Genomic DNA, 60,948 nt, shown 5'->3' on the forward strand with positions numbered 1-60,948 from the left:
ACTAACGTCTTTATGCATACTTTTTGTCGATTGATGGCCAAAAGTTTCAGTCTTTTAAAAGCTTTTGGTCCGATATTTTTATAGTAAGTTTTTGGAAAATTTTTGACTAACAGAAATTTTCGCTTCATTGCTGATAACTTTTAACTTATTGGTTTGGTAAAGTTTAAGACTTGTTACAAACGAAAGCAATATATGGCTAAATAAAACTTTTTAGCATTTATTTCTAATACACATACTTAACTTTACTATCAAATACTTAATTAGCTAACTTAATATTTTAATTAGAAAACTACGTATTTGACTGACTGTACCAGTCAGATTTCAATTGTATTTTAACTCTACTCTGTAACTCAGACTTTTTCTTTGAACTTAGTTTAGTTGGTTTTAAATACAACAGCGGGCTAAAATGTACTTGATAAAATACTTACTGTAAGGATACACATTATAAACTTATTGTTTTGAGTTCATAATAAGTAAAGTAAAATTTCTTTAATAAAAACAATTTAATTAAAATATTTTTGTTAGATAATATATACTTAATATATTTTAGACAAAGATTGAGTAAACATGAAACATGTTAAATGTTTAACTACTCGCACCACATTTTTAAAGTATGTTATCGTTAATAGTTGTGCTTTAAGTGTTGTGACATATAAAATATTATTCAAGAAAAAATAGATCAATATAAGTATTTTATAGCCTTAAGGTAACTCCATATTGTATCAGTTTTTTAAAATTATTTTTTAGATTATATCAAAAGTATAAAAAATCAATGAAAATAATATACTTTTATTAATAGTTTTTAGCTACAATCTTTGTAGTGTTTAAGAAATATTATAATGTTTTATGAAAAAGAAGAAGTTGTTTTAATGTTTAGTTTATACACATTTTATTTTATGTTTTTTTAAATAGCTACTTATTATGTTTTGCTAATGCGATTTTTAATAATTACAGAATCGATGTTTTATTTTTTTAAACACTTGTCTTAGAAACATTTCTTTTAATTTACAGTAATAACAACATTTTAATCACATTGTTAAATAAAGCAATTTAAAAACTGCAAACTCAAAAAGGTAAGGTTAAAAATGTGTTGTTAGCGTACTATTAAAATTAAGTTTTAAATACAAATTAACCGTATTAATCATTAAAAAAATGCAAAAAATGATTAAGATGTAAGGAGTTTTTTCTTTAAATTAAACATTAAAAGCCTAAACAAATAATGTTTTGCAGTGGTAGAAAAATCTTGTTGAAAGGGTAGATTAAATTGTGTAAAATTGTAATAACATAAACATTTTACTAAAAGTAGGACAAAAAACTGACACTAGACTTTTAATTCTTTCTGCGAGTTAAAAAATAACTACTAAGTTTAGCTAATTTACAATGATAAAATTTTAATCAAGTAGTAAAACTTAAAGACCAAAATTTATTATGTTAAAAATGCTAATACTTTGTCTATTTAGAAATAACTAACTCTGCATACAGTTTATTTTTTTATCTCTAATAACTTTTATTATTAAAAGTTTTTTAAACTCAAGCTCACACTACTAGCCCTTAGTATATTTTTTTAACTAATTAAAATTCTGTGATCATCAATTACTAAAACTATTATAGTAGAAAGTTGCAAACTACTACTGAAATTTTAATTTTATTATATTTTTAAAATTTCATTAAAACTTCGTTTTTTGTTGTAATTTTTTTTTACCTTAAACAAAACTTTTAAATGAAATATAAACTTGTTAAATTTAAATACCAAAGCATAGAAATAAAACATCACGAGTTCATATTAACTTGACTTTCATAGACATCTTAACTTTGTGCCATTTCAATTAGTTTAAGTGTTAAAGTTTCATTAAGTGACTTTAAAGTAAAGTTGATTTATTTAAAACGTTTTAGTTTCATTTAAATCAAAATTAATTTAAAAATTTTTCTTAGTTTTTAAAATACTATCTGTATTTAGCTAGTTTTTAAACCAAACTTTTACATGCACTTTAAACGAAATTAAACATTTCTGTTAAATTCCTATATGAATTTATTTTTATTTTTAAAGGTTTAAAACTTTTGCTTTAGTTTCACATGCTTTTTTTACACTATTTAAAATAATCTATAAAGTCCTCAGTAATAGGATGAAAGCTTTTTAGGATAGGTTGAAAAGTCTTACTTATTTACTACTTAAAAAACACAAATAGTTTTACAGTCTGCTATGACTCAGCTATTTTTTTTTATTTACAACTATATTTTTAAAAGTGTTATGCTTATACGCTAAAATATTTTATGCATTTTTTTTAATGATAGCAACATTACAGGTTTCTTATTAAAACTCTTATAAATTTATGTCAAGTTTAAAAAGTCATATCTAAAAATTAGTTAAAATAAAAAAATTGCGTTTATCAGTAACATAACCATAAAACAAGTTTTTATATATTTAATCTTTTACTATTTCCTAGTGCAGTGTAGTGAACTGTGTAGTGCAAAACAATGAAAACACATATTATTATTAAGTAAAGTCCCTGCTTTAAATATAAACCACCATATAAAGGTATGAAATTAATCACATCAGATATTCTTTGCTAAGTTTTAAGAAGAAAATTTTATTAATTTTAGACACTTACAGAAAAACGCAATCACAGTTGCTTTGCAAAAACTTTATATTTGTAAAACGAGTAAATACATTAATTTAAGTTTTAGATTCTAAACAAATATATAATTAATTATATCATAGTAATAAATTTTTATTGATTGTGTAGAAAATTAGGAATGAAATAGAAATTATTATTTTTTAAACTAAATTTACAAGTTAAATTAAATTAATATTCATTAACAAAAAGATAGTTCTTTAACTTGTTTGAAATCTAATCAATAGTTAAACTATTAAATCAATTATTGATTCTAATAATTAATTTGGTTGTACATAAATTTGCTTTTTAGAGTTTTATGTATCTCAAATGGATATAATTGCTACAAATTCTAATTTAAACAGTGTAAACATCAGATTTATTTTAAACTTTACTGAATAGATAAAATAACTCAAATTGGATCAGTTTCCAAATTTTTAATAACCAAATCTAAATTGGACAAACTTCTTGTCACTTAAAAACAAGAATAAAAGAGCATGTTCCAAAATTTATTATGTCTTACATCAATGACTAAAAAGATAAAAAGAGAAAAGCAGTCAAAAGTGCGATGAAAAAATCAGCTATCACTGAGCATTTAGTAAACAATAGTTCTTGTGGAAAATTTTTTGATATTTCAAAGTTTAGTATTATGAGACAATGTTCAAATACTTTGGAATTGATAAGGCTAAAAGTTATTCTAATACATTTAAATAAACCTTATTATCTAAAAAGAAAGAATTTGATTACACTTTAGATTTATTTAGTCAAAAGTCATTTTGTTTAAGTTTAATTTTAAATTTTACTTGTGTTGATTACAGTTGAACTTTTTTAATTTTTTAATTAGTATATTTATCTAATATAGATCGTTTGTATTTTATATTAATTTATTGTTTCAATTGTAGTTTCCCTGACGAAAATAAATGAAGTATATTGGAAGAGAAAAAAGTTAAGTTTTTTTTATTGTTATAAATATTCAAAAATACAAATTAAAGCGATTGTTAATAAAGATCAGAGCAAAACAAGCTTACTGGAATATATACTAACAAGAAATTAAACAGTATTCTTTCTTGACTTTTATAGCTCCGTTGAAGTTTGTTAATCCGTTAACACCAAGAAAAATGTGTTAGTGTAATAAAGAAAGAATGCTTTTTAATTTGTTATTGTTATTTCACTTATTCAGTAAAGTTCTAATTTTTTAAATCAAGCGATTGTAAAAGCTTTGGTTTATCACACCTTGACCTTAATCAAAAATTTTTTATCATTGACGAATTTGCCGAGCATAATATTTAGAAATAATAAGTTTGTAAAAGCTTTAGTTGTAACAAACATCTCTGATTTATAAATAAGTTAACTTTTGGTCACGAAACCGTGGCAAAATAGTATAAATGAACCTTAAAAACTTATTAAAAAATAGTATTATCTTTAGGGTGTTTCCCCAATTTTATGAAATTAATTTATTTGACAAAACATGCTGCAATAGCAGCTCAGTTTAAAATAGGGGTGGGCAACATACAGCCAAATAGCATATGAAAATAACTGGCCCGTTAGGTTCAATATTACAAAATTTGTATAAAACTTTGTATTATATTTTTACAAAACTTTAAGAATTTGACTCCAAATACATGCTAAAAAATTACTTAATAAATTAATGTGTACTAATCAATACACTATTTTGTCCTTTGTTTTGTTCTAATTTTGTTAAAATATTTATTTTAAAATTACCCCAAGCAAAGGTTTTTTTTTTTACATACGTACCTTTGTCAATTACAATGTCAATTCTATTTATAGACATTACTTAAACATCTGACATGTCTCAATCTACATCTTAAGTTTTCAGACTTTAGAAAGTTTTTTGAATTTGAAGGATTTAAAATAGTGATCAACTGTATCCATATAATTACATTCCAGCAGGATACTAAACTTTTATTTACATTAGAATCAGAACTCCGTATCTCGACTTAAAATTAGTTTTTAGTTGGAATTGGATCTAAAAATTCATTATTTGGCTGGATCCAGTAAATCACTAATTTGAAATGCTCTGGCCTGCAAAAGACTAAATTTTTACAGATCTGGCCCGTTGATTGAAAAATGTTGCCCACCCCTAGTTTAAAACATAAATCTAAGACCTAAGAATTTAGGTGTTAATATTTTGTGTGTTGAACAGCTAAATAAATGTAAAAAAAAGCTTAAAAACAAAAAGTTGTTTTCATTCAATTAAAAAGCTCAAGTCCCATATATCTGAATTTTATATTATACAAAAAAGTGTTTGTGGAAATAGTATTATTGTCCTTTGATAAGGGTAATGCAGTTTGTGCTATTTTGTTGGATCTTAGTGAGGCTTTTGACTGTGTGGATAGAAGAAGTTTGTTAGAAAAGTTCGAATAAGGGTAGGCAACTGTTTTAGTCAGTATGAATGTCGCAATTATTAGAAAAGTTGTTTAGGGAGACATAGAAATAATATCTTACAATAAAAAAAAAAAAACTTAAAAAAAAAAAGTTGTGATATTACAATCAATTAAGCAGCAGCATGTACTGAAAATAAAATTATAAACACTTTCCAAAATTTTTACTTCAGAAATACTTAATTTCATTTGCTTTCACAAGTTGTTTTTATTTTAAAAAGTATTACTTGCCATATTTTTTAAAATTTGTCCAGACTCTGCCCGCAGGCTGCATATTGCTTGTATAATAGAATAAGTAGAATATTATGGTGCAAAAGAAAAAATGCTTGAATAATAGGTTTGTAGTTAACTTAAAGAAAACAATTTGTTAAACTTGAACCATATATATCAACTTATGAAAGTTTAGAAGTAAGAATGTCACAGGGTTCAGTCTTAGGTTATAGTTTTTAATCTATACAAATGATTTAAAACAGAACACAAAGTTTTAAAGTCTAAAGTTTTGCAGATGACAAGAAATTACATGCTATATTTAAAATTAAACTTTAGAATGGTTGTCTTACTATAAAACTAGAAAGTACATCAAAATGGTTAATGTTTAATAGAGATAAAAAGAAAATGTATGTTCTTTCATTCAGTTAAAACAGCTTTATGGAATATAATAAATATAAATATCAAGATAGATAAACTAAATATAATAAGGGTAAGTATTTGTAACAATGTTGATGAAACAATTGAAGTAATCTTAATTGGTTGCAACATATGGATATTTCAAAACTAAATTATTAAAAGCAATTTGTATTTTCTAAAAACCAAGGTATAACAATTAAATGAAAAAAGATCTATTATATATTTAATTTAATATCATAAGTCATCTTAAGTAAGAGTTTCTGTGTTGGTGCATGTCATATAGAGGTAAAGTTAGTGAGATTTTAAACAATAGACTCTTAAGAATAAGGCAAGTAAATAGAGGATAAGATGCATTCATTTAAAGTTTAAGAAGGAACTATTAGCAGTATGAAAAAAAAAATTTTAGATTTTGAAACTATGTTCAAGTATGACTAGCTGTTTTTATGCACAAGTTTTAAAAGTATCAGTTAGTTTTAAACTATAATTTGCTAACATTAACAAAATATGTAATAATTTTGTAAGATTTTCAGAGAAAAGTAATCATTTTTACCCCTAATAATTATTGTTTATTGTCTTGAGTCTTTATTTTAATTGTTACATATAGGAGGAAATTAAAAAAAAAAACAATAACAACAGGAATTATCTTCAAGCAATCTGGATATGTTTTACTTATAAATCTATCAAAGTTTTTTTTTTACTAGTAAACGATTAAGATTTATTGTTAATAGTGTACATGCTCTCTTTTTATTTTGAAGCTATTCTTGGTAGTACTGGTTATGAGCACCAATGGATTGGATCTGGGTTGTATTTTTTTAAATATCAAGCCAGAAATATAATATTATTTTAAATAGTATTTCAAATAAATTAATGGGTGTGTAGAGATTTCATTTAATTTAAGTTTATCTTACATCTATTTCAGGAGACAAAGACCTTGAATAAAAGTTTTTGAAATTTACATTGTTTTTAATTTAACTATTTAATGAGCTTTGTTTTTCTATTTTGTTTGTTTTTAATCAAAATATTTTATTAATGTTTTGTTTCAGGTTTCGCTTCGAATAAAAGGCTTGATTTTTTTAATTATAAAATTTAGTTTATACTGAAAATAAATAATTTTATGTATAAAAAGTTGACTATCAATAATTTTTATACATAAAAAGTATCTTTCAATTTTTTAAAAATATTGATAATATGCTAAATCTATGTTTCTATTAGTTACAAAAATTGTTTATCTTGAAATGCTTTTTTTATACAACAAAACTATTTACATGTATAATTAAAAAGATATAGTAAAAACAAAACAATCTTTAGTGGAAAAACTGATGTTTAAATAATTAAAAATACAGATAAAAATGTATTCTGCTTTGACCAGATGTGATTATAGTCTTCTTTTTTCTTGGAAGGGCTTGATAAAGCTTCTAAATAAGCCTTGTGATCCATCATTGCTAGCATATCTAAGAATTGGTTATGGTGAGTTTATATCTTTGCTAATGTATTTTTCATTGTATAGAAATAAATTTTATTTTTACATCTATTTTTTGGTATTTGTTTCTTCTAGTCAAAATACTGCTCATTTCTTATAAAAAGTTATAAACTGAACCATGCAACCATCTACAACAAACAACGAATTGACGTTAGTTTTATTATTACTATGTCTGCTTAATAAGTCCAAGATAAAACCAGGTTGTCTCAAATGGACTGTTGTTATTAATCAGACAATTCCGTTTATTTCTGATTTTGAAGGCTGGAAAACATCTTGGCTTTTCCAAAGATGATTAAAGTTATTACTATCAAGCTAATAGCTAAATTAATATGTAATGTATAATATCAAGTTAGCCATTGTTGTTAGTTAGCAAATTAATTATTTAATTTAGTGTTAGGTCAGAGAATCTTAAAATTTTCAATATATTTACATTTTATAGGTAAAAAAATAATCACTAAAAATAGAATTATAAGCAAACTAGTTAAATATTAGAAAAATAGTTGATTATTAGGCTTTTTTATTTTTGTATTTTGTACTACTAAACGTAATTGAGTTTGTCAAAATCTATAAAAAAGTGTTTGAAAAAATACAATAATAAATACTTATTCTAAAATTATTTTCATTACTAACATTACTTCTGGGCCCACTATGAGAAAAACTTACTTAATAACTAAAAAATAGCTATGTAAGTATTAAAACAAGTCTCAGATTTCAACAGTTTTAAAATATTTTTTTAATTAAATAAACTTGTTTCTTTACAATATAAATAAGTAAATATATAATCGATTGTATTAGACAGTTGTAAAAAATTAAACAAAACCTTAAAGTTTTAACAGTAATGCAAAAGTAAAAATTAAAATAATGTTTGATTTCATTTGTTTAGAAATATTAATCAGCAACAACATAACAGCTTTTACGGTCAAGATTTATTATTTGATAAAAATATTCTGAAAACAAACAGTTTTGAAAATTGACCACTTTTCAAGTGAAACATTTTAGTTTATATCTTAAGTTATAAAGGTGTTTTAAAAGTCAGAATTTGTTTGTATTACTAGTTTATTGATAATATTAACAAATATATAGTTTTATAATATTGAAAATTTTTATTTAAACCCTAAGTTTAAGTAACTACAAATAAGTTTACTAAGTAATTACTTTGATAATAAGAAAGTTATTTTCATTATAACTAATTTAAAGGCGAAGGAAGCTTTAATTTTACTTATGTTCATTACTACTGGTACTGTAATCTGTTAGCCTTATAATTGTATTAAATAGAATAAAAGGTAAAAAAATAATATTTGTATATTCAGTAGTAACTTGGAAATTGAAAATTTTTGATTCAAACTTAATAATTTTAGGCTTACTCATGCTGATAGACATTCCACAAGAACGAGGAATGGCATCTGTAGATACAAAGTTTGATGAAAATATTCAAACTTGTAGATTTCCGTATGTACACTCCCTACAGCCTATGACTGCTGACAATATGACATTAGTGTACTTGGCGCTATTCATCAGTCAGTTTTTTGTATTTATATATGAGTTTGTAAATGTTTATTATATTTAACTATTAACAAACACTCATCCACTTTTTAATTACAATTATTGGATTTTTTTTCTAAATTTTTTATATCAAACTTTTTTTCTATACAGTTTAAAGTTTTGATTAAAAAAACAAACAGTGTAGGTAACATGTTTAAGAAAAACATAATTCAGCAGTATTATATAAACTTTTCAAAAATTTTTTACTACTTACTTTACATTACTAAAAGATACATAACTAAAACAAAACTAATTACTCAATTTTAAGATATCTTACTTTTTTTTTCAAAACTAGACTATACATTTAGGAAAGTTTTAGTTTTTCAAACAACAAATGAATAATTAGTTTGTTTACAGGTGCATGCGGAATTATGCTTGGGTTTCTGTACAGGCTGAGTGCTGTTATATTTTCCACCTGTTACTGGTACATATTTCTGCTTGACAAGTCGATATGGAACAACCACAGTTATTTGTATGGTATTTTTTCACTCTTCTTTGTCCTTGTTGATGCTAACAGATACGCGTTAGTTTTTGCTTTAGTGTTTGTATTATATGTTTTTGTATTACTTTTTAATTATTTTATAAGTATTACTTTACACAGTTATGACAAAAGTTAAATTGTTAAAAAGTTTATTACTTAACAATTGTTTCACACTAGAGCGATGATCACAAGTAAAAAAGTAAACAAATTAACAAGTTGCAACAGACAAACATTTTATATAGTTTTATATAAGTAATTAGTTGATTAGGTGATTGGTTAACTAATTAAATTTTAGTAATATTCAGCAAGATAAATTATATTTAACGTAAATACAATTATAACAAAAATCAAACAACAAAACAAAACTACATTATGAAAACAAAGGTAGATTAAACTTAAATTTAGTAAATTAAGACTTTAAATAAAATTTTGTAAAATGTCTAAATTTTCCCACTAGTTCTGATCTCAAGTTTAAAAGTTTGTTGTTGTCTGCAAATGCAATTTCGAGTCTCTCCAAATTACATAGGGTGCAAATTTTACTAGGCTTATTTTGGTTACTGCGATGAATAATTTCCCATTTTATCATTTTTCTCCAAACAGAGTTGCAATTTTTGATTTTGTGAATGAATCTACTTAATCTTGTGCTTTCTTTCTTCTTTACATTTTTAAAGGATTGCGTATATTCGTAAAATATACTTTTAAATTGTCTTCCAGTTGAACCAATGTAAATATGTTCTTTTTTATATGCATAACTGTTTCTTTATAAATGATTCCTTTTGTAAGACATTTACCTTTAACTGGACAATTATTTTTTGATCTACAATTGCATAATTTGCAGTTTTCTTCAGTTGTTTCGTTTGAGTTTTAAAGTAATTTCTGGTTGTGATTGGAAAATTCTTTTTCCAAATTGGGCATGCAAGAATATGAAATCTTAGTTGTATTTCTATTAAATATAGAACCATAAAAGCCTGATTTAGGGAAATGTCTGGATACTAATTTTAGAAATTCCTTCCCAGTATTCGTCTTTATACAATTACTAAAAGGAGGATTGTTTCCTTTTTCCTTAATTTTCTTCTACTTTTTCCAATAGGATTGTTTTGAACATATGATAGTGTTGTTTTAAAGCCACTATTTTTTAAGGTTTTTTCATACGGATCTTTATCTTGTCAAATATGTCTTTAGTTTTGGATAGCGATGATAACCTTTTTTGTATCATTGATGGAGTTAATTTTTTTAATGGGTATGGGTGACTTGAATTAAAGTTCATATAAACATTCTTAGCATTTTCTTTTCTAAATAGGAGGTACTCGTCTTTCTCCAGGTCCATAGTTATGTCCAAAAAATCCACCCTCTTTGTGCTGAGTTCGATTGTCACTTTTAAGTTATGTTGCTGAAATACTTTCGTTAGAGATTTTCTCAGTTACTCAATAAATCTTGGTGATCGTTTTTTCACTAGAAGTAAACTGTCATCTTGATAAAGGCCGAAATTGGATTTTTTGATCTTCTTATTATTAATAATATCATTTAAGATAAATAATCCAACCAGTTCACAAACCTCTGCTCCATGAAAGCTTCCCATTTGGATATCAAAAACGATCATGAGCAGAGTTCTTTTTTATCCAGCATTCATTATTGAAAAATAGAATGGTTTTACATGAGTAAAAAATAATTTCAACTCGATCATTACTAACATCAATATATCTTCTTACAAATTGAATAGACTTTTTTAAGAGTTCTTTGGAAATGCTAGGATAAAAATCCACAACATCAAATTTCATGAAAGCGTATAGCTTCTTATTTTTGATATTATTAAACCATTCAAGAACTTCAAGTGAACTTTTCCACTGTAGCAGCCCTGTTTTAGATCTTATCACAGGCAGAATGTTATCCAGTATTGTTTTACTGATTATTCCTAAACTGGACTAACATGTATTTATTAATCTACATGATTTTTTGTATGAAAAATTTATTTTCTTTATGACCCTTTAGTGTAATAAAGGCATTTGAATGACTTATCTTGTGAATCTTACCTTATATTTTATTCTTAGAGATTAAAAGTTCTGCCTCATTTTTGATATTGTTGACAATTTCGGTTGTAGCTTTTTTGTATTTTGAAGTAACTGTTTCAAATAACAATTTTTTGTAGTTATCCACATCCATTGAGTAAAGGTAATACTTTACACAACCAAATAATTCATAAATATTTACTGTTTTGTTGTAGTTTTTTGATGTAAATATTTTTTGAACCATTTTTAATTTGTTTACTTACTTTTAAGTTAATGAATCTGAAATTCTACACATTGAACAGTTTTCTTCTTCTTTAGCTAGACTTGATACATTATGTCATAATGTAATTTTAGCTATCATAAAAATATTTTTGATGTTCTACTAAACTATCTAAAATTTTGTTTTTTTAAATTTAACACAAAACTTACTGCACAGTTTAAGTGTACTTGAAGCTATAAAATACTTATGTTTATTTACATGTTCAAACTATAGATTTAATCGTTTGCTAACAAAAGATCCTAGTGAAACTAGTTCACTGGAATACATATAAATAAAAACTGTTCAAAATATAGTTTTAATTGTTTGCTAACAAAAGATCCCTTATATTAATATAAATATATATCGTAAGTAACATATAGTTTTATTCATTTATTATTTATATCTATTTCACACAAGTCACTTTCTATTCTCTGAAATTTCATATATTCACTTTACCCTCCGACTATAATTCTTCACACCTTTATATGTTAAGTTCCAAGTTTAATTGGAAGCCTGTATTCAAATCACAGATAAACCGTGCTTTTTTACTTACTACGCCCAAGAGAGCTAGTAGGTTTTTTACTGCAGGTTTATACTTAGCATATGACTACCTTGTTGTTTTACATTTTAACTTTCACATATAACACAATTTACTAGTTAAATATATAAAATATCTGTATGGGATATTTAAATTAAACAGCCGACTCCTACTTTACCAATTAATTATTTTATTAATTATAAAATACTATATATATTTAATTCAGGTCATTATGATTTTATGTATGTGGCTGTAAATTAATTATCGGTCAGTACATTGTAAGCCTAGTAATAATTATGTTTTTTGTGTTTTGTTTTTTCCTTAAAGTTTAATTTTTTCCTTAAAGTTTAATTTTTTTATTTTTTTATTTTTTGATTTTTACATTTGAACTAAATCTGCTTCCTAATTCTATATAACTTTGATTCAATCATTACTAACATTCAATATATAATATACATGTTACACCGAGTTTCTGTGACTTTTATTGCCTTCAGCGCCGTTAAGTTTTATTAAATTTTATTGATTTACTAACTAATGGTTAATGTTTTATTTTTGTTCTAAATAGATTACATAAAAACAAAATTAACGTTCTTACAATACAAATTAAATAGTTTAAACAACCTCATTTACATTGTGACGTAATTATTAGTTGTAACGAATGTATTTTTTTCGTTAGTTAACGACAGTAAATTTTGATTTAGTTATCTTTCCTATTAACGTAAGTTGTTTGTTTATATTATGTTTTTGTTGTGTAATTTAGCTTACTTATTTATTTTAGACTTAATAATTACAAATATCATATAGTTTTATAACAGTCGGATTTATATATATAGGATATAGTTTTAAGTATTTCACCTATTAATAACTATTATCTGTAGAATATATCTTATTTTAATGAAAACATATATCAGGGTTTCCCAAAGTGGGCGATATCGCCCCCCTGGGGGCGATTTTAGTAATTCGGGGGGCGATAATTAGTAAGGGGGCGAAAGGGTGGGCGATAACTAGTAAGGGGGCGAAAAGGGGGCGATTTTAAAATTTTGGGCTGTCATAAGATTTTTTCTTTTTTTCTTGCTATTTTAATAATTTTAGCTTGCTATTAATTATTTGACCCTGAGGTAAAGCTTAAACAAAAAAGTTTATTTTATTTATGTAAAAAAAAGATTAAAAAAAACAAGTGCTTATGACTCTTACTTTCAAGTAAATAATATATTTTCGTTCATATATTTCCTTATTTAACAATTACATAGATCATAGACGATTGGAATCCCTTTCACTATTTTATAACCTGACATATATGTTATTTGGGATCATAAATGGTTTGTAAAAATCTATGTTATTTTTTATTAACTATGACCACATGATATTTCCAGTTTTTTTTTTTAAAGTCACTAAGTTAGACTAAGAAATAAAACTATACAGGGTTGCAAATTTACCTAGAAACCTGGAACTTGACAATTTAGGCAAAAAAAAAACCTGGAAAAAATCTGGAATTTTTAACAATTTCAACATATTAAGTTGTAAAATTTAGATTTAACACAAAAAAGCTATCCTATAGATAAACATATGGATTCCTTCGAGGCAGATAATTTTGAAGTAAACGACTCACAGGAAACTTTCTCAGACTTACAAACTGACCTTGAACTTAAAGTAAATTCTTCCAAAGAACGATATGAAAGCTTTTGGACTCAACAAAAACTAAGGCAAAAATATCCAATCATTTAAGAGGAATTTAGATTGTTGTTTATAGCTTTTCCTTCTAACTATGTTGTTAAGAAAGCTTTCAGTTCAATTATCAACATCTTAAGCAAAAGATCTAATCTAGATATTTATAAAAGAGGTGACTTAAGGCTTTATTTTGATGAGTAAGAATCAGTTTAGAAAAACTTGCAAGCAGTCATGAACCTCATCCTTCACATTATATTAGACTTCAGTAGCAGACATTATTTTATAAAAGTTTTTTATTTTATTTGATCTTTCGAAATATTTCTTATTTAACCTGGTTTGTATTATATTTAAGTAGTCTTTTTATAATACCAACTTTATACAGCTATTTATTCTACAACAGGTTTGCATAATGCCTAATAAATATTAATTACGGTAGACTTCCTCTTGAGTTCGCACTTTTTACCCAAAAAAAGTGCAAATTTATATTTTTTTAAATTTAACAAAAGTAAAGTCTATTACTAACTAAATATTAATAAAACAAAATATATATAATATTTAAAAGCTTATATAGATCTATTTTTTTAATGAAAGTTTGTTTTATATTTTAGTGGATTTCATGTTTATTCATAACATTATTGCATATTTTATATTGAATTTTGTCAATTTGTAAAGAAAATATGGTAACAATTTTTTGAGTTTGAACTTTTTGATTTTTTTCAAAGTGCAAACTCAAGCGGAAATCTACTATATTTATTAAATGGTTTATGTTTTAAAGTTTTTAATAGTTTTATTTTGACCTGGTTAACTTTGTAGTTCATATTCGTCTTTTTACATTAAACTATAAGGTTTTATAGCATAGTGATTAAAACATTTGTTTGAAAGACCTTTATTTGACAGGTTTTTGTTGTTACTTGTTTAATCTGTATATAACTTATATCACTATATAACTACTATCTGATTATAAAATTCTGATAATCATTAAAATTTTTATTGCTAAAAAGAATTTTTTGGTTTTAGAAGGGTATACGTATAAGTTTGAGGTCTCTATTTGAAATGACTTCTACTTTTTCATTTAAAAGTTTCTTAAACTCAATTTTATTTTCTAACTTGATTTATTATTGTTAAAAAATTTATTGTTATATAAGGAGTTTTAAACTATTAATACAACTGTGTTTTGTTTTATCTTAATTCAATATATATAAGCAATTAGAATATACTTAGTTTATTTTAATACTTCAACACTAGTTTTTAGTTTTTCACTATTTTCCTCTGTTAAATTATTATAGGCTAATAGCTAGAAAAAAAAACTTTTTAAACAAAATTAAATAAGCCATCAAAAAGACTGCTACAGTTACAAAAAAAATTTTAACGTTAAAAGTTTTTTTTTTTAATTGATTACTTTTTGTTCACAGAATTAACTATAAAACATTGAATTTTCTTTTTTGAATTTTAATAAAAAAAAAAAAGTTAGAATTCAGGTTTAGTTCCCTAAAGATTATTCCAAGTCAAATACTATTTCATAGTATTCTACTACGAAACAAATAGTTTAAAAAGTTTAAAATTGAATTTTTAACTTTACAACTAACTTGCTTACAATATATCTTAGCATTGAAATTAATAAATTTACTGCATTGACTGAAGCTGTTGATGAAACCACTTTTCATGTGAGATAATCAACCAGTCGGTCAAACTTCCTCAAACTAGATCAGAAATTATTTTTAATTTTTTATTTTATTATGTGTAAAATAAACGGTTCATTTTTTTATAGTTTTTTAATCTCTGGTATAGTTATTTTAGAATATGCCTATTTATAAAATAATTTAAGTATTTTGTGCGGCTTAAATAAGTTACTTAGTATTAACTTCTAAATGTCCGAAATTTGTTATATGAGATATTATTATTATGTCAGGTTTAAGTTAACATTTCAGATGGGTAACGTACAGCTCAGATCAAGTCGTAGATCCATTCAAATTTCGACCCGCTAAGTAAATAGAAAACTACTTGTGCAAAATAAATAAAATTTAGTTTTTTGATACTTAATATTTTGAATTAGCTTTCATATCGTTTTCAGTTCACAACAGTATTTCCTAGAACACAGTAATACTAAATCATTTTTTTTACAATTTTGCTCGATTTTTTTTTAATATCTTATTTGTTTTTTTTTAAATCATGCAGCCCGCAATTACATTTTTTTAACGAGTTTAAACTAGAAAAGATTTTTTAGTAGATATGAATTGCTGACTACAAAAGTTGTCCACCACTGACCTAAAAGTTTCATTAGTTAAATAAACGAACATAAAGTTGATTTTATAGGTAATATTATTAATTTTTCAAAAAAACATAAAACTTTAATGTCAATTATTTTCTTTATCTTAAAAGCTATCTAATTTTTTTTTATTTTAAAGAACGCACCTTTGTCTTAAATTATTTTAGTTTAATTAGATTTGTTGTAATTCACATTCGTATTAATTGTTTTTTTCCTTTTATCAATTTTTTATCTAGGAAATGGCCAAGGCAAATGATAGTGTAAAATACATCATTTTGCTTCGGGGCAAATTCGTAAAAGATATTAACATTATTTATAAAATAACTATTTAACAGTTTAAATAACATGCAAACTAAGGGAAATCAAAAAAAAATTAAAAACTATTTTTATTTTTGGTTCTAAGTCAATAATAATGAAGAAAAAACCTTTATTTTTGGAGGGACCCCAAGTAATAATTCAAACCCCAAACCAATTATTTTTTTAAAATTAAAGACAAAGGTGCGTTCTTTATAGAAAAAAATGTTAGATAGCTTTTAAGATAAGGAAAATAATTGACATTAAAGTTTTATGTTTTTTGAAAAATTAATAAATTTGCCTATAAAATTAACTTTATGCTCGTGTTTGAAAACAGTTCATATTTAAACACAATTGATAACAGATTACACAAGGCTTTTTAATAATTAAGTATTTTAATTATATTTACTGGGCTTCTAAGAAAGTAACTGTAAATTATTTTCTCAAGCCCTGTAAACTACTTTGAACTTAAAAGAGCGTGCATAAGAAGTACCAGACTTAATTACATTTCGAACACAACTTTTTCGCCTCAAAAATTTGTACTCAAGAGAAAAACTACTTTGTAAAATCGTGGGGGGCGATTTTTTTTCAAATTACTGAAAAGGGGGCGATTTAGTAAATGAGTTTGGGAAACCCTGACATATATACACCTACTTTATTCTATGCTTCTATTCTCTCATTACAGTAATTATTGTTTTACATAACCCAGTTGAAGTGTGTTGATTCGTTGACACACAGAAACATATGTTGGTAGAATAAAGGAAGATTACTGTATAATTTGTTTTTATAAATAAAAACTAATTATACAGTAATCTTCCTTTATTGTACCAACATATGTTTCTGTGTGTTAACGAATCAACAAACTTCAACTAGGTTTTTAATGTTAGTACAATAAAGAAAGATTACTGTATAATTTGTTTTTATTAATATTTATTATAATAATTTATTACATAAATTATTATATTAACTGTTTAAGAATAAATTAAATTCTTTGTGGTTTTTATGATGCAAAAAGACATTATGAATATTATGACAAAATCTGAAAAATAGAATTTTAATTACGTCTGTAAAGAACATCTACAAAGTGTTTACCATACGTACAAAATATTTACTCTAAACTTAATTATTACTTTCTACAGATCAATAGACGGTTTGATAAATAAAAATATAAGAAACACCCAGGTACCACAGTGGAACTATACTCTTATAAGATTTCAGGTAACCTTCATAACTTTTGTTTAGGCTTAATCACTAAAAACTTTTGTATTTAGTTTTCCTTGAGTTTGTACTACTTTAAAATGCTTGTTATTCTACCTGTTTAGTGAAGTTTACTTTGAAGTAGAAGTTTCAATTAAAAAACGATTTAACTGCAAGCTCTGCTTTAAAACTTTCGTTCTATATGAACTATATCAAAATGTTTTAAGGATTTTTAAATGTTTAAAAGATATTATTTTAAATGATTATATTAAACTAACAGATACGTTAAATATAATCTAAAGTTATGAAAATTGTTAGATTTGTAGATGGTGTATAACAACAGATTTTTTTTAAAAGTTTATTGTGGCATGTATAATGTTTCAATTTAAATAAAAGTAATAATAGTATGCAATGTTTAGAAATATCTGATTGTTTTTAGTAAAGAACAATTTACTAAGAAAATAAAAAGTTCTTATGATAAGTTTTAATTTAAATTTTTCTAAAACTGTTTCTTCCATTTAAAACCCGTTTTGTAAAAATTTTGCAATAATAAACAGGTGTTTATTGTTTACTTTCTTGCTGGTATAAAGAAACTAGATATGGATTGGCAACAAGGATATTCTATGATTAATCTAGCTCAACATTGGGTCTTCAATCCTTTTAAGTTAGAACAACTTATAATAATTAAAAATAAATTGGTTAAAAAATCTCATTATACAAGCATTAAAGCTACTTTGTTTGTTTTCAATTTATATGCATGTTTTGAACAAGTTGAAATTTTATTGTATAAACGTTACAAAAAACTCAACTCTATATACTTAATTTTTTTGGTTCACAAAAATAAGTATACATATATAACTTTTTGATAACTTTTAAATATTTAAATTCATATATAACATTATCAGTTAGTATTACGTGAGCTTTGCTGAATCTATATCAACAAAATTTGCTTAAAATTAGTTTAAAAGCAGTTGTATAGTATGAAATTAAAGTTTTTAAACATGTGCTATACAAACTGTAAAGCAAACTGTAATTCAAAGATCAGTCTTAAGATAAAGAAAACAAGCTGTAATTAAGTTATTTTAGTAAATTAAATAATAGTGTAACTAAAGTTATAAATCTACAATTTTTTTTGAAATTGCTTTATATTCATATATATATATATTTATATATATACATTGGATTAGTAAGTTACAGCATGCGTGCTTGATCCGGCTCGCTAGTAAAACTCTGTAGGTTTTTATGTATTTTTACTTTGAAGACAACCTGTGCAAAACAAAAAAAAAACTTACAAATTGTTCCTGTAATCATTTTTAAGTGTGCTCTGAATTTAATTCTAAGAAATTACATAAACAAATAAGTAAAAACGTAATACAATAATTAAATACATAAACTTTGTGTAATTTAGTTTACATATACATATACGTTTGCATAAAAAGAAAATATCACTTACTAGCAGTATATATGACTTTGTCTGTCTTACTTTATAGAGTTTTTAAATCGTGATCATTGCGTTTGCATGAAACACTGTGTAAAATAAAGACTCTCAATTTGAAGTTGTCTAATTAATTTAAAAACAACATATAAACTTGGTTTACTTAAAAATACCACACTAATGCTTTTCTTAGTTTAAAATCATTTTTCATTAGTACATTCATACCAGATCAATAGTTGACGAAGACACATTGAATTTGTTCATGGTGCACAAGTTCGGTTTCTTGTTCGACCTCACCGTTGGTTTCTGGTTGTTTTGGGACAAAACTCGGTATTTAGCGTTCATATTCTGCGCCAGCTTCAACCTCATGAACTCACAAATATTCTCTATTGGTTTACTTCTAGTTTCCTACTAATATTTAGTAGACAGAAAACTAAATTTTATTTGAATATTTGTTTGTATTTTATTTACAAAAATATCGATAGTTTTTATTTCTGTTTTAGTAAGTTAGTTTTAAGCAAAAATATGATTTAAAGTTTTATTTTATTTTTAAACTATTATTTTTCACAAAATAAGTTTCAAGTTTAAATCATTTTTATAAGTTTAAATTAATATTTTAACAAGTTTTTTAGATAAAACACGGTTTAATGTCTTATGACAGTCATAGATATATAAAAAAATATTTATGTAAATCAAGGTATGTTTCCATGGGCTATGCTGGCAACAATGTTTTGTTTCTGCAAAGCTGATTCATTTAAAAAGTTGATTGCAAAACTTCCTTTTAACATATTTCAAGTTGAACCTGCTCACAAAAACACATATTGTGTAAATACAAACGACAAAAGTAACATAAGGTTAGTACAAGTTGTAATTGCACTGCTTTGTTGCTTTTTAATTGAATTAATAACATGAATTTTTCACTTTGTAATTGTACCGTTCTATAAAAATGCTTCAAAATACCAAAATAATGTTGCTCTCATTTTTAATAAATATGTAAAATTTTAATTTAGTAATATAAAATGCATGAGTTACTACAATAAATTTTTGTAATCACAAATTGTAAGTAGTAAACTATTTTCTATGCAACTACTTTATAACATTTTCAAGTCTGTACAGTGGTAGAAGGAAATGATTCATAACTATTTTGGATAAAAATATCTTACAATAGTTTGTTATAAAAAATTGTTTTATTACTAATAAGGTTTTAGTTTTACTACTTTGTACTTTTTAATTAGTTTATAGTAATGCTTTTTCAGATAATACCATAAGTTTAAATCAATATTTTATAACGTTTTTTCATTAGCACTTTTTTTATAGCTGGAAACACCACATTACAGTAATAATAACAATCACTTGGATGTGTGTTCAACTTTTCATACCTTTTTCGCATTTCATCACATTGGTAAATTGATTGCTTTATAGTTTTGTTACACTTAAGTTTGATTTTTATCATTTTGATTTCATAATTTAAATTAAAAAACACCTTAATCACTACCAGCTGTTATGTTTTAATTGAGCTGAAAAGTAAATTAGCTAATAAATATCAATGATGTAGTAGAAAAAATTTCAAGTACTTTATGCAAGAAGCAACTGATTTATTTAACCAACGAAACTGCTTGGGGCATTTCTGCTTACAAATATATATTTTTAAATTATAGCTAATTATAAATCCACTTTTTAGAATGCATAAATTTAAAAAAAAATTTTATTCAAGTAGTTTTCAAAAAGTCACAAAAAAAGTTTGAATCTAAATAAATAAAGATTAAAAAGTTTTCTTTAATACCTATTCGATAAATTTGCTGAGTAAAAACTTTCGTCTTTAAGTCTAGAATAGTCACTAAATTTTCACACTAGTATAATAAAAATATATAAGGGTTTAATACTTTAAGTGCAAAACTGTATAAATTTTACTCAACTTACTAATGAAGTTAACATTTAACTTTCAATTTATTTAATGTTACAGATATATAATGTACAAATTAGTTTTATAGGGTCTAAAATATTTTTTAAAACCTAATAAGATTACACCTTACAACTAAGCTGTGTTTAAATATTTCTTCATATTTTCCATTATAAATGGTTCCAGTAATAAGTAAAGTCATTATTTAGTGGCCAAATGAAAAAAGTGTTTTTTATTAGTAATTTAACAAACTTGATTATTAAAATAAAAGATAAAACTAATAGTTGAAAAAGTGTGCTTAAGACTATTGTAAAATTAAAACAAAAATAGAACTTAAAATAAAGGTTAAAGTATAATCTTTATCGTTAATACTTACAAGTACAACTAAATGATCCAGGGTTACAATGGTTGGACGGAAGGGCCATATGGTTACTCTTGGGACATGATGGTCCAAAACACGCGAAGTCAGCACATAAAAATCACTTACGTTGACAAAAATGGCCAGGAAGGATACCTCAAATCCAACGTTAGTTACCAGCTTTTGATTATATGGTATATAAGTTTTTGTAGTGTTTAAGGTTCTTAGAATATTAATAGAGTATATTATATTTTGTATTTCAAAAGATAACAGCTTTTGTTCACTGTTAAACTACCTACAACTTAAGTTGCGTTGTATTCAAATTAATTTAATTTATTTAACTTGAATTTTTTGATAAAAGTTGGTGGTAAATTTTGAGTTTGTTTTTCCGAAGTTTTAGAGCTCAAATACAATATGAATAGAAAGCTAAAGTTTTACAAAAGTATCAAAGTATATTGAAAGATTCAAGTGTTAAAAACTAGATTTTTTGTGTACATTTTATTTATCATCATATTTTTCAACAAGTTATTTTTTATTTATACTTTTGTGTAAGTAAACATTTTCATTGAAAAAAACTTAAACTTTAATAAAATCAAAAAGCATTGTTACCTGTAACAACAAGGCTAGTTTAAATATTCTTCCTGTTCTCCCTGTAAAAAAGTAGTGTTATAGTTATTTTTGTAAGTAAAACGTAATAAATAAAACAGTCACAATTGTTACTTAATAGGCGTTCCTACGCAGCAGACGTGAAAGATGGTCCATGCATCCGGACCACGCCGTCCAATATGCCAGGTGTCTCAAGGACAAGTTGCAGGACATGAATGTTGAAGACGCGAAAATTTACTTCGATGTTTGGAAGTCGCTGAACCAGAGATTCATGCAAAGGTTTTGTTGATAATCAATCGTCATAATTTTATTTTCAGTGTACATAACAAAGCTTCAAAACACTTCTGATTGAGCATAACTAAAATTATAAAGATTGATAAATAAATTTTCATAAATAAAAGTTCTACACCTAAAGGAGGTAGTTTCAAAGAGTTTTGATGAAAATATATATTAAGTTTTTAGTACAGTAGTCTGCTGCCTGAATTGGCCATTCCTAAGTTTGCACTTACGCTTGAGTTTTAAATTAAAGCAAAAATTTCTATAATTTACTATTTTTATAAATACAGTAGACTACCGCTTAAGTACGCACTTTTTTTGGTACGCACCCCGCCTTAAGTACGCACTTATCCAGAAAGACAAAAAAAATCTAAATTTTCAATCATCAAGTTTTTCCAGATTATTTGATGTTTCCAGGTAGAATGGCCAACCTGTTTAGTTAGCCTGAGACGTTCACAACTTGTAAACCTGAGTAATCCTGAGTCTAAGTCTAAGTGGCCTGAGATTGTGACAGTCCTGTTATTAAATGTTAATAAACTAAATACTTATGTAGTGGTTGCAGAAAAATGAAAAGAATAATGATATTTGAGCTGTAATGCTATAAAATAAATAAATCTAGATGATAAAGTTAAAAAAACCTACAAATACAACATAGTTAAGTCATAATTTAATTTAAATGTACACACATTGATGTTTTGAAAATGTTTGGTAAACACAATGTAGTTTGGTACTTTCCCTCTAACAAAACAAAATTTGGAAACATGGCTTAATATTCTTTTTTATAACATTGACTTTCTATAATGTATGTATTAATTATGTAGAAACTTTTTAGAGAAAAAATAAATTATCTTAAAATCTATTAAAAAAATGTTGCAGATTAGAATTATGTATTAAATGTTATTTAAAATAATAAGACTTGTTTATTTGGCTTAATTATTTGGTGGCTAGTTGTAGGAAAAATAAAACAAACAATTAAATTTCATATTATGATATGTCGTCAAAAAGTACTTTTTACCCGTGCAAAGTACGCACTTTTTGGTCGGGTTCAATTTGCGTACTTAAGCGGTAGTCTACTGTAGTAGTACGGCCAAACAAGCAAAACCAAAGTCTTAATTTAATTGATGCAGATTTAAAAACATGATAGACTGCAGAGTTTGTGGTTGAATGTTTTAGAAACCAGGATTTAAATGAGTTTGAACTTATGGGCTGTGTTTAAAATCCGAACCTAAGCGGTATAATTTTTTTTTCCAAGGCATATGACTTAATAAAGACCATAATTTAACTTAGGGACTTCCTACTTCTTGTTAAAATTAGCATTATGTTTTTTTTTTATATTATAAAAACATTAAATGCATAACTATTTTTTTAAATCAATTAATACTTTTTAATCATTATTAAAAATTTTTTAATAAGTTTCCATTATGAAATAAATTTACTTTATAATGTATTTTGATACAAAACTTAAAAAATCACTTTATTATAAAATTAATGGTCAAAAATTTTATTGAAATATTGATTTAAACTTGTTTTTAAGAAAAATAGCAGATGTTTATTGTTACATACATGATTCAAAAAAAAAGTTAAAATACCTTATATAGTTATTTGTTTTAAATAAAAAGATTGCTCAACTTACTGAAATGTAAAGAGCTTATTTAAATAAAGATGTGTAAATTAAATATTTTATTTACTACCAGGTTTCGGTGGCAAAAAAATTGCGACCTTTTCAAGTATAATAAAATAGTAAACTGTTATTATACTTGAAAAGTTCGCAATTTTTTGCCACCGAAACCTGGTAGTAAATAAAATATTTAATTTGCACATCTTTATTAAAATACTTTAAAAAATAGTTATGTTGTGATAAAGTAAAAACAAGCCGAACACGTTATAACTTCGTAAGTATAAAACATTTAAAAACAGAGTATTTGATCCGAATGTGGACATTGCCTCATATGATTGGTCGCCATTCAAGCGTGCAGAGTTCGTTCTTCCCGTCATACTTGAGTTGTCTGGTTGGCGGGAAAAGTTGAAGGAAATGAAGGATGACCACAAGCAACTGCATCACAAAACCGTGTTCATTGCAGATTTCCCCGGTATATTATTTGTTAAACTAGTATAACTAAGTTTATGACAGTTAAGTTCATTAATTGTTTTTTTAAAACAAGTTTGGTTTTATCAATAGAAATTACAAATTTTAAAAATAGTTAAAACAGTTTTTCCTAGCTGTGCTGTTCAAACTGGTGCTAGATGTAAATATCACTTAATATAATAAGAATGATGTTAAGGAATCATTAGTAATTAAGTATTTATTTTGTGTACTTGTATCGATCATTTTTATCAGTAGTTTATATGAAGTACTTCTTTGTAACTTAAAGGCTTCACTACATTTTTTAAAGACTTATTGTTTGTTTTATTCAGGTTTATTTTTGGAAAACTTTGTAGACAAAAACGACACAGAAGTAAAGGTTGAGTTATTGAAAGGAGAAGTTGTAGTTAATCATTTCGTTGATGGAGAAAGAATTAACACAACATTAACAAAACCTGGACAATCTGTTCATGTTTGTCCTTCAAATTGATTAATTAATGTTTATTGCTAAATTATTTCGAAAACAAACCAACTATACAATTTTTTATTTTAATTTATTTTCATTTTAATTTAAAGAATTTTTTATAAAGTTTTGTTGTAGTATCTAGATTTGAACTAAACCTGCACTGTGTAATTTTGATTAGAAAAATAAACGTTTTGTTTAAAAAAGTCCTACGTAACGTTTTTAAAGCTGATTACGTTTGCTAGTTAAAAATTTAACTTTGTTTGAGTGAGATAAACAAATACAGTTTGTAGTTTGATATAAAAAAACAGAAACTTTGTATTGCTCGTAAGTTTTAAAGTTTTAATTTTAGTAAAAGTATTAAAAGTATTAACAAAATAGTTATTCTATTTTAATCTATCAATAGTTTTAGTTCCTAATAATTTCAACTTGTACCTTATAACTAATATTATTAAAAATTTAACTAATTATTTAATATAAAACAGGTAACTAACGGCGAGTTTCACACAGTTTACACAGTATCAAAAGAACCAAGTTGCTATTTCTATTCATATCATGTACCGAATGCTACACAACAGCTAAAGTAAGATTTTTTAGAAGTCTTATAGTTATTTAACAATTTGATAAAGCAAAATATATTCAAGCAAGTTAGTATAAGATTAATTTTTTTATTGAGCATGCACATTGCACAATGTTGTCTAAATTTTTTCACTTTTTTCATCGTACAAATTAGAAGTAAAACTAAAAATACTTATGCTATCTGTTTTCATTTATTTATTGTAGCACTAAAACATAAAAAAAGAAATTAAAATTTAAAATTTGATTGTTTAGATCTTTTTTTACATTTTAAAACAATAAGTTTTTATCTTAAAACCTCTATTAGCTTGTTACTATGCTATTTATTTTAGACTTTAAAAGTTTTTATTCAAAATGATTTAATTGGCTAAAAATAAAAGAGACTTTTTTTTCTACTTTTTAAAATTTATTATGCTTAACAGTCGTTTTTGAGTAAAATATAGTCAATAAACTTATATAAGGTTTTTAAATAGTTCAAGTGAAGTAACTAGACGTAGACCGACAGAAATGCCTCCTTTTACACTTAAATCTGCTGTGAAGTTCTGGAAAAATAAATATTTCATTTTCAGAAGAGCGTTAGTTTCTGTTGAAAAGCTTTTATTTTAATAAATAATTATAGTCTAAAAACTCGGTTATAGTTCATAAATTAGAAGGATATTTTAACAAATGATCTTTACTTGTTTTAAATAATTTTGAGAAAAATCTATTTATTTGATTTACGAACGTACTTTATTTTTGTTTTTTTATTATTAAATTTAGAAAATAAAACAGCGAATGATGAAAACTAAATTTACTAAGAAACTAATTCAAAAATTTTTTAACACATGTTTTTTTGAAATCTAGCAGCTTAATGCAAACGAATTTTTTAACTTAGTAATTAATATTTAGGTTTGTATTAGTAAAGTACGCGCTGAAGCATAAAATAGTTGGCAAGCCATCCAGTCAAGAAGAACTTATCCGTGAAATAGAAGATAAAGACTATGGGTTGGTTGTTTAAATGATATGTATAGTATTTTAAAGAGGTGTTTGTTATGAATGATATAGTTTTATATAGAAATAAACAAAAAGATATAAATGTTTTTTTTGTAAGCTTTTTATTTTTTTAAATCATAAAATATATTAATCTTATTAAATTTTAAGAAGTTATATAATATTTTTTGTTAAATAATAAAACACCAATCCAACAAACACTAAACTCATTAAACAATTATTTATTTTTTACTCTGTTGTTTTAGTTTTTCAAAGTTTCCAAAACATTCTTTACGTATCAACAAAAAACACACGTTTATAGAAAGATCTTTAAAAATTTAGCTATGAAAGAAAAACTGCTGAAAAGTTAAAAGAGCTTCTTGAGAAAGAGCAAAAAGAAAATGACAGAAAAGAAAAAGATGAGTTGTAGGTATTTAGTTGAGGCTGCCTATATGATCAATATATTTTCTACTTATTTTTTGAACTTAAAAAACATTTTTACTAACTTGATAATTTACTATTATTTATTTACCTTTGTTGCGTTTTACAAAACGTTTTTATATAAATAAACTTGAAATTTAGCTAAAATTGTAAAGCTAAATTTTAATCTCTTTTAGATATTAATACAGAATTTTTTGTTTTAGTATTATAATTGTGAAATTAACTTTTACTAATCATATCAAACAAGATAATTGATGCATATGTTTGGTTGAAAATATTGTCCTTTTCAAAAATTGTTTTATTTTGTATTAGTATTTTTTGTCAGTTTATATTATTACATTATTACTAGACAATCATTCATTTGTCATTAGGATTTTTTTTGAAATAGTTTATCTAACTTACTACTAATTTTTTTATCATGTGTAGCCTTTTTTTCTATTGTTATTTCTAAGTTTTTTTTTTGTACTAATCATATTTATAGAATTTTTTTTAAATTTATTTTTGTTCTATTTAGTTAATCTTCTTTGTTGCTTATAACTGTTTTTACCTTATTCTAACAAATTCTTACTATATATTATCATATTTATTTTTAATTGACTAATATTATTAGCTTTATGAAACTATTGCAAACACAGAAATTGTACTAATGCATCATTATTATTATTCTTAGAAAATATAAAACTTATCTAAAATATAATTTTATGTTGACGTGTTTTAGATAATTTTATAATATAAAGGTGTTTATCTCATATAGATATCATTTATATTTTGGCTGTGCGAATTCTTGTAATAAACTACAAAGGATAAATAAAATGGTTAATTATATTTTTTTAGTTTTATTTGTTTAAAAGCTTTCAAGTAATTTTTTCTATGTTTATTCTACCTAACTTACAGAATCATTTATGTTTAACATTTTTAGGATGATGAATTCAGTGAAAATTAAAAAGGTTATATATTTTTAAACTTTAAGATAATTTTCATTAAGACTCCGATTACAACTTATTAAATGAAGCTATTGGTAAAAAAAATTATGATAATTACAACATACAACAAAAACTAATTTTTTTTTAAGTAAATAAAAGAATAAAAAGTCGTTTATCTAGTTAGTTTTTATTTTAAACAATATTCTTTATACTGTTTTTTATGTTATTTGTAAAAAAGCATTTTAATAAAATGTAACAAAGTACAAACATGCTTTTTTGTAAATGTTATACAGCCTGTTTTTTGTTTTAATTGGTATTTTCTAGGAATTCCCAAAATTGTCCATATGTACCCCTTGGGGTCATATTAGCAAGTCAAAAGGCGAAAAGCCGCAAAGCGGTGGGCGTAAATAGCAAAGGGGCTTAACGGAGGTACTTTGATAGGTTTAAAAAAAAAACTTACACTAGATATTCTGGGACTCGAGCAAAAAGAAATTTATAGGTACATTTAAGGAGATATACAAAACTTACATTAAATATTCTTGGGTTTGTAATGACTTGGGACGATGGTTTTTTTTTTTGAAAAAGGTTCGTTTGTGAAAATAAGTGAAAAACCTTGTATAGTTTTTTATTGGATTTTGTCTAACCTATTTATCTGTTATGTAAACAGAAATTTTCAAAGGTGTAAAATGTTATGTAAAAAATTTAGTGTATGTTGTATAAATATTAAAACTTGTTTTTTAGAAGATAAAATTAATTTAAAAGTCTGTTATGATTCATTTTTCTTTTTGATTTTGATCATTTAACAATAGCTCTTTTTTTTGAATGAAAGAGCATTTCAACAGATAATTAATCTTTATTTTTCTTCTAAATAAAGTTTTTTTGAAACAAATATTGTATGCATAAGTAATTTGTATTAAATTTTGTTATAGTGCTTTGCTTCTCTTTGAAAAATTATCTTTTAAAAAATAGTATCATGTTCTTTGGTATATATTTTTTAATTGACGTTTGTAATTTTAACGTTATCTCTAGTGATAAAGCTTTTTAAGAATTTTATTTGGTTTTCAAAATTTTGTAAAAATGTTTAAATTATTAGAACAACATAAACACAAGTCAATAATTTATTTCATGTCAAATATATTTCATGTTAACTCGTCAGTTGTTTACAAAGCAATGAAAATAAAGTTTTAGACACAACTTATATAGTCAAAAGGTAATCAATGTAAAAGTAATTTTAATGAGAGAAAAGTAATTAAGAATACCTAAGTAGTTTTAATTATGACTATACTAAAAACAAATAAAACATACGTAATACAGCCTCAAGTTTAGTTAAATCAGGAATGTTATAACAATTTTTTAATAATTTTAAGTCTTTTCAAACTATAATTACTTACACAACCAAGGATTTTAACTAGGTGTTCTGCTTGAGCAGATCGTTTTGTAGCACTCTTTACACTTTTAAATTTATTATCTTTACTACCCGTTTTACAAAAATGTTTTATACTGTTTTGAATATGCTGTTTTATTCTCTAACCACATTGCCTAAAAGTTATTTCGACATAATTATATTCTCAGAAGCAGTTAATTTAGTAAACTACCTTATTTTTTCTTAAGTTCCGATATCGGACATTTGCACTGGTCTTATCAACAGTCTAGTTATTAAAACAACTCTCGGTTTTACTCAGTCATAAAATAAACCAATTAATTGATTGATATTTTTCTTTATAACTTACTTTGGAGCTCTTATTAACATAAGGTAATATCAATGTGATTGGACATTTCTCAGGTCTTGCTGGTAGTTTTGTTTACTAGTCTTGAGGATAACAATTTTTCTTTAGTATCAAATTTAACTAATTTATTCATCTTTGTATTCTTTAATTGTTTTATAAAATACTACGTATGTTTTATTGTTTTAAAATCTAGTTATAATTAAAACTACTCATGTATTGTTAATTTCTTTTTACTCATTAATGTTATTTGTAGATTGATTATATTACCTATTAACTGTATAAGTTTTATTTAAAACTTTATTTTTATTGATAAGTAAGTATCTGACGACTTAGCTTGAAATATATTTTGTTATGAAAATTTGAGTTGTGTTAAATTTGGGCAAAAAAAAAACGTTTGTTACAATTGTAACGCAACTTGAAAATTATACCTAATTAATTTAATTATTTTTTAGAGAAAGTTAAACAATCTATCAAAACAAGATATTATGCAGCTTCACATTAAAACCACTAATAACACCAGGTGGTAAAGATCTGGTATCCAACTAAATAAAAGCATGGTAGTTTACCGATGCAGCTGCTGTTATTAAGCAAGCTATATCGGATTGATAATAAGACAGCTAAATAAAGGATAAAGAGCATGTCCCAATAAAGAAAAGATAATTTTTGCTATTTATAAAAGAAGAGTAATATACCAGTTTAAATGTTTACATGATTTAAAACGGTCGTCGATTGCAGAACGTAAATAGCCCTACGCGTGCAATTAGTAATAAGGTATGTAAATTTAAAGTAGTTTAAAGTTGTAGTAATATTTATTTTAAGTAAATTGGAAGCTACTTGTATTTTATTTAGGAAACCTGTTTTATGTAAGCTAAAGGATTTTGATTATACTAATTTTTTTATTTTCGTAATACCTTATACTTTATATTTCGTGTAATTGTCATTACATTAATGTATAGTTTTACTAGAGGTTAATAATGTGTAAGTAAGTTTAATTGTTGATAGATGTTTTTGTTTTTTATTACTTTTTTGACCACTTTATGATCACTTTCTTACTATATAAGTTAAAAAAAAAAAATTAATATTAGGTTTGTACTCTACTTATGAAAAATACTCAAAACATATTTGATTTTCTGCATTGTAGTTGTTGTTTATCTTATTGTATAGTTAATTTTCAGTAATTTTTCAGTTTATAATTTGAAACAAAATATCTGAATATGATGCTTGACTTTCTAAAAACCTCTACATCAGGGTTTACGATTTTTCTTTTTTAAAAGGCCCCCTATAAAGAAATAAAAAAAGCTATGGTCCCATCCAACAAGACTTCTTAAAAAGCTACCATTAAAGCCGCCAAAGACCTTTTTTTACTCTTCATCATCAATTCCAGAGTATCTAGTGTAAGTTTCAAATTATGGTCTTGTGGCCCCTTTGCTGCTCATGGTCCCCTAAATTTCTGTAATGGCCCCAAAGGAGGCCACTTGGCCAACTTTGGGAAACCCTGCTCTGCATAAACTAACCTATTAAAATGTAAGGATTTGAAATAAAAAAATCTTACACGAAGACTTGAATGTTATTCAAAACTGTTGTTTTATTATACTTATAGTTTCACAGCTAAAAAACTACACTTGTTTTTTAAAGGCTTTGTAGAAAATAGATGCATACAAGTATATTTGCTCTTCAAAAAGTTCAATAAATGCATATAGTTCAGAGATTTTGAATTTGTTAATCATAAAGTTATAGATTAATATAGTAAAAGTTTTATAAAAAAAACTTTGCGAAAATTTCATGATTCTGTTTACATAAATACTCTTATAAAAAAATTTGTGAGTGAATAATTTCAATAGTCTTCAATTGTATAAAAAAATGGTAAGTAAGTTAGTATGAAACAACCATATTTTGTTTATACAGGTATTTTAAAACTGTAAATTAAATTATTATCAGCTGTACGTATAATAAAAACAATTGTTATCTTGTTAATAAAAACCTTAGTGGTCTTCTTTACGTTATTTATTTCCAAAAATAAACAATAAAATGTAGGTATATTTTAAGAGAGGAGGCAAAATTTTCAAGAGTACTTTGTAAAGTTTAATTAAAATGTTCAAGTACAGCAAACATAAGTTTTGTTGTGAAACGTATATAATCAACATTATATAAGTAAAATTAAATGTTTAGCACTTCACTAGTGTAAACCATTTTTTTTAATTTTAAAACTACCAGTCAGCTAATCAACTTGTCTAATTCTCTAAAATTTCAAAAAAATTGTATACATAAAAATATCAAAGAAAAGTCTTTTGTACTTTGCATAATTTATTATATATATATTAAGATAGACCATTAGTATTTATACTTATGTGTTTATGAGCAAACTAAACAAAATGGTTATACATATATAATTAAAGTTTAACACTATAATAAAATAATCTTTTCTGAAAAAATAACTTGAATCTAAAACAATTTAAAATAAACAAGAAAATTTGAAACTTAGTTATATAAATATAAAAACTTTTTATTAAGTTTTATATAAGAAAATTCACAATCACTAAGAATTTCGACAATTTAACTTTGTCGTGCACCTAAATAAGAAAATATCTTTTAAATACGATAAAAGTTTATCTTTATCTTTAATACTTTTATTAGCCTTAAAATTTATACGTAAATTTAAAGAAAAAAATTAGTTCGACGACACGTTGACAAAATTGTTTTTTACCTACAGTATAACTCAAGACACAAAAAAACTGCAAAACTTTGAATACATCAATTTTTATGTGTTGTTTGTTCTAAATAGATAAGTTAAGTTATATAATAGTAAAATTTTTAATTTTAACTTGTTTAAAATTAGCATGAACTGACTTTTTTTTCATATATTATTTCATGTCCTGGACAAGACATTAAAAGGTATCCGTGGTGTGCGGCTTGATAACTAAAAGGTTCCTCGTACACCAAGTCCTGGTATTGTTACCCAGACTAGGAGCCTCACTGATTTCCTTCGAAATTACCTCGGTCTCAGACTCGACAATCTCATCAGATTCCAGGTTAACAGTAGTCTTGGAACAAATCATTTCAGTTCGTGAACGTGTGCGTGGCACTTTTAAGATTAATGCCTTTATTAGGGGTTTTAAGGACATGACTATATAATTTATATAACTTCATATAACAAAACTTAGTAATATTGTTTTATTATGTACAAATAAACGCAATGACAGCTCACAATAAGTCTTAACACTTAAAGTTAATAATTAGAAGGGAAACGTGCTCTGGATTCCCTCCTTGGCGTGTCACTGGTCTCCGGTCGCTCAGTTTCTAGCACTTGACGTTGGTCCGTCTCGTGTATAGAATCTTGATGAACGTTTGCTTGGTCTTCTTTCGGTTCCTTTCCGTAATCAGAGCGTGGCGATAAAATACAATATTAAATAGGCACAATGATATAAATATGTATAAATATTACAATACAAGTACAATATTAAGTAGATACGATAATATAAATATGAATAAATATTACGACAGAATTAATTAAATATACGAAAACAACTTGTTCGTAGAAGTGTAGCTGAGGTTGATGCCACAGTCTGTGTGGGCTTAAGCGTGGAGTTCAATGTTCAAATTGATCCAAAGAAGTTGTCTGCTACAGTATGCGTAGGCTTATGAGTATGGAACGTTTACAACTCAAATCGAGTTGTTCGCCCGTCGACGTTGTTGAATAAGAAGGTTTTCTCGGATGTCATCTAGTTTTTTCAAGATGGCGACTTATGTTTAGAGTGCCAAGAGAAGGTTTTCTCGAAGATCAGCAAGCCTTTCCAAGATGGCGGATAACGCTCAAATTTGCGAGCAGCAGAGTGTCGCTTCGTGCTTGTTTCGAGGTGGAATGCCCGCTTCACGCTCTGATTGGGCGTATTTATAGTTTTTCGATTCTTTTTCTAGAATTTCCAATGAACTTTGGACTGTAGATCACGCGATCTCTCATTTGATACTCTCATTTCCCTTAGCTAACAAGTTATTTCCAGTTCAATCAAGAAATCAGAAAAACACTCATAATAAATTAACACTTATTTTGTTTGTGAAAAATAGTTTTTTTGGGAATTTGTTTTACTATATTTATTTATTGTTTTTTTAAAAGAAAAACATAATATCAAGTGAAAAACATTAAATTCTTTAAATTATAAAAATTTGGATACATAAGGGAAAATAAAATTTTGCATAAGTGTCCAACACTGGAATTGAATGTTTTGAGCGTTTTTTTTGTCGATCAATAAACTATAAATATTAAATTTCAATAAACCAACATAACAGTCAGCTAGAGTACTTAACAAATAGCAAAATGATTAGTTAATAACTTTTTATATACGTATAACAATAGTAATTAGTAAAAGAAGCTTTAAAACGTTTGTAATAACTTGTTTTATTACAACAGTTCAAATCACCTAGCTTAAATGTACTTTAATACAACTTTGTAGAGCGACTGATGAATGTATCGACTTTTTAATTAAGGTTTAGCCAATTAAAACCTAACAGTCAGCTAAACAAGATTTTTTCTTAAAAAAGTACTTTTCAAAAACAATTCATAGAAAAAATCTTACCGAGTAATAATATTAGATTATAGGTTACAATCACAATATTCACTGAACTGAGAGTAACCGATATTTAAAACAGTATGAGATAAAGATATTTTTATTTTTGCAAATTTTTTTTTTTAACAATTTCATTTTAATGTCAATAAAAACTAAAAAATCTCAAAGCATGTTTCATCATTTTTAAACAATACTTAGATTATATTAATGAAATATTAAAGTTAAAGATAGATATATTTTAAAAAGTATTAAAAAAACATTTAAAACTTTTCAGTCAAACATGATAACTATCAATTTAGTTTTAAAAAAAATTATAGTTCATTAACTTGCAAATTAAATTATTTTAGAAATTATCTATAAAATAAAAAATACAGTTACATATCAATATTGTTTAGTTATGTGTATTTACTTTAAGATAGTGAAATTATTTATAAATTTTCTAAAAATAAATAAAAAGTTGTGTATGGTGCCAAAAAAACATAAAGTGTTAGAAAAAAAAGATGTTTTTATTTATTTGAAAAAAGCAGTTTAGATTTTCTTAAGGCATTTTTTAATAGGTTTAATTTTTTAAATAATCATTCAAGATTATATAAAAGCAGTAATATTTTATGGTAAGTAAAACAATATTTAAGTGTAGATTTATATTAGAAAGTAAAAAATAAAATTCTTTTAGCAATTAAAAAAAAATGTAAAAGTTTTTGATTCATTTCTTAATTTGTAACTTATTTACTTAAAAGTCTAAATATTGAAAAAAACTATTCAATACTAAGTTAAGTACTGTCACTAAAGTCCAGTAAACTTTTCTGCTTAATTCTTACCTTACTTTAGTTTACTTTTGAATTTAAAAACTAAATCTTTATGTCGCCTATTTTACTTTTACTAGTTTTTATGACTGCTTCAAATTAATTACACAATAGATTTTTTACTTCATTAAAATACATTGATTAAATAAATTACCTAATGTATGAAAAATAAGTATTATGTTTTTTTTCAAACTTATAAATGTTTAGCGTTAACATTTATTTTAAAACTACTAATTGGTTTAAAAATGTTCACTGTACTAATATAAATAATCTTGTAAAGAAACATTTAATGTGTAAAAAATTCTTTAGTTTGACAAAAAAGTCCTAATATACAAATATATTTTTACAGTATTTAAATAAAATATTATCTTAGTGAATTAATTACTTAAATTTTACATGATCATTGTTTTTATTTGCAACATGTTTTTTTCGCTTTACAAAATATTTTGAATGTTGAATTTTAAATGCTAGTGCTCCGTCATCAAACAAGCATTGCAGCGAGTATCCCACTAGTGATCAAAACTAAAACAAATTTTGAATTTTAATTAGTTGGTTTAAAAGATTTGTCTATTGGAAGCTTAGTTTCTCTAAATAATAAGACAAGATGCAATTAAATTTTATTGCTTTTCTTGTCACATTATTTGCTCTTTCCTGGGCAGAAGAAAACTACTATGATGTACTTGGAGTAGCTAAAGATGCTTCCACTAAAGATATTAGAAAAGCTTTTAAAAAACTAGCATTAAAGTTACATCCTGACAAAAATACTGTAAGTTATTTGAATACAAAGTTCATATAGTTTTTGATAAAGTTAATCGTATATAAATGGATTTGTTTATTTTCAGAAAAAAAATAATTACTTGTTTATTTGAAAAAATAATAATAATTATTATTTTTTGTTTATGTGTCAACTATTGATGTTTTAATGTTACAAAGTTTAACTCAGAGAGTTTTCAAAACTGTTATTAGGACCCCTAAACCAGCAGGTCAAAAATGACAATCTGTTCAAAATTGTAACTTGTGCAAAATTGACCCTTGTGAAAATTTGTCTTTGTGCAATTTAGTCCCCTTGGGCAATTTTGTCTTTGTGCAATTCTGATCTGTTCCCATAAATGTTTGCTGTGCATTAACTTTTCAAAAAAAAGTTTTTAACTATAATAATTTTTTGTTGCAATGTCATAAATACTAAATAAATAAACTAAAAACCAGGAGTTTTTTAATGTTTTCAATAGTACACATACAAGCTTTCCCAAAAAAATATTTTAAAACAAATGAAATTTTACTGATCAAGTTGTCAAAAAGATGTCATGTATCTCGGTACAGTGCTTCTTTGCTTATCAGGCCATGATGTTAGGCAAGCTTTTAAAAAAAAGTTTGGCCATATAATACCAAAACATTGTTTTTTCTTTTAATAATCTACTTTTTTTATTTTATGCAATGAGTACAATAAAACATACACTGAGTTTTCCGTTAGTTTAATTAATATAATATTTTTTTAAAACTTCAAACATTATTAGCTAATTTATTTAAATGCATAACAGATATATAAAACACTCTCCCAAGTTTATTACTTTACACTGAATATTTATGGCACTTATTACTTTGTTAGTTTTAACTTTTTGTGTTTTTGTTTGAAAACTTTTCATAATTTTAAATTTGTTCTACTGTTAGGTTCTGGCAAAAAGTCGTAGAATACGTATTAAACTATCACAGAAAAACTTGAGAGTGTTTCATATATCTGTTATACGTATAATATTTTTTAACAAAAAAAGTAATTAAAACTAACAACAAATAATTGAAACAGAAGTTTTATTAAAATATGATAAACATGTTGTAAGTATAAACTTTTTGCTTATCTATAGAAATGAAATTATACATGTTTTTATGGTAAAACATTAATTTTTTGCTAAATTAAATAAATCTACTTCTGTACCAAAACCAACCAGATAAGCAAATAAATGGGTTGGCGAGGAAGCATTGTGTTAGTAAAATTGTTCTTAAGGAGCATTTCTGCTAAAGAATAGATTAGAGCCTTATATACTATATTTTCAAATGATACTAAATTCTCTATAAGAAGAGCATTATTCATCCTATGTTGCACTATTTTAATCTTCTCTAAACAAAATATTTTATTAATTTATTGTTTAGATTGTTTGTGTTATATAAAATATTAAGTTAAAAGATTTCAAAATAATTTTTATTCACAACTTTCCTTAAATAACTTAAATTTACAAAAAAAATGGCACAAAATTAGTTTTTTATTTGTCTTTATATTTTTTATCATTTACTGTTTAGTAGTTGAAATTTAAAAAATGTTTTTAGTCTGTTTTACACTTTTTAGTTTTACAGAAATAAGTTTCCCAAACTAAGCTAATCTATTTGATCATTAATATTTCATACATATTTGCAATATTTTTTTAACTTACAGGGAGACCCTGAAGCTCACAACAAATTTGTGAGAATTAACGGTATTTATGAAGTGTTAAAAGATTCAGAAACTCGTGAGAAGTATGACAAGTATGGTGAGGAAGGACTTAAGGAAGGTTTCAATGGTGGCAGGTATTATTTGCTTTTTTTTGCTATGGATACAAAATTTAGTTCTTTTTGTTTACTTGTGCATTCAAATTATTTAATAAAAATAAATCAATGTTCAATATAATTTGCTTGGATTTCAACAATGTCTAAATGTTTGATCTTATTAAATGGTACACTTGGACTATTTTAAAAAGTTAATCAGTTTTAAGGTACTAATAAGGTTGCTGTTACCAAACTATGTTTAAGTTATTCGTATTTTTAATAACTTTGTTGAGTTCTTCTGAATGAATAAAGCTTAGTAGTTGTATATACTTATTTTAGTTAAGTTGTCTTAGGATAAAGTAAAGTTTTTATTGGTTCAAACAAAATATTCAATATAAGTCAAGGGTTGGAAAGCTCTAAACTTGATCGGCTAAATGTGGTAATCCTTGATTGTGCATAACTAGCTGAATGTATTAGACACATATTTGTTTAGAAAAAATTATTTTCTACATTTTTACTTTTTAGACCAAAATGTGTAAAGGAATAAGCGCAAAGTTATAGCTGTAACTCAGCTTACTAATATTTTAAATGAATATATATTTCATACAGTACTGTTTATTTGTATTGTAGAAGTTGCATTTGCATATTGGGCTGTGTTTGGTCAGCAGGTAAATGTTGCTTAGCCTTGACTTAAACTTGAGTCAATCAATGAAATTTGTACAGTTTTGTTTTTTTGTTAATTTAGTTTTAAAGTAATATATTAAGATAATTTCTCCTATAATAAGATTACTATGAAACTAAGTTTTTGATTTTCTCAATAAATATTAATTCTTTTAGATATGAGAGCTACCAATACTACCGTGATGAGTTTGGAATTTATGATGATGATCCTGAAGTTGTTACTCTTGATGGTGGAGATTTCGGTTGGTAAGATTTATACTTAAGTTATTACTTGTTTTATAATTTTCCTTGTTATACAAAAGTTAAATTTATCAACTTTAATTTTTATTTTGTCTGTAGCCATAAAACTTACTTCATTTACAAAATTTTAAAATGCATTTTAATTAGGTTATGTTTTTAATTAAAAATTTTTCAACTATAACTTGCTCTAGTTTATTCTTAAACCTATCAGAATTTTATTTTCTCAAGATTTTTTGTTATTATTTTGCTTATGGATTCAAGGTCAAACGAATAGTTATTTAAATGTTTTGACACCTTAATATCTACCATTAAATTATTTAAGAAAATTAATGTGAAAAAAACATAAGTACAGAAGTCTAATACTTGAGTTTGGACCTTTCAGCTAAATTTTTGTTTTCAAAAAGCAACTAAAAAAATTGAACGTTTACTTAGAAGTAAATTGTGTAAAATACTTTTTTTCTTACTTCAATGAGTTATATTTTCAGTAGATAACCGAAAAGTATTAAAAATCAGTACCAAAATATTTAACATAGTAAGTATTTAAATTTTTTGTTATTTGGAATCTTTGTGATTGAATATTAATCAGTCCACATTTAATACGATTGAAACATAGATATTGAAACATTAAATATTTTTTATTATTCTATATATAAGACCATATTAAAGTCTTGTTTTTTAGCAATAATGAAATTGCGTTTACCAGTGCTTACAAAATACTCTCAAAAACATGTATGTTAGATTAGCTTGTTGTTTGGGCGTCGCAGACTCTTTTTTTGCTAGTAATTTTCAATATATTTTTTCAAGTTATCATTTACAATGTCTAGCTGTTCACATTTGCTATCAAGAGCAACTTCGATTTGTGCCTCACAAAAACACTTATAGTAAAACAATGTAATCATTTTATTCACGACTTAGTGACAAAACTGAGACTCCAGTCTTTTTCTCATTAAGTTTTATTTAGCTTTACATAGACAGAATATATTCAAATCATTAAAACAATAATGTGATTATTTAAATTACAAAAAAATGATAATCCTGACATATAAGCAAAACATAAGTTATGACTCATAAAAAAGTCTTAATCAGATTTACACACATTAAAAAGTATAGTGAATTAAGAAGATTCTGATTTATCTTGTAAAAGGATTTTGCTGAGTTTGCACCACCAGTTTAGTTACCACTTTTGGGCTGTATTGAAAATCCCAGCTTAAGCATCAAGCTATTTTATATAAAGTATTTTGTTTGATGACTATGTTAAAATGTTCAAAGTAGTTTTATGATACTGCTATTTGCTAACGTTAAATACAAAAACCTTCCTCAAACTTTAACTGTACAACTTGTATACAACACGTTTTTGTTTGCAGATGCTGCAGTGAATAGCGGGGAAGCTTGGTTTGTTAACTTTTACTCACCAAGATGCTCTCATTGTCATGAGCTCGCTCCTACTGTTAGTTTAAACGATACCTTGAATTTTTTGTATAAAAAGTTTATTGGTAAAAAATTATTCCGGTTTGGTAATTGCTTTTTATAATTGCAAACGAAACTATTTGTAGTTTAAACCAGTTGTTCTTAAACTTAAAAAAAAAACGTTTATAAATGATCACTGAAAAATTATGTGCAGAGTTATTGTATTTAATTCAGCTTTTAAATGTTAACTGCTTATAAGAATCACTTGTTATTATATATAATTAAAAAACATAAATTTATTAACCATCTAAAAGAGTTTAAAATTTATTATTTCCTACCTTAAAAGTACTTATACTATTCATCAAGTTTTTTGTGCTCATTAAATAAAGATTAATGTATGTTTACTGTGAAAACTTTAAAACTCCTGGTTTAAGCTACAAAAATGTTTTTCAACGTATTAAGTTTTTATACTGAAAAATATAATAAATCCACAGTTTTATTTTGCATATATTTTTTTTGACCTATCAAACCTATTTTTTATGATTCATTGCAGTTGAATAAGTCTATTTTCAGTAGTAACATGTTACTAGAAAGTTTACATGGAATCTAAAATATTTTAATATTAAGTTTTGTAATACTTTTAATTAAACTCACTATTATCTAACCCAAAAAAAGTCATTTTTAAAGTTTTTTTACAGCAATTTTTGTATATTGTACAACATGTCCCAGCACTCATATTAGTTGTCAAAATAGTTTGTAAACAATCATTTGATTTTGTAAACTTAAATAAGAAACTTTTTACTTTTACTAAATATTAGGAATTTATTGTAAAACTTTTTAGTTGATATAAAGTATGAAGTAACTCTTATAATATTTTTAACAATAAATAAAAACTGATTTTTTTTAATATTGTTTAAAGACTTTATGAATAAAGATTTGTTTAATACTCTAACAGTTTATCATATATTTTTTTAGATCAATGTCCACAAAAATTAAATGTATTTAAACATAAGTTTAATAAAATTATTGATTTTCAGATATAGTTTTAAAAAATATTTAAAAATTAAGTTTTATAGCTAAATGATACAAAGTTTACGAATCTTAACACCTTTTAGTGGCGAAAGTTTGCAGAGGAAATGTCAGGTGCAGTTGGTATTGGGGCGGTTAATTGCCGTGACAATATGTGGATTTGCCAGAACAACGGCATTTACAGCTACCCCTCCCTCGTCATGTTTGTGAGGGGAAAGAGGGTGCGTTGCCTAGCAAAATTGCATGGCAAGTCGCATGTTGATCTATGCACACAAAATCAGGGGCCTTACGAATAGAAAAATATAAATTCCTATGTATTTTACCTGCGAAAAGACCCATGATTAGAAAAATAAAGTAAACTTATGTACTATATAAGCTAAAGGTTTTACCTTATTAGTTCGTGAATAAAAGTTGGGAATCTTTCTAAAGCTATTAAGGCCCTGTAACCTGTAAGGCCCTTGTATGGAATCTGTTGCCATCTGCACGAAAATGTAATTAAAACAATTGCAAGCTGCTTAAGTTTTTGGTTGATATTTTCGAAAAACATAGTCTATGTTTATAAAACTTATTAAAAAAGTAAAAGTTAAAGGTTTATATACAAAGAGTGTAGTGCAAAAATTTTAGAACAAAAAATTAAATGTAATTGCAGCAAGCATTTTCAAACAATCAAGCTTCGCTAGTTTACAGCCAATATTGTATTCAAATTACATTAATGTTTGTTGATCAAGTTCATCTTTGCATGTTTGCTTAATTTATTCTCATGTCGAAAAAGTTTAAGAGCAGATTGTTATGACGAAATTTATAATTCAGAGTATTTCATTGTTCCATTGTCTTTAGTTGTTTTATGGTATTAAAACTTGTTTTTCCAAATTATACATTCAAAATATATAACTTTGTCAGGCATATATCAATGTATGTAGTTTAAATTAAAATAACTTGCTTAACATTCACTAAACTTTGACTGTTTATTTACTAACTTGCATGATTTTTGTAACAGTGGAAGCAATTTGCAGTTGAAATGTCAGGATTAATGAATATTGCTGCAGTTGAATGCAGAGGTAGTTTTTTACGTATGAAATTTTGTTTTAAATATTATGTATTAGTTGTTTTATGTGTGTTTGTTTTCAAAATTAAACTTTTGGAATTTTTTTTCTTACTGTTTTACGAGCATCTTCAGCTATAAATTTTTAGCTATTATTGTGATATGAAATTTTCGAAAAATATAATTTTAAAGAAACTGTATAATGTTTTTGTACTAATTTCTTTTCAACCTGAGTGTAATTATTTAAGTCTAATCAAAGCAATTAACCAGTTGTACGTTTATAGTTATTTTCTTTAAAAGTAATTTCAATTTAACTACAGGTAAAAATAGGATTTTATGTTTAAAACAAGGAATTAGGTTCTTTCCAAACCTAAGACTATTCCTGCCTAATCAAAGCGAGGCATGTTTAATATTAATTTAGGGAATAACTGTAATTCAAAAAAAGGTTTTGAATTTATAAGAATAATTATTATAATGCTTATTTTTACTTTTATAGATAAATGCTTACAATTTAAAGTAAACAATACAACAAAGTTCTTTAATTTAATTGCTTTGACTAACTCTGTATGATACAACTTTTAAGCTGCAGTATTTTTTGATCTTATTATTACTTTCGATAATTTACTCTAGTAATTTTAGTATACTAAATTTTGCATGTATTAGAATGGGTGTTAGTTAAAATAAATCTAATTTTTTATTACACTTATTTTGATTTTATTTGCTATGTATTAACCTACAATCATGTAGTATTTAGTTGATGTTTTTGTTTTACAAACGCGTTTTGATAATCGTTTTTGAATTATTTGATTTGTATTTTGAACTTTTTTTTGCATTTTACAGTTTTATTATATTATTTATAGCAGATAAAATTGATAAAATACTATCTATAATAGTTTTTTTTATTAGAATATAACAAGATCATTAAATTTTTAAAAGTTAATCATTTTTATTGCTTATCTAGTTTATTGAAACGAGAAGTTTTAATTTTATTAACGAATGTAAACCAAAAACCGAACTCAAAAATATCTATACTAACCAATAAAAAAATATGATACTTGCACTTAAAGTATTAAGTTTTGCTAATCAACAACTAACGAAACAGCCCATCAAATACCAAGGTTCTCGAACTAAGAAGGATCTCATTAAATTCGTCATGCAGTACGTCACTGTCAAGGTAATATTGGTTTTATTTTAAATTGATATTTGGGCTTTTGGAGTGACATTATTGTTGAAAATTATTGTATAACGTGTAAACTATATGGCTAACAATAAAGATAAAGAGTGAACAAAGTTAAAAGCTTTTTCTCGATAACAAAAAAGTAAGTATGTATCTCAAGTAGTTGTGTTTTTATTTCCAGATGAAAACTTTTTCTTAGTTGGTATTTTTTTTAAAACAACCTTAAGTTAATGAAGCTTTTATAAAGCTGCTTAATTAAATAAAATTGAAATATAAGTTAGAAGTATTTTATTTCTAATAAGTTTTAGTGAGACAGGCACTTATGTACATTTAGTTTTATTAATAAACCAAATGAAATTAAACTTAAGTTTTTATTTATTTAATAAGTTCCAAAAAAAGATATCAACTTGACGCATTGTTTATTATTAAGATGTGGTTTAAGTTAGTTTACAAACTTAATTGTTATTATAGGGTGATTGCTTACTACAAATATTAAGTTTTTAGATTTTTGTGATAAATTATTAAATTAAAATATAGATGAAATAAAAAATTCAAAACGTAATAACCGCGGAGAAAAGTACTTATGTTTTTTTTTGTTTGTAAAATAAAATAATAGCGTAATTAAATTCCCATATTTTAAAGACAAGCTTTAAGTTGAATAAAGTGTTATTTGAAATTTGTAAACTCTAAATTGTCCATTAACTTGTAGTTAAAAGTGTTTCTACTTATTTATTATCACATACACACAATACTTTTGTACAATGATAAATAAATAAACGTTTAATAATATTAATTTCATTAACAAAACTACCAACTCAATTTATTTAAAAATTTACCATACAGTTTATTATATACAATCTAACGAATCTTAATACAACTCAGGTGTTAGACTTGTGGGACAAGAACTGGAGGAGCGAGTTGGTGAAAGTGGACAACCAGCACCCGTATGTGGTATCAGTTTGCATGGGGGAGGAAGGTGAAGGTGACTGCCCGTCAGAAACAAGCGCAAGAAAACTTGCCGGTTTACTGGTGAGTGGTTTTTGTTAAACGGATGTAAATGATCATGATAGGTTTTTTTTTATTCAAAAAAATACTTTATTGCAATTGCATTGATAGGTTTTAATTTAAATTTAACGAGTTTGAGAAATGGAAAATAATTTTTTCACAACTCATCTTGTTTTAAAAATATTTAAAAATTAAAGTTGTGTGCAAAAATATCGATAGGTTTGTAACGGAAGGTGTTTATTTTAATATATGTAAAAGTTTTTATAATTTCATGAAGTTTATAGTTGTTAAACTACCAAAAAACATTAATATAATAACACATTAATTAAAAGAAGTATGTATGTTTAACCAATGTATACTATTTTAGAAATATATAAATTGTAAAAATTAAATAAAAAATTTTTTGATAGGTAATTTATATAAATAATATTTACTTCAACTTTATAAAATTATGTAGTATTGTATTATCATGAACAATTAGCTTAAAAAAAGACGAACATTGCAGGAAATAACGTTTAAATATTTTATTGTTTTACTTCATATAAATATATTATAATACTCACGATCTGTTAGTTTATTCTCAATACTTATTATGTTTATGAAAAATAACACGTTTTCTAATTAACTTACAGTATTCATATTTAAATTTTGTATAAAATTTTACAAACGAACAACTAATAAGCTAAATTAAGTCCGTCTTTGTTATATAGCTCCAGTAGTTAAACTACCAATGCTCTGTATAAAATACAGTAAATAAAAAGGTTTGGAGACAAAAAGTTTTGGGGGATTAGCTTACTTTTGTTTAATTTAAGTACATCCAAAATTTAAGGTTAAAATTAGAAACTTTCTAGTGTTTATTTTTAAATTAAAACTTATAGAGATTCTTTACAATAGAATTAATGAAAAGTATAACAAAATTTACTTCAATTTTTATATTAATAAGTCTTTAGTATTTGAAGTTTTAAACCATCTATTTGTAAGTCAAATTTTTTTTAACTGTAAATCGTTTAATTATTATTTGTTATCTCACAAAACTGCAGTATCCAAGAGAAACTAATTCTTGACTAGTCACAAACAGTTTTTCTGACTAGTCAAGATTTAAATATGATCTGCTCGAGTACTTGCACTAGAAATTTTTATAAAGAAGTAAAAAAAATATCTTTTTTGTTTTTTACATATTTAAAAAAATATTGTTAACAACTAAAGTTTTCGTTATTTCTGTAATCAAGTGCAAAATATACTATTAATCTTATATCTATAAAATCTACTCTTTGTATTATTAAGTTAATTTTGCCGAATTTATATTGTATCAAATATGTCGAAGGTCGTTAAAAATAGATATAATTTGGAGTTATATTAATTTGTAATTTGCAAAACTTCCTGTGCACATAAAACAAGCTCATTGTTGAGTAAAAAAATTTCAAAAAAATAAAACATACTTATTAGAATGTTTTATTATGAAATAAGTTTGCTGTAACTCTACAAAATAATGTTGAGACTTAATTTTACAGAATGGAGTGGCAAACGTTGCCACTGTCGATTGTGACGATTCGCCCAAGCTGTGCAAGTTGGCCAGATTGACAGAAAAAGAGAAGAGTGGTTTCTATTACTATCCCGTTGACACCTTCCCTACATTTGACTTCCAAAACACCGATATTTCGTCAGCAGACGAAAATCATCAGGTTTGTAATATTATTCGAATAATTTCCTCTTTTTTTAAACTTTTAGTTTGTAAGAAAATAATTTAAAAAGACTACGTTTTAAAATTAATTTTAACTAGTAAAACTTCTGATAGAGTTTTTAATAAATAAAATACTACAAATGTATTAAATTTTATGTTTTGTTTTTTTATTAAAAAAAGTTAATTTATCTTAGTATCTAATCTAATAATTTTATCTATTATAACTTTTGTGCTGAATTTGACTTTATACTTAACTAATATTCTTAAACCACATAGAACATAAACGTTTTCATTCTGTAATAGTATTTTACTACAAGTCGATTTTGTATCAAAATTAATCGAATCAATAAAAACTTTGTTTTTGTTGCTAGATCAAAGCTTAAACTTAAAAAAATGGCTTTTTTGCTTGTTCATTAAAAAAATTTAAATTTTTTTTGACCGTTTCTTCTGTTACTTGAATGTAAAAAACACAGTATTAGTTTGCAGTATTGTAGTTTTTACGTAGCTTAATATAATTTAAAGCAACGATTTTTTCGACTGTTTAATAAAAAAGAAAAGTTATTAGCGAGGTTAGTATATTGAAGGTTAGCTTTTAGTTTATTTTAGAATTATTTTTTTTTTATGTGTATGCAATTAATTTAAAAAAGTTTTTTAATAGTTAAAAACCGTAATGTTATATTGTTAAGGATATTTAAGTTATCGAATAACGAAAAAAGATAAATAATTAATAATGTATATAATATACAGGGAAAGCTAGGTTATATTTTTTTTATGCTCTACTAGTTTTGAGAATACTTAGTTTTACTAATTTAATATATAAACCACAAATTTTTATTTAAAATTTTAGTTTATTAAGTGTACTGTACAAGTAACTATAAAATGTATCTAATTTTTTTTTGAAATGCAGAATTTACTATTTACTAGATAACGTTAGCAAAATATTAATTTTAGTATGGTGCAGTTAATATATTTACAAAGAATGTAAGTGAAGTTTATAGTTTTTAAATAAATATGCATAATTGCTAAGTAGTATAATATTGAAAATTTGTAAAAAAAATAAAAATGTAGTAAAATTTCTTGGTTATTTTTCATACTGTTGCATGTATGTGTACTCAAGTGCATTGTTGTATTGGAACTGCTTGTGGTAGTAGGCAGTGTAGTAGCACGGCATCTCAGCAGTTTTCAGCCCGGTAGAAGGTTCGTACTGGTACGATCTGATTGAGCAGTATTGCTTAGGCACGTGATTGTATATTACAGACTGGCTTTCTTGCTGGCACGAAGTACTTGGTCCGTTTTGCTGATCATATGAAATTTCTTCTTCTAAATTGTTGCTTGGCACGTGTTCTGACCAAGCTTCATTATTTACAGCAATGTATTCTTGTTCGTTATAGTTTTCTTCTTTTGGTTCATCTGTTCAAAATTTCTATTCTTGTATATTTAATTTTTAGCAAAAACAACAAATTTTTAAAACTTAAGCATAACTACTGTTTTCTGAATTTTTTTATAGTATATATAGTGATTTTAGGTTTGTATTTAGTGTTTAATTTGGAACTGTTTATTACAAAAGCAAATAGTTATTCTGATACTTTTTCAACTTAATTTAAGCTTAAAAACAGAAAAAAATAGTACATTGGGTGGGCAATGTACGGTCTGCCAACAAAAAGATGTGGCCTGCTACATGATTTTACAAATTTTACCAAAACTTTACAGTAAAGTTTTTAAAAGTTACAAGGCCCGCAAAATACTTGATATATTAAAAAAACCCACTTTTATCTTAAGATAATTCTAGTGTATAATATTCAGTTTGAATTAAGTTGATGTTAAAGCAATATATAAATTAAACCTTGTTGCATAGTTTCTTCTGCTTTTGAATCTTGGTATGAGCGTTTTTTATTTTCTTCAGTCCTCAAATCTATTCCAACCAAGTTCTGACAGTACTTTTCTGAAAACAAAGATATATGTTGTTGAATAAAACTAATTAATAAGTAGGTCCTAGTTAATCATATCTCAAACTTTCTCTTAAGCATCATGACTGTAGTTTACTACTAGTATTAGAATACTATCAAAGCGCGACTGTTTGGTAAAATATTAAACATTATAAATTTATGTATAATAAGTTGTACTGCATACCAAATTCACTCCAATCTTTAGGACTGTCTTCATTATCTAAATAATTTTCATCAGATGCGTTAATTAGCTCATCAACTTCTTTACGATAGGCAGCACTGTGAGAAGTTTTTCAACTAATGAAAATTAAAATATGCTTAGGGAAATACTTGGTACTTTTTATTTAAAATCATCTTTAAAAAAATCTATTTTAGACACATAACTTCATTAAAAAAAAAACCTTACACCTGCTTGAAAGGTTAGATATTTTGATATGTTATAAAGTTGTACTGGGCAACAAGTTATAGTTTTTATTTAGTTTAGTACTAAATTTTAGTACTTATTTGGAAAAAAAATGTTCTTTCGAGATTATTTTGTTACAGATGAAAATATGTAATCTAAAATCGGTCAAGTAAAACTATTAAATATAAAGATAGTTTTCATATTATAACCAAATGTTAACATTTATGGGCACTGCTATTGGGCAGGTACAACCTGTTATTAGTAGTTTGATTTACTTTTATTAAAATCAAACAAAGCTATCAAGTGTCTTTAATACTTTGTATGTTTTTAAACTAATATGAGGAACATAAAACTAAAAAAAAATAATAACGAGAACATCTCCCACTGCTTCTTAATATTTATAAAGTTAATTTTATATAAAAAACAAACAGTGTGTTGGTAATTTTTTATGCCATGAAAAATGACATATTATAAGGATTGTATTATTTCAAAGTCTGCAAGTTGGTTTAAGAATACTTTATAAGACTTTATAGGCTAGAAGAAAAATAGTAAGAAATCATTTAATTTTAACTCTAAAAATATTGACTTTCATAGTATAATAAACTTTGCTCAGAACTAGTTCTTTCTTTAAAATAAGTAGATGACTGAGTTAAAATACATAGTACATATAACAGCCTGCTTTTAGGCTTTACACACAAAGAAAATGTTTTATGTTAAGTACCTCCACTTATACTCTTACATTTTTGTTTGTTATATATTTTAAATATAAGCGCTCACCTGAACAAAGTTTCATCGCTTCCTTCGTTCAAAACCTGACATTCTTCTTCTTCTGAGTCGCACAAATCAATCACTTCTATTCTCTCCTCGCTACTACTTTCCATCTTCGCCTTCTTGCAATTTGCAACTTGCTCGTCACCTTCTATATTGGCCTCTTTGCAATCTTCCTCCTTATTATCTTCTGCACGTCTCTTCTGGCCAGTCGGATAATTTGAGGTTAAATTTTCATCACTCTTCTGTTTTGTTTCCTTCAATAATTGACTTTATTGGTTTTAAAATTAGCTTTAGAGTCAAATTTTTATTTAAAAGCTTGTAGTATAATCTTGTAATGTTTAGTGAAAGACTTTTGAAGTTCTGTGCGATAAAATACAACTTTAACGAGTTTACTATAAAAAAACTCACTTACATTGAATTTTGTTTGTTAAGTTAGCTTCTAAACTGCAAAATTGTATAAAATTTGACTTATATATTTCAGCCTACATTACCAGCTTTTGATTTTTTGTAAAGCAAGAAGTAACTAGCTTGATGGTCTTCTTTGTTTTCCAACATTTCCTGGCTTTGTTGAACTGCTGGTTCTTGCTGGTTTTCACATTCATTCTTGCTTTTTACCGAGTAGTTTATTGGTTCGGTTTGATTGAGTTGGACTTTCTTGTCAACATTTTTCTCGGAATCTACTTTCGTTGAAGGCTCAGCAAGTCTGTGGACAAGTCATTTTCCATTTTTTTAAATATATGAGATGATCTAATTTTACAAATCTGATTACAGTTTATATCTACGTCTTTATCTACAAATCGTGTTTGTTTAAGGACAAGTTTCTAACATATACTTAGTTGTAAATTCAAGTTATTTTTTCTTTAAAATATAATTGAAAGTTTCAATAGACTATAGACAAATTTTCTTCACATATTATACTATTTTTTTTTAAATCGTTAGTTTATTTTAATTGTGCAAGTTGAAGTTAACAAGTTAACTGTTAGTTTTTTTTTAAATTTAGTTTTAAAATGTTTATATTTCTTTTAAATAGTGTTTAGTTTTACATAATGTATGATTAAGAACTATTTTAATTAGCTGAAAAGTAATAATGTTTTTAGAAATAAAACTATTAGAGTTTGATTTGAGTTGATATTGTATTTTTATTATCTTTTTAAGAACTTAAATAAAACTAAGTTTTGTAGCAAAATGTTTGTAAATCTACATCCACTCAAAATTTTTTATGTCAAGTCTAGTAACTTTAAACCTGTAAGCAACCGGTTTTTGCTGACTGATTAATTTATAAACATGTTTGATCCCTTGGTTTGGTGCTTGACTGCGGGTGGAGCTTTTAGTTTGTTTTAGGGCCCCAGTAGAACAACAGTTTTCTCCCAATTTGTAAAACACATGACAGTTGGCAAGATTTTGCTTTCCTGGTCTCTTTGTTGGAGTTTTCTGTTCAGTAGTTGTGATAACTTGGGAAATAGTTTTAGTATTCTTAACTTAACAGTTTAAAAGGTTCGTGATTGAACCTTACACAATACATCTAAAGCTAAACTTTAATTTATCATCAAAGCTATTGTTGTGATATCAAATAATATTAATTAAATTTCAATGTAGACAACAAGCTTGGAATAATTAAACAACTAGATATAGAAAAATATTACTTAAAATACATATAAGTCATTTTACAAAAAACAAATAATTGTTTTATAAAAACTTTTGGAAGTTTAGGCTTGTTGTTGTGTAGTGGACTGAATTCACCGTGATTTTTCTTAGAAGTTTTCTTCAGAACCGCTTCCAATTGCTTCAAGTGACTGATGTACTGAATTGCAAAATCCATCACCTTTATAAATTTGACATGAAAATAGAACATAATCATTGCTAAAATAATTAGTATTTATAATATTAAAACTTTAAGATAGTATAATTGTTATTATAATTTATTTGCTGACTATCATACAAAAGTTACTTTAAAATTTGTAATAAATGTAAGTATTTAAAAATACTTCATAACGACAGTATTTTAAATTGTTTATTTTTCGGGATATTTATACATATTTATATAACAGCTTTAAACTAATTGACTGATACTGGTTAAAAAAACAAAAAACAGAGTGTATTAGATTTTAAAACCTTCAGTTTTGTCATTTTGATTCCTTTCGGCACATTTGGAACATTTTCTTCCAATTGTTTTAGTACGTTGTTAAATTTGTCGTTAGATAATTTTGAAGCTTCCATTGCTGTATTTTCTGTACATATTTATGCATTTTGAAGATTCAATGTTAAAATTATAAATAAAAGTTTTTTTTATAGTTGAAGTTGTGTATCAGATAACTAAGAGCTGTGATTTTATAATACATTTGCTGTTTGTCATATTTGAAACACTCATTTGTCATACTTTTTGCCATATTTTATATAAATAAAATTTTCCTTATAATACTAGGTTTGAATAATATTTATGCACAGCTGTTTTTTAAATAAAAACGCTAAAAAGCATCCTAACATCAAAAAATATATAAACTGGAAGATGTTTTTTGATTCAAAATGTATTACGAAAATAATGATAATAAATTTTCATTGACTGGTTTGTATACAAATCAATAAAGTAAATTTTGTAAATCTTGTTATTTGGCTTAAACTTCTGATTAATTTCTTCTCATGTTAGCGCTTGCAGATTGATTTTTTGCAGATATAAATTATAATTTTATTCAAGCTTTACAAAACATGCGCTAACACTTTTACTTGTGAATTTCACTAAAAATAACCTCATGTTTTGAATGTTTGTCGTAATCAAGTTATGTTTAGTTTAAATATTAAGATACACAGTCCCTTTGTATAAATTTTATTTTATTAATAAATTTTTCAAAATATATATTTACTGTATTGTACTATACCACTAGTTAACTGGTTTACTAAATCTTTAAATGTATTTTTTGTTGTTTTACGAAAGGAACTAGTATATTAACATTATTTTTCTATAAATGCCTTGTAATATTTAAAACTTGTTTTTGCAAAGTATGTTTTGAAAAGCGTATTAGTTTTAAATCTATGTATTACTACTCTGAATTTAAATTTAAATCGTTGTTTAAAAGAAAGTAAAAAATAAACTTAACAAAGAAGTTTACTGTTAAAGTTTAAGTAATGAATTTATCAAAACAATCTTAGTAAAATTTTGTTGAAAAAAACGTGTACATTACATTTAAACTTTCAAACTAACCGTTAAAGTTTTTTCAGTTTAGTTCTTTTGTTAGCAGTTTAACTTAAAGTTTAGAGTTTGTTGTAGATTTTTCACAGATCTAAAGAATTAAGATGTTCTGCCACCCCGATTAATACGTCATAGCAGTAAATATTATTTTTGTACCGTTTTATGCATAAATTATATTGTAAAAAATTGAATTTGTTAACTGTCGATAATTCAAATGAATTCAAATCACTCAAAATGAAAAAAGGAATACTTATGCCGGGGATCGGTAAACTGCGGCCCGCAAAGCAAAAAAACTGCTGCCCGCGATGTATTTTAAAGCTAAAAACTTACTTTAAAAAAATAAGTAAAACCTTACAATAAGGCTCTTAATTTAATAATTGTTATCTACCACTTTTTGTTTTACCACAATTTTGGTTTAAAATATATTTTTTTTTGATACAAGAAATAATTTAAATAACTGCGGCTCGCAAAAACCTTTTTACTCTACAGTGCGGCCCGCGAGCAAAATATTCCTTTACTTGTAAAAATATTTTGTTACTTATGCTTTTATTACTTAAAACTTTGTTTTGTACACGTGTTTAAAATTTTTATAATTTGTATTTTTAAAACCTATAACTTTTTTATTAGTATCTAACTCCTTTACATTGTCTTTTTATTTTTCTATTGCTAGTCATACTTTCTTAACGTTCATCTTGAAGTAATCATGTTTAAAAATATTTTTAAAAAATTTCTGATTACTACTAATAAAATTATAGTTATTTAGAAGATTTTTCAAACATAAGACAAATGAGAAAACTATTTAAGTTTTAGTGTTTTAATGATACCGATTTTAGCTGTGTCACAAGGTTTGTATAAGGTTACTTATGTTTTGTTTTTAATTATCAATAAATTGCGACGTACATAGACGCCTTTTTTATCTGAATAAGTTATTGCAACACAATCTAAACTAAGCTGTATTATAACAAAAAGATAAAAAAATGCTTTTCAGTTGAAACAGTAAGCAGTGGTTTGTAATAACGATTACTTCAATAAACTTTTGCTTTAAAACAGAATTTAAAAAAATTACTGTTACTTTAAAAAAATACTGACACCTTCTATGTGTATAGGAAATATTACAATTAAGAATATTTATTTATACAGATGGCCTCTCATCACAGATTTGATACTTTGGATGCTCGTGAAATAAAAGATTTCTTCATGAAGAAGTTCATGCCTGGTATCAAGACTTTCTCACTGTCCAAACTTCAAGTATGGAGCTTTTAATACTATTTTTAATTCAAATTTTTAAGTGGAAAATTTTAATTCAAACTTATTAACTGTGTTTTTAATATTTAAATCAAATCAAACATAAACAGGCTTTTGTGAACAAGAAGCCATTACTTGCATTCATCAAGTTCAACTCGGAAACCGAAGACGTTGATGAAACTGAAACCAGCCTGAAAAAACTACCTGCGCTTCTCAAGAAAGATGTTTGTTTCTAAAAGCTTTTGTAAGAAGTAATAAATGAAATGAAAATCTTGTATTTAACAGGGAGTATCTGTGTGCAAAGTAGTGTGTGACGATTGGTGCAAGAAGAACCTTCAGCTTGAAAGCGATTGCACTGTTGCTTTCAAGGGAAAAGGGCATAACAGTTTTGAAGTTTTCCATGGTAGTTTTATTTTTAACATTTTTTAAAAGTTTAAAATTAAATTGATTGTTTTTATCGCTTTAAAAAAGACGTTGAGTTTACATATATTTAAATAGTTTAATGATCATGTTAAAATTTGTTATCTCAAACTTATTAGTTTAAACTTTAATGAAAACAATTACTAGGATAAAGTTAATAATATTTAAAACAAAGAATTCGTTAATGTCATCTATTCTGTTTGCCTTTTTTATCGGTTTTTATATGTTATATTTTTAACTTATGTTCAATTTTTTGAATGTGTAAAAAGGTAATGATGCGATGTTCTTATAATAAAAAATAAATTAAAATGGATTACCTTTTAAGATGTTTATGTTGTTACAAAATATTGTTGAGTATTATTTGTTTTACTCCTGGTTATTGTAAATTTAATTCCAAGTAATTAAAACAGGGAGGATGAAAACTTCAGAATTGGCATCATTCGCTGTAGAGAGTGTGAGATCTCAAGTTACAACATTAAATCCGTCTCACTTCAATTTGAAAGAAAATTTACCAGTTAACCAAGATAAACCCTGGTTTATCGACTTCTTTGCCCCTGTTAGTTTATTAGATCACTTGGTCTATTTTACACAATACCAATAGGTTATAATACATACTTTTATAGTATGTTATTGTACCTCTTTTTTAATCAAAGTTGTTACTTCACAATTACACAATTGTGACAAACTGAATAGACAAAATTATTCAAAATTGAACTTTCAAAATCGTATAAAACTTATGTTTAAATTTTATAATAAACGTTTTTATAAGTACGTTATAAAATCTCTAAGTCTTTTCAATAAATTTAAGTTATCTAGAAAAACATTAATATTTTTTTAATTAATAGCTTGTAAATTGTTTACGTTCGATTAATCAAATATATTTCAGTGGTGCCCTCCTTGCAAGCAATTTTTACCTGAGTTAAGAAAAAGTTCAAACAGATTTCCTTCAATCAATTTCGGTTCTGTTGACTGCGTTCTACATAAATCCGTCTGCCAAAGTGTTAGTTAAGGGCATAGGGGGGTAAACACCCTTTTTTGGTTTTTGATCTTATTTTATATAGTTTTTACTAACCTACAAGATGCTTTTTACAGATTTAAAAAATTCAAAAAAAATTTTGAGATATAGCCGGTCAAAGTCGGAGGCAACAATAGGATCCTTATAGGAGGCGCAAACTAAAACGGCAAATAACTAGAAATAACTAAAAATCTAGCTCCTCCTACGTCTTTTGAGATAACTACCTTAAATTTTCAGGAAATGTTCCTTGCAGTATTTAGAAAATTATGTTGGAAGGAATTTCAAAAAACTTATTAAAAAAAGATTTTATAATAAAAAAACAAAAAAAAACTGTTTTTTTGTTTATTTTTTATATAATTTTTTCATTTTTAATTTTTTTTTTAATTGTTTTGGACAGAATTTTCTAAATATATCAAGGAACACTTCCTGAAAGTTTGAGGTAGTTATCTCAAAAAACGTAGGAGAAGATAGATTTTTAGTGAAATAGTCTATTTTTGCTGTTTTAGTTTGCGCCTCCCATAAGGAACCTATTGTCGGCTCCGAATTTGACCGGCTATATCTCAAAAGTTGTTTTGAATTTTTTAAATCTGTAAAAAGCATCTTGTAGCTTAGTAAAAACTATATAAAATAAGATCAAAAATCAAAAAAGGGTGTTTACCCCCACCTATGCCCTTAATATTTTATATAATTTTTAAAAATATATTAAATAGTTTAGAAAGTATATAGTATTTTTACATCGTAGTTTTTGTTATATCTGGAGTTATAAAATTTAAATATTTTTGAGGCTCGATAAAAAAAAACCAAAGCTTGAAGTTATATAAGAAACAAAACTACTTTTACTGTAAAAGTTGATCAAAAATGTATCATATAACAGTTAAACAAATCAGTTTCCAACAGTTTGGAATAAGATCATATCCAACAAGTCTTGTGTTCAATGGAACAAAAATGACTGAATTTGAAGGACATTTGGATGAACACTCTGTTGCTCAATATATCAATGTTTGTTAAAATTATAATACTAATTCAAGATTTGTTTATGTTAAATTTTCAGTTTATGTATTATGCTTTGTTTTAACTAAAACATTATAATATTTATGAAGTGTTAAAAAAAAAATTATTACACACTGAAATTTAAACTAAATGTATGTAGATTTGTATGAAGGTTTTAAAATAAAAAAACTATGTAAAGTACCTTCTTTTTTTTTTGCCATAATTAGTTGATGTTGCTTTAAATTACGTACATCGTACATAAATGGATTGCAAATAAACAATTTTTTTCACGTTATTAGTTTGCTAGTAAATAGTTTGAAAGTGAAAAAATATAGTACTCATAAAAAACTATTAATAAATTAAAACGTGTTATACCATTAAACTGAAAAACAAACCAACCAGTGGATCTTTCCGCAGGATCTGATAAACCCACCGTTCGTAGAGTTGGATGCAGATAAGTTTGGTGATTTGGTTCACGACAGGCAAGTTGGTGAAAGCTGGGCAATCGCGTTTGTAATGAACCACCAGCAACCTAGTAGACAACTGCTTCATGAGTGGAAGAAGGCTGCTAAAGTATTTTACTTTATACATCTAAAATTTTGTTTCATTGGGTTTTAATTCATTTAAATAATAGACTAAAATAACTTACAAAAAGGAAGAGGTATAAAATTAAAGAGCTTACTTTAAAATAAAAATTAATATTTAGTTAGTTAATAATCTAAAGCAGAATTTTTTTACACTTTTGGTTTCTGAATATTTTTAATGTCTTTGCATTTAAACTTTTAAAATAAAAGAAAAAAATAAAAATAAACAGTTTGTCCAGTTTTAATATAACTAAACTTGTTTTAATAGTTTTATTTTCAAATAAAAAGTTTTTTTCTGAAACTACAGATGTTAGAAAACACAGTTAAAATGGGAGTGATGAATTGTCAGGGAGATTTATCTTACTGTAAACTTCAGGGCGTTAATCAATGGCCAACGCTTAGAATATACCCAGCTAAAGTTTCCCCTAATTCGAAACCACTGTACATTCCCTACCAGGGCTACAGAAGACAATCAAGTAGACTGGTTTCATGGGTTATTGAGTTAGTTGATCTGTTTTAAAACAAACTAACGTATATACTTTTAGTTGTAAATATATGCTTAATTTTGTGAATACCTGAGTAACTCTTCAATAACGTATATATTTTAACTTATAAATTTTGGAACCCTGATTAGTTATATAAAAACATACAAATGTAAAAACAGTTTTATCAGTAGGATTCTCTTTTCAATAAATCTGCGTCAAAATATCATTTTTAAAGCTTATGTTTTTATCATTTTTTTATTTATAAATTTCTCTGTAAAAATTTATAAATAATTTTTGTAAAGGGTGTTTACGTTTTTACACAGCTCAGTATCAAGCAAAGTGGTGAAAATGGATCAGTCGCATTTCAACAGTAGAGGCGCTCTGAAGTCGGAATCCGCATGGGTTATTGATTATTATGCGAACTGGTGCGGACCTTGCCACGCGTTCATGCCCAGATTCATGCTCACTGCTATGGTTCGTTTGTAATTTTGTTTTGAAATCGTGTAAAGTTTATATGAAACTTGTTTGTTTTTTACGGTAGCAATACAAAGATTCCAAGTTGTTTACATAACGTTTTTGAATAATTTTTAAAATATATTTTTGGAGTATTCGTTTTTTAAGAATTATACTTAAATAAATATTGTAATTTTTTTTATAAAACTATGAAAAATAGGTTTTATTAAGTATTTTTTTAGCTATTAACCAAGCTATAGAGAATGCTCATATTTTTGCATTGACGTTTGACTGTGTTTATTGTTAACTTTTGAAAGTAAATACTTGAAGCAGTTTAAAAAGTTTAAAAAAACTAACGCAGAAACACAAAGACGAAAATGTGAAATGGGGAAAGATAGATTGCGAGCCCCACAAGCAAATTTGTGGCAACAGCGGGGTCAGGGCTTACCCGACTCTCGTGTTTTATCCGCCAGGTGACACCACATATAAGCTGCAACACAGGCAGTTCATCGAATCACAAGTCAGTTTTTATTTAAGTATTAAAATTTTTTTTATCTTTGAGCATGAGCATAAAAAAGCTTGTACTTTATCTTCTCAAAATTACGCTTTTGTGTTTTTACAACGGTTTTTGTAAATAATTTTTAACTTCAAATAGTGTATCTTTAACTTTTTCGTAAATATTAAAAATGACTTGAAAAAAATTTCTAAAGAAGTAAAAACAAACTTGTTTATGCATACAAAATATTTTCACTAATATATTTGTTGTTTCACAGGACCCAGCTGAAATTATAATGCTGGTTGACAGGTACATGAAAAGATATTCACAAAACAAGAAGCCTGCACATGTTAGTTGCCACTTTTTAAATTGCAAAATTAAAAAAAGGTTAACCATTAGGATTAGACTAACTGTTTCCAATTAAACTTGTAACTGTGTTTAAATATTATCTACACATATTTTTACTTTAAATAAACATACAAAAATAAATCTTTCTTTTTTTACTGTTGAAAGTTTTAAATAAGGATAGTTTGTTAATTTAATTTTTTTTTCAGACGGAGTTTTAAGAAGATTTTCAAAAAAATAGTCATGACATCAAAGTTGACCATAACATTTTTAGTTACACATCAACTTATTTTGAAATACCATATATTGTATAGGTTTACTGTGAGATGAAGTAGAAATATTACATTTTTTGAATATTTCTAAAAACACAATGGTTATTATGTTTAGCAATTGAATGATTAAGTATACTCTTGTTTGAAAAATATAATACATCCGTGTTCTTAAAACAAGCGTGCGAACAAAACTGAATTATTTTATGAGAAATCAAGTGTTTTAGTCTCAAAATAATGTGTAACAAGTTAATTGTGAACAGAAATAATAAAATATGCTACCTTTAGTATTTTTGTACCATTTAGCCATTACACATTCTAATTACAACTGCTTTAATTAAAAAAAGACGTTAAGTCACTTGCCTTTTTAGACAATATATTAATTTAGCAATAGCTTTTTTGATGTTTTATTTATTTCACATAGATTATTAAGTGACACATATTTGCGTACATTTTACTTTGGTCGAATTTACTTTTTTAATAGATTAATTTATTTTTCCTAATTGATATAAAACTTTTTCTCTTCGTACTTTGTTTCTTATTTATCACAAACTATTGTTGCAAAATATGTTTTATTCTGACAAAACTTTGAATGTTTTCTTCTTTTCTAAATCTTTTCTATGAAAGTATAATTATGTATTTATTACTTAATACTTTATCTTGTTTATTTTCTCATTTGTTGTAGTATACTAAGTAGTAGAAAATTCGTTTTTGCCAAAATAAAAAAGAAGCAACTTGTTTATTATGAAATAATTTATTTATAAAAAATGGTTTAAATCTTTACTATCTTGTTTTGACTTACCTGAGTCAAAATTAGTAAAGTATTAGTTTGTTGTAACAGAAGTAGTTAAAAAAAGGTTTTGAATTTTTAAGATAAAGTAAAAGTTAGTGTATAAATAAAACTTATAAATTATTAATACACTCAAAATAATAGTTGGAAACTCGAAAATCAGATCATGTTTAAAATTAACCGTGTGAGCTGTCTTGGAAACAATTAACTCACTTCAGGTATTTAAAAGATTTTGATTTGATTGTTCAAAACAAATTATCATTTAATTTTTGCTGCTGTATTTTTATGCCAAAGATGATAAGAAGCTCATGTAATGGTAAATTATATTGGATATTACGATACAAAATGTTTGTTTCTTTTCATTTAATATTTTAAGGAATTTTCTTTTCAAAAATACTAATGTTATTAATGTTAGTTTTAAGTTTTGGTTTATTTTAACGCTTTTGTATTTCCAAATGTAGGTAAAAGTTTTCGGTACAACTTTTAAAAAAGTTTTAAATATTTTGCTGTAAAGCAAACAAAATGTTATATCAAACTCAACTGTTTTTTTTTTGTAATCAGTTAAATGTTATGTGTCAACTACCACTAGTTCAGTACAAATATTTTCGTAAATATACATAGTTAAATTTTACTAAATTGTAATTAAAGTTGATCATTCTAAATTTGTTTTTTACTTGTGCCAAAAAGATCAATTATGCAGCGCTAAAACTTTTATTAAATTTTTTCTACGAAAACTAAAATCGTAAACTTAACTTACTGAATTAGTTTTTGTAAATGTATTTAAACAAATATATTTTTTTAAGTGTTTTGGTAGTTTATACGCAAACTATTTGTTTTAATAAATCCCAGTAGGAATTTATTGCCTGTACAATGTATAAACGTTCAAGTTATTTGTTCGATGTGTTTCTACTCTTAAGTAACAAAATTCAACATTAAAGCTACACTGTTTAAATTGTATGGAAATAACTATTGTAGCTTAGTATTTATAATTTATTTATATTGCATTTAATTTATTACCAACAAAGAAAATACTTTGCAGTACTTGTGAAAAAAGTTAATGTCAATTTTGTATTCAAATTGTTTTAAATTAAATAATTAACTTAGATAAAAAGCACCAACTGTAAAAGTTATAAGCATAGGTTCATAACTAATAGAATAAACTCAAATGTAGTTCATAATTTGATCTTAAATAATGTGTTATCTATAATGATTAGAATTATCTGATGAAATAAAATAGTTTCACGTTATTGAACTGACTTTATGATTATCTAATAAGTTTTTTTTACACATATGCAAGCTGTAATTATTTGAAACTAAATATTTTTGAAACTTACAAAAAAAACAAAAGTAAAAAAGTTATTCACATTGAAATAGCTAAAATCTTCTCAAAAATATTATGCACGATATTTTATAAAAAGAAAAACAATAATAACTTAACAATTTTACTAAATGTTGTTTACGAAAAATTCATAATACGTAATTATTAAAAAAAAGTATTTTGTCACAGTAGTAAAACTTTAAAAAGTTCTGAAATATAAGCATACTTAAAGTTATAAGTATCAAAATGCCATCTAAGTCCAAATAGTATCAGTGTCTTTTACGGAATGAATTTTGTCGATGAATCTTTTCTTTATTGACAAGTTATTTTCATCGTTCATACTTTCGTATTTTTTTGTGTACTCCCGCTAAAAACAATAATTGCTTTTTTTTTACATTTTTAATTGTGTATATGCTTGAAAAAAGAGTTTTTTAAGTCTGCATTTTTAAAGACAAATATTTAAATTTTAGATTCACGATGAGTAAAAAAGTCAAATATTTTTATAAAGTACATCTATGTGCAAATTGCAGATTCATCATTATACATACGTTTTATTTTAAATAGAACAAGTATTTTTCAAAGTTTGAATTTAAAAATAATCTTTCATAAAAATAACAATTTCTAGTCAATTATGTTTTTTTATAAAAATATTTTTGATACTTGCAAAACACTAAAGCTTTTAGTTTTTTGTTATATAGCTATTTAAAAGCAATTAGATAAACTTATCATCGATATAGAACATGTTAACAACTTGATATAACTCAAAAAATATGCATAAAAAGTATGATATTGAAAGTAAATATAATAAATGTTCTTAATTTTAAACTTTTATGCTCAACGATTTAAACATTATTTTGAATATTTAAGTTAACATACTAGCAACAAAAATTAATAAAAAATTGACATCAAAAAATATAAAGTTGACGGAAACTAAATTGAAAATACAAACTAAAAATTCAGAGTA

At 25.2% G+C, this 60,948-nt stretch overlaps 2 protein-coding genes across 3 annotated transcripts; both read left to right on the forward strand.

The window, feature by feature from the left end:
• Nucleotides 1-6,953: 6,953 nt before the first annotated feature.
• LOC145837122 (vitamin K-dependent gamma-carboxylase-like) lies at nt 6,954-27,042 on the forward strand. Its single transcript, XM_082944890.1, has 16 exons — nt 6,954-7,108; nt 8,480-8,638; nt 9,021-9,186; nt 17,315-17,393; nt 17,930-18,036; nt 19,036-19,199; nt 19,505-19,661; nt 20,125-20,209; nt 21,105-21,233; nt 21,793-21,950; nt 23,865-24,037; nt 24,363-24,502; nt 24,979-25,076; nt 25,543-25,644; nt 25,958-26,053; nt 26,381-27,042. Exons 1-16 carry the CDS (start codon nt 6,991-6,993, stop codon nt 26,466-26,468), a joined length of 2,019 nt encoding a protein of 672 aa, XP_082801016.1. The 5' UTR covers nt 6,954-6,990; the 3' UTR covers nt 26,469-27,042.
• A 7,973-nt stretch (nt 27,043-35,015) lies between these two features.
• LOC145837264 (endoplasmic reticulum disulfide reductase DNAJC10-like) lies at nt 35,016-58,496 on the forward strand. Of its 2 annotated transcripts, XM_082945067.1 has the most exons (21): nt 35,016-35,260; nt 36,920-37,050; nt 37,846-37,931; nt 39,294-39,376; nt 41,363-41,423; nt 41,728-41,807; nt 42,510-42,581; nt 43,467-43,613; nt 45,101-45,271; nt 52,715-52,822; nt 52,930-53,043; nt 53,105-53,222; nt 53,650-53,795; nt 54,126-54,239; nt 55,152-55,253; nt 55,662-55,817; nt 56,136-56,329; nt 56,637-56,787; nt 57,128-57,286; nt 57,540-57,611; nt 57,817-58,496. In XM_082945067.1, exons 1-21 carry the CDS (start codon nt 35,099-35,101, stop codon nt 57,826-57,828), a joined length of 2,439 nt encoding a protein of 812 aa, XP_082801193.1. In that variant the 5' UTR covers nt 35,016-35,098; the 3' UTR covers nt 57,829-58,496. The 2 variants fall into 2 exon arrangements, with proteins under 2 accessions (XP_082801193.1, XP_082801194.1); XM_082945068.1 differs by lacking the exons at nt 41,363-41,423; nt 41,728-41,807 and adding an exon at nt 40,452-40,586.
• The last annotated feature ends 2,452 nt before the right edge of the window (nt 58,497-60,948 follow it).

This window comes from Thalia democratica, chromosome 5, assembly GCF_965202585.1.
Source record: "Thalia democratica chromosome 5, ktThaDemo2.hap1.1, whole genome shotgun sequence".
NCBI classification, from domain to species: domain Eukaryota; kingdom Metazoa; phylum Chordata; class Thaliacea; order Salpida; family Salpidae; genus Thalia; species Thalia democratica.

Excerpts from the sequence above, each read along its gene's own strand:
- LOC145837122 (XM_082944890.1), top strand. The coding sequence starts at position 6,991 with ATGTATTCTGCTTTGACCAGATGTGATTATAGTCTTCTTTTTTCTTGG. Across the intron at positions 17,394-17,929 it reads ATACTCTTATAAGATTTCAG|GTGTTTATTGTTTACTTTCT; the intron begins GTAACCTTCATA and ends AATAATAAACAG. Across the intron at positions 20,210-21,104 it reads TTTCGCATTTCATCACATTG|GGTTACAATGGTTGGACGGA; the intron begins GTAAATTGATTG and ends TAAATGATCCAG.
- LOC145837264 (XM_082945067.1), top strand. The coding sequence starts at position 35,099 with ATGCAATTAAATTTTATTGCTTTTCTTGTCACATTATTTGCTCTTTCC. Across the intron at positions 39,377-41,362 it reads GTCATGAGCTCGCTCCTACT|TGGAAGCAATTTGCAGTTGA; the intron begins GTTAGTTTAAAC and ends TTTTTGTAACAG. Across the intron at positions 45,272-52,714 it reads CAGCAGACGAAAATCATCAG|ATGGCCTCTCATCACAGATT; the intron begins GTTTGTAATATT and ends TTATTTATACAG.